This window comes from Pogona vitticeps, chromosome 1 (assembly GCF_051106095.1).
Source record: "Pogona vitticeps strain Pit_001003342236 chromosome 1, PviZW2.1, whole genome shotgun sequence".
NCBI lineage: Eukaryota > Metazoa > Chordata > Lepidosauria > Squamata > Agamidae > Pogona > Pogona vitticeps.
Genome location: NC_135783.1, coordinates 309,568,165 through 309,640,253, shown reverse-complemented (window position 1 = coordinate 309,640,253; position 72,089 = coordinate 309,568,165). Strand labels below are relative to the sequence as shown.

General features: G+C 40.3%; 1 long non-coding RNA gene across 1 annotated transcript; it reads right to left on the bottom strand.

The window, feature by feature from the left end:
- Window positions 1-43,218: 43,218 nt before the first annotated feature.
- Window positions 43,219-69,632, bottom strand: LOC140702857 (uncharacterized). The gene is made up of 3 exons (XR_012082128.2): window positions 66,901-69,632; window positions 59,530-59,625; window positions 43,219-48,266 (listed from the first exon to the last, which is right to left on the bottom strand). It is a non-coding gene; the product is annotated as an uncharacterized LOC140702857 (long non-coding RNA).
- Window positions 69,633-72,089: the final 2,457 nt, after the last annotated feature.

Genomic DNA, 72,089 nt, shown 5'->3' with positions numbered 1-72,089 from the left:
TTAAGTGCTGAAGAACAGCAGCAATCTCTAGGGAGAGCTGGTTCTGAGGCAAGAAGGAAAAAAAGTGGTCGTTTTATTCTGAGGCTTGACTTTTTAAAGCAGCCTGTTCTGAGGGGGGGGGTATGCCCTTGACTCGAAGCCAAGTAGCAGACATGAGTGAAGTGAAAGACCCCCAGATTGACCAAGGTTCTGAGGATGAATTTGGCTCAGTGCAAGGTGACAGCACAGGAGAGCAGGACCCAGAACTCAGAAAATTGCTCATAGCCCAACAGCATGAACTGAGGATGAGGCAATTGGAAAAAGAAGAAAGATTAGAGAGAGAGAAAATTGCTCTGGAAAAAGAAAGAATGGCGTTTGAATTAAGAAAACTGGAAATGATGAACCAGAACAATAATAATAATAGGGATTCTGAGGGAGGCCAACTGTCTAAGGCTGACCTGAAGAAATTCCCTGTGTACCACAAGGGAGATTGTCCTGAGGTGTTCTTTTCCTTAGTGGAAAGAGCGTTTGTGGACTTCTCAGTAAGGGAAACTGAGAAGATGACCATCATGCGGTCTTTAATCAGTGGTAGCCTGGCTGAGGTTTATGCCGAGATGCCTGAGGAATTGATGAAAGATTTTGCAGAGTTTAAAAAACTGGTGTTTGCAAGACATGGGATAAATGCAGAGCAGCTGAGACAAAGATTCAGGTCCCTCACTAAAAAACCAGAACAAACTTTTACCCAAGTGGGGGCCCAATTGGTGAGGCTGCTTGAGAAATGGCTATCGCAGGAGGGAATAGAGACCTATGAGCAGCTTAAAGACTTGATAGCCCTGGAACAGTTCTATTCAGTCCTGCAGGGGGAATTGAAATTCCAGGTGAGGGAAAGGAAACCGAAATCTGTGGCAGCAGCCGCAGAAATCGCGGATTTTATCTCCCAAATAAGAAAGCCCTTGGGTGAGGGGAAATCTGTAGGTAAACCCAAAGAAACCTACAGCAAGTACTCTCAGGGACCAGGGAAAAGCCAGCAAGGGGGAGGGGCCCATGGTGAAGGGAAGCCCTCAGGCATGAAACCAAGCCCTCAGAATTTGGAGGGAAAACCGAAACAAGAGGAGAGAGAATCCAAATACACTAGAAAATGTTATTTCTGTCAGGGAAAGGGTCATCTAATCTCAGAGTGTGAAAAATTAAAGCAGCTAAAAGGAATGGTGCCTCAGAATGCTAGTGGGACCAAGCCAAAAGCTGTGTTCTGTGTCCAGAAAGAGCAAAGCTCATTGTCACAGAGGGAGCCTGTTGCCATGACTACTCAGTCTGGAACAGCTACCTATGCTGATCAGGCTGAGGAAAATGGTCCTCTTGGGGAGGTAAAGCGCTGCTTGCTGGTAAAAACAGATTCTCAGTTGTTTGAGACAGCCGGGGTGGACGTAGGAATACTTGACCGTCAGTATAGGGGGCTGCGGGACACGTGTTCCCAGGTAACCCTGTGCCATCCAGATATTATTCCTAGGGAGTTTATAATCCCAAATGAGAGCATGAAGGTGGCAGGGATTGAGGGGCAGATAATCTCTCTGCCAGTAGCAGAGGTACCTGTCAACTTTCAAGGCTGGAGGGGAGATTGGCGGATAGCGATTTCATCGACTCTGCCAGCAGCCGTGCTCGTGGGAAATGACCTGGCTGAACATGTGAAACGGGTGCTAGTGATTACACGCTCACAAGCCACCACAGGGACAGTTCAGGGGGGTAATGATGAGCCAGAGACGGAAGCAGGTGGGGGAAGTTCAGAAGCTGTGGTGGAAACCTTAACCACAGACAGCAGATTTGGACAGGAGCAAAAGGCAGACGCCACTCTCCAAAAGTGTTTTGAACAGGTGACTGACGCCCAGCTAACACCTGAGACCCCAGTGAGATTTCTGGAGAAAAAGGGGATTTTATATAGAGAAACCCTGAGGAATATCTCAAAAGGGGGAGATGGGATCAGAAGTCAGCTGGTGGTACCTGAAAAGTATCGCCCCATGATCTTACAAAGGGGGCACTCTGACATGTTTGCTGCACACTTAGGAGTGAACAAAACACAGCAGAGAATCACACAGAATTTCTACTGGCCTGACATAGGGAAGCAGATCAGGGAGTTCTGTAAACAATGTGATGTGTGTCAAAGGCAGGGGAATAACCGCGACAGGACTAAAGCAAAGTTGTGCCCTTTGCCTGTGATTGACACTCCGTTCAAATGCATAGGGGTGGATATTGTGGGACCTTTGCCCAAGGCCACAAAGAGGGGGAACAGGTTCATTCTAACAATTGTGGACCATGCCACAAGGTATCCTGAAGCCATACCCTTGACTAACATTGAAACTAACACAGTGGCCGATGCTTTGGTGGGGTATATGTCCAGGATGGGATTTGCCTCAGAGATAATCACAGATTTGGGCGCATCGTTCACATCAAAGCTCATGAAACGCTTATGGCAGATCTGTGGAATTAAGCACAAGGAAACCACTGCTTATCATCCTGAAAGCAATGGGTTAACTGAGAAGTTCAATGGGACTCTAATGCGCATGATTAGGGCTTACTTGGCAGAGAATCCAAACAATTGGGACCAGAAGCTGCAATCCCTTTTGTTTGCTTATCGGTCAGTGCCACAAGCCAGTACCGGGTTTAGTCCATTTGAACTTCTATTTGGGAGACGGGTGAAAGGGCCCCTTGATTTGATCAAACAAAATTGGGAGCAGATCACCCAGGATGACCCACAAGACGTTGTGACTTACATAGACACCTTGATGAACGACCTAAAGAGAAATCTAGAGCTGGCAGCAGAAAACCTGCAAGCTCAGAAGGTCAGACAGAAAACATGGTATGACCACAAAGCTAGAGAGAGGCACTTTGACCCAGGGGAGGAAGTGCTTTGGCTTAGGCCCTGCAGAGAGAATAAACTGCAGCTCAAATGGGCAGGACCATATAGGGTCATTTCCAAAATGTCAGACCTGAACTACCTAATAGAGCAGGAGGAGAACCAAGCAAGGAGGGTGGTTCATGTGAATGCCCTAAAACCCTACTACAGAGGGGAACAGAGGGTTTTATTCGCGATAAAAGCAGCTGAGAGTGAGGAAGCTGAATTACCCTTCTGGGAGGGTAGAGGGGAAGTAAAATACAACCCAGAGGAGGTAAAGATCAGTCCTGCACTCACCCAAGACCAGCAGCAAGAACTACAAATGCTGCTTAGTAAATATCAACAGGTGTTTTCCAACAAGCCGGGGATAGTGAAGGGAGTGATGCATCGGATCCACACAGGGGATGCACCCCCGCAGGCAGTATCCCCATACCGAGTAACGGGACCCTATAGGGACAAGGTGCGGAAGGAGCTGGACGAAATGCTGAGGGAGAACATAATCGTCCCCTCTTCTAGTCCTTGGTCCTCTCCGATAGTCCTTGTGGACAAGCCTGATGGGAGCATTAGGTTTTGTGTTGATTACAGGAAATTAAACCGTGTAACCACTCCTGATGCCTACCCAATGCCCAGGCTAGACAACCTGATTGAAACCATAGGGGGTTGTCGGTTCATCTCATCGTTGGACCTGGTAAAGGGATATTGGCAATTAAGAATTGATCCCAGGGATCAAGAAAAGACTGCCTTTTGCAGCCCTTTTGGTCTCTATGAGTTTCGAGTCCTGAGCTTTGGTCTCAGAAATGCACCAGCCACATTCCAAAGGCTGATGGACCAGACCTTGGCAGGGCTCAGTGACTTTACAGTGGCCTACATTGACGACATAGGGATCTTCAGTAATACCTGGGAAGATCACCTGATACACCTGGAGTTAGTGCTGCAGAGGTTAAGTGCAGCAGGGCTAACAGTAAAGGCCAGCAAGTGTCAGCTGGGTAGCCCAGAAATAAAATACTTAGGTCACATGGTAGGGGGAGGAATGATAAAACCCCTGGAGGCCAAAATAGAAGCTGTTCGAGATTGGCCTAGACCCACCACCAAGAGAAAAGTCAAATCATTTCTTGGGTTGGTGGGCTACTACAGAAAGTTCATCCCGAGGTTTAACGAGATTGCGGCTCCGCTGACCGATCTGACGAGGAAGAAGGCTGATGACCGCATCCCGTGGGCCAGCGACTGTGAGGCGGCGTTCCAGAGGTTGAAGGAGGCGTTAATCAACTATCCTGTCCTGCGTGCTCCAGACTTCGACCGGGAGTTCATCATCTACACCGATGCGTCTAACAGCGGGGTAGGAGCAGTTCTGTGCCAGGAGGATGAGAATGGTGACCAACATCCAGTGTCCTACCTGAGTAGGAAACTTCAAAAAGGTGAGAGACATTTGGCAACCGTGGAGAAGGAGTGTTTGGCCATAGTCTACGCGATCCAGAAGGCCAAGCCTTACATCTGGGGAAGACATTTTGTTCTGTGTACTGACCATTCACCATTGCAATGGTTAAAGACAATGAAAACCCACAATAGCAAACTTATGAGGTGGGCTTTGAACTTACAGGACTATGACTTTGAAGTGAAGGTGGTCAGAGGGTCAGTGAACTGTGTTGCTGACGCCTTATCAAGAAGACCTGAAGACTGAAGACGGCGAAAGAACATGGACTATATGTATATAATGAAGACAAAAAGTTAAAATGTACCTGGTTTTAAATTGGTTTGTATTAATAAAGGTAAAATTGATATAATGCATATGGTAAATGTTTGAAATGCCTATTTGCTATGTTTAACTTGGAGTGTAAGTATATGTAAGTATTATATGGTATGTATAAATGTTGTTGTGTATTTTATGCAGGTTGTTTTTTGGTGAAAAGCACCTTAGCTTTCCCCCTACAAAACAACTTTTAAAGAGGGGAGGTGTTACATAACAGCACTGATGTTACCTGTCTGTCATGGGTTTGGAGGGAAAGTTCCATCCTATGGGGAGTGGAAGGCGGGACATCAGGAGGAGGGGCTGTACTGTATAAATATGTGATGCCTGTGTGGTGAAGGGAGATGCTGAGACAAACTGTGAGACACTGGGTTGGGACGAAGCAGCAGCTGGGGAAGAAGAAGCTGTTGTGGGAGTCTGGGTGTCTGACAGGGTACTACTGTGTGTCAGAGTACCAACCTGAAAGGTTCAGGGGTCTGTTGGTTAGCCAGAACTGATGGGTTCAGGGTCTGTGCTTTAAGTTAAAGGTTCTAGGTGAACCAAACTGTATGCTTGTGTGTGTAAGAATAAGCCACGTTACTTTATTTTATTCACCTGATTGTTTTATTTACCCTGTTTGTATTTAAAATAAACCTTATTCTTTTATTGTTTAAAAATCCATCCCTGGTCTGTGTGACTTATTATAGGGAATGGTTGGTGGCAGCTTAGTGTAACTGTGTGACATATCCCAGTAGGTCTGGGTTTGTCACAAATACCTTTGTCTAAAATCTTTAGACTAAATATTGAAGGTTGTCTTATACACAGAAGTAAGCCAAGGAGATAATCTTGTGATTGCAAAACTGCCTGTACCTTGTCTCTGCAAACAGGCTTCCTTCAATCATGAGGCCTAGCTGCTCCTAATCACGAGGCTTAGCTTCCTACAGTTACAAGACTTAGCTTCTTCTAATCACAAGCCTTACGTAACTGATGTCAGCTAATGGAACACACCTTGTTGGAGGTGGAGCTGTAGGCAGTGCTCAGATGCAACAGGAACTTGTAATGCCGGAGCGTTCTGAGCCCAGAAGCTGAATAAAGTGATATGCTGAAAGCTAAGTGTGATGCATAATATGACAGTACTGATATGTAATTGTTGCCTAATTACTAAATAAAAAATGTATTTGTTTTATGTTTAAAATATTGATTTCTTAATTTGGGGTTAGAAAGGTAGGGTGTATCTTATACATGGGGGCGTCTTATACGAGGAAAAATGTGGTAACTATAACTTAAGCTAGGGTGGCTGAATGGGTGGAGGGGGATAATATTAGGGAATGCCCCCCTGCCTCTCTTACAAGCATGCAACACTTTTAAAACACAGCAAGAATCTTTGTTAGTACTGGAACAGTTACAGAAGCATCTAAAATGCACTATCCCCAAAATAAAGTATCTATTGTTTCCCAAATGGTGAGTCTACTATTTTATTTCATCCTGCAAAACCACATCAGAAAATTGTTCCATTTCATTGCAGCTTTCTCATAAAGGTATGAGAAAATTGTTTTCCAAAAGAGGAAGAAAATACTCTCCCCATCTCTACCAAGAACATCAGTGACGGAGTGCTTGGAAACAGTTTTCAATGTATATTTCAGATGCTGCTTAAACATTACAGCAGTGAGCTGGGAAATGTCTTTCATGGGTTCATTCTACAGTGCTTGAGTAACCTTTAAAGCAGGGTTGGAACTCTTTCGGCCCAGAGGTGAAATTCCATTTAAGAAAAGTTCACAGGGTCCCCATGTATTTGTGGGTGTGCCTATAGTCACAGACAGGAGCCAAAATGAAGTGGATGGGGCCAGAGATAACTCTTTGCAACATAGACATTTTCCCACCAAATATACAAATCAGAGCTCAATTCTATGAATGTTTATTCAGGAATAAACCACTGTTTAACAGCTTCTGAGATAGCAAAGCATAGTTCAGCTCTATGCAACAACCTCCCAGACTATAAAATGTAACATAACTGCAGTCAGGTTCCGAAGTTGCAGTTTACCTCTTATCTCCTATCACAGATTGCAGATGACAGCTAGGAAGCTAACAAGGAACCCCTGTAGGTTGTAACTGGCCCCTGGGTAGGAGATTTTCCATCCCTGATTTTAATGTTTGCAGACCTCGTAAATGTGCCTTTGAAAATCACACCCATGTCTCAGAAAACTATCTCTTATAATGCTAGGTACAGATAAAGGGCACTCCATTAAAATACAGGAAAGCAGAAAATGCAAGATCTGTTTTAGAAGATAATATGTATGAGGTGTCTCAGGGTGGAAAAATTGTAGTAATGAGTCCAAATCTTCCTGCTTGTAATTTAATATTAAAACAGCATATCTACTCCACAGCTACTTTTGTATATTACTAGAAAATATGATCTTTACACTTCCAAGTCTGCACATTAGTTGTTTTGCACAGTGGTGCAAGTAAGTAATGTTAGGCTCCAAATTCAATATATGCCCCTTCATTTAGATGGCTGTCTTAAACAGTGAAAGAGAAGTAGCATTTTCCTTCTCCTCTATACTCCACCGTCATTTTGTTACTTCCTCCTTGATACCTTAAAAAGGCAAAGGGGGAAAACTATTTGCTGTGTGTACAGCCCTCACTTCATACAGATACACCCATACACATATATAGAGAGGGCATCAGGAGTTTTGCATGTTAAAGTTCCTGACGTTATAGCACTTTCATGAATAGAGGAATAAAATAAGATTTGTTTGCCCTACTCAGATACAAAATACATTTATTTGGGGAAAGGTAAAGGTTCCCCTTGACATTTAGTCCAGTTGTGTCCAACTCTAGGGCGTGATGCTCATCCCTGTTTCCAAGCCACAGAGCCAGAGTTTGTCCGAAGACAGTTTCCGTGGTCACGTGACCAGCGTGACTAGCCATGGAATGCCATTACCTTCCTGCCATGATGGTACCTATTTATCTACTTGCATTTTTACATGCTTTCGAACTGCTAGGTTGGCAGGAGCTGGGACAAACGATGGGAGCTCACTCTATTGTGTGGATTCGATCTTACAACTGGTGATCTTCTGACCTTGCAGCACAGAGGCTTCTGCAGTTTAACCCGCAGCACCACCACATCCTTTATTTGGGGAAAAGAGTCCATTTATTATAGAAAATGATGGAATTTATAAAGTTAAAACAATAAATTTATCCCTCAATTATTAGATGTGTTCTTTAAGAATACAGTTTTCAGGGAAAGGATGCTTTGAGTTAGCCCTGATGGAGCCCTGCTCACCTATGCTGGTTATAATGTAGAATCTGGATCTGCTTCACTTATCATCTGCTGCTACCTGGGTAGTCATTTTGTTTAGAGCAGCCTGGACTTCAACCTCAAGGTACAGCCTTACCTGCATCACTTTTGTATCATCTCTGGAAGAAGGGGAATGTGAGGTCATACCTCTTCTTGTCCTGTGTCTACTGTGGAACATACAATTGTAGACAATGTGGAATAGTTGGGGGTGCTCCAAGGCAGCAATAGCTGTTGACCAGTTTCAGGACATAGTGTTATTCATTTAAATATTTGTCACTCATTTCATAGCTGGAGATCTCATGTTAAAGTACAGAGAATAAGAAAACTTTAAATAGAATACTGCAGAATCAATGCACTAGGTATAAATTATGGGAAGACAAAGGTAATGTCCCTCTCCAAAAGGAAATCAAACTACAGTTATTAAATGGTGGAGACGCCAAACATGCATACTCACAGAAAAATCTGAGCCTACATTGTCAGTCTACTTTATATTGATGTCCACAGGGAATGCTCACTGGCTGGAACTGAGTGTGTATTAAGTCCCATATTCATCTTTTTAATATACTCATGGAGAGAAGCTGAAGTCAGCAGAAAAAAGAAGACTTAACTGGTTTGGCTAAAGAAAGGAAATTGGGGGCTTTGCAAGACTTGGGCAAGATTTTTAATGAAGAAGACTACTAATTCATATTGCCAGAAGCAGTCATGAGATTTTTAATTATTATTTTTTACTACAAACCCCACAATTCTTCATTCTGGGTATTCCATCTGACAGAGCCATACCTACAGACACCTAAATCAGGCTCACCTGGTGAAAAAGCCTAACTGAGAAGCTGAAAACTTCCTTTCTGAAAAGGAACCTAGGGAGGAACTAGGCCTATGCTAGATCTCAAAACTTTCTCAGTTAGGCCTTTTTTTCCCCAGGTGAGCCACATTAAGATGTCTGCCATCTGGAATGGAGAATTATGGGATTTGTAGTCCAAAATCCCATTCCTACCCTGAAGCAACTTAACAATGCATAGTAATAACAATCCAGGAAATACTATATATCCCAGATGGTACAGGGACCACCTGTGTGCCTATGAGAAGCTCCAGGCAGGCTTTCTAAAGAAGGTTCTGACTCTTCAAAGATATGTTACAGGAGCATCTCTAAATTTAAGACAAGCAATATGTATTTTAGAAAGAACAGTACAGATCCAGGTGCTTTGCTGCTGGCTGAGTTTAAGAACTAATAGACTTACCAGAGTCTTAAACACTGCTCCAGAGGGAGACCACAGCTGCTTTTTTTTGGGGGGGGGGTTCTCAATTTCCAATGGAATTGGAATTTGTTTGTTTATTGGCTTCCCCCCCATTTCCGATGGGTCTTGAGGGGTTTGGTTGCTTTTGGGGGGTTTTCCCTATTTACGATGGGTCCTGCATGCTTCCCTTGCTTTTTCCTTTGTCTTCTTTGCATTTCCAACCTGCCCCCTTTGTACTCTGTGCATTTCAATCTGCTCTGTTTGTTTTCTGTGTATTTCCAATGGGTCTTGCACGCTTGATTGCTTTTCTTCCCCCCCCCCCCCTGGCCGGAAGGGATTAATCGTGTTTCCAATGAGTCTTTCAGTGATTTTTTTTCTGGTGATTTTTTTCTTTGGCCAGAATGGATTAATTGCATTTCAATACATTCCTATGGGAAATGGTGCTTTGACTGACGACCACTTTGAGTTACGTCCATCTTCTGGAATGGATTATGGTCGTAAGTGGAGGCACCACTGCATTTCCTTAAAAATCAGTTTCCAAAATTTCTGAATCAATTTACAATCCCATCACATATGATAATACGTACCAATTTCTTCATCACATTTCCAACAAGCTTTAGAGTAATCTGAATTTATTATAGTCAACTTCACGGGAGTCATGTACCACCTTAAACAAATTTTAAATTGTTTTCCCTTTAGTCTTACTGACATTGACCTTAACACTCTCATCCTCCAAATTTTTATCCAATCTTCTGTTTTAAGTTCTGTCTTTAAATCATTTTCCCAAGTTAATTTCTAACCTTCTGTTCCGATCTCTTTTTTCCTCTTGTTCCAAAATTAAATTATATATTCTACTTACTGTTCCCTTCATCAAGATTCATGCCCATCTCAATTTTGTGCATATGTGCATATGGAAATAGAAGCAATGTAAAAAATAAATAAATCCAAAGCTTGATAGACAGGCAAGCTGATGTTGTCTGGAATTATTGCAGCAAGGAAAAGGCTGATACTTTGATATGTTTGTCTGTGATTATTCAATTTCATTCAGAGATTAACCTTTAATTGGGATAAATGCCAGCTGTGACAAATAGCAGTATTTGATCTTTTCCCAGAGGGGTCTATGTATCTCTGTAGGACTCCTAGGAGACTCAAGCAACCTGTCTGGGTTCTGACATCCTCCAAGGGAATAATAACACCTGCCCTCTCCAGCTCTACCTCTTTCTTTCTCAACTGAAATTTTGAATCACAGCCCCAATCTAAGATTTCCCTGCCCACTGGGCTGAACTAAATAGTGCATGAAGGTTATACATAGATTGGAAAGTTATAATCTCTACTGCTGGAAGGATAGTACAGAGGAATCCATATTGCCTGTGACTCTGGGGATGTTGAAAGACTTGACACATATGTCATTTTATTGTGAATGTTATCAACAGATTAGATAGAAATTGATTTATCTGGTATCGGTAGGTTTTCCAGGCAGCTGTTATGAGCTGAGGAGATATTGAAATTACCCACAAGGCTGCAAAATTTATACTAGTATGTGAAGATTAATTATTGCTATGTAGTTTCTTGTTTTCTTGCATCCGTTTTGCAAAGGTTACATGGTTAATGGGCCAAATCAGTGGTTCCCAACTTGGATCCTCAGTTGTTCATGGACTAAAACTACCAGAAGCCTTCATCACTAGCTATGCTGGTCAGGAATTCTGTGAGTTGGAGCCCAAGAACATCTGATGACCAAAAGTTAGGAACCACTGGACTAAATGAATTCAGTGAATCATAAAACAACATTCAACAGTCACATAATAATTTAAAACAGTTCTATGACAAAACAACTTACCAAAATCCACAACCCAGCAGCTCAGACTGAAGTTGTTGTCACTGGGCCCCAAAACCTTGCGTGAAGAGCAAAGTCTTAAATCAGCACTTAATTTAGGATGAGGTTGCCACTAATCAGGCCTCCAATGGGAGGGCATTCCACGGCTGGGATACCAGAGCAGAGGTGATGCTATTTTGTGTATTGCTCCTATTAAAAAGATACAGAGGAAGTTCTGATGAAAAGGGAACTGCTGAAAGGGAATTGTTAAAGATTTTGTATAACTTGATTCAGTCATCGATCCAAATGGAGACTGCAAGCAAAGAATCAGAAGACTGAGACTTGGAAAGGTGGCCATAAAAGAAATAGAAAAGATCCTCAAGTGTGAAGATGTGTCACTGAAGACCAAGACCAAGATAATCCACACTATTTTATTCCCAGTCACTATGTGTGGATATGAAAGCTGAAATACGAAGAAAACTAATAGGGAAAAAATTGACTTCAAAATATGGTGTTGGATGAAAGTATTCTAGATACATGGACTGCCAGAAAGACAAATAAATGGGCCCTTGACAAATGACAACATGGAGGTACTTTGGGCACATCATAAGAAGATAACATGTGCTGGAAAATACAATAATGCTGGAAAAAGTTGAAGGCAGCATGAGGAGACAAAGACCAAATATGAGATATATGGACTCCATAAAGGAAGCCAGGTGTTTGAGTTTCCAAAAGCTGAGTAGAGTAACATTTTGAAGGTCACTCATTCATAAACTGAAGTGATTTGATGAAACATAATGCCATTGACTGTGAATAGGAACGTTTGCCAAATGGCATGAATCTACCTGTTGTCAAATAACCAGTGTGTCTTCTTCTGTTTCTTTCTTCCAACAGAAGCTTTCACTGATGTCTACATAGAATTGTACATGCCTGCGAAGCTCTAATGGAGTTCATTTTCTGGTTCTTCCCATAAATAAAGAATTAGGGATTATTCAGCCTTGCTCAGTATAACTAATGTTGTCATGAAAATTCACACAGACAACATAGACAGGCTTCAGCTCAAAAATAGAACCCTCTTTGAACTCTTTTAAAGTTCTAAATCAGCATGCCTTTTACAGTTTACTTTTATGCAGGGGGCTTAAAAGCTATCATGTTTATTAACTTACTCTAGCTTAACCCTGTTTCTTAGCACAGTAAATCGCACTGTAGGCTGTCTGAATCAGTGAGGATTTGGTGAGTCAACTTCTCCATAATTTATATTAATTTGAATGGGCCCACTCTATATGTTGCTGAAACCTTAGGCCCATGGTGAAAGAAGTATTCATTATAGGGAAAGGCCATGTGCTTCATGATTACCCAAATACAAGAGTTAGATGAAACCTTTACTGAACCACTAAAAAAATCACAAATTGCAGGCTTTTTGTGGGTAAAATCTGACTTCCTCAGATTGTGCACCACTGTTTTATGGACAATGCAGAAAAAAAGATTGTCCCAAAAATTCATGGCAGATGTCCGATGCCAAATCTGCTTGCCTGAGGTGATTCACAGAGCTTGCTATGTCTCTCTGTATTGTTTCCCTACCCACCACCAGGCTCCAGCTGAGAGGAAACTTCATGTTTCAGGAGAAAGCACAGGGATGGTGGCAGGAGGCAGACCCAGAGTAATTAGCAAATCGTTTGCTTGGAATGGAAAAGTCCAACCGGGTTTACAAGGTAGGATGCTTGAGACCAGACCTCCTTGCTGACTTTGCAACCTGGGTCTGGATTCACCTCATGCAAGCAGACTTGGCACAGACATCGGCTACGAATTTTGGGGACAGGTTTTTTTTTCTACACTAGTCATAAAAGGGGAAAATACAACCCGAAGAAGTGGGATTTTACCCATAAAAGCCTGCAATTTGTGTGAGGGTTTTTTTTTAGTGGTTCAATAAAAAATAGCACCTAACTTGTTCATTAAAGGACTATCCTAAGACATAGAATAGAAAAAGAAGATTAAAAAAAGAAATACAAAGCAGGAAAGCTTGTTAGCCTGCATTATATTCTGTGAGGTAAGATGTGCACAATGTAAATGTCACTTGGAGAATAACAAAACACATAGGCCAGTGAAGCAGAAGAGAAGTTGCTTTAAGATTCCTCATTATTGTAGGCTCCCTACTTCACAACCAGTTTTGTGACTGATTTTACAACCATTGTGACAATGGGCATGCAATAGAGAATCTGGCAGTGGGATGTACTTAAGCCAGTTCCCTTTTACTCCATGCTTTGGCAACAAGATACATGGTTGATAATCAGACAAAATGTAAGTCCAAATGTGAAATAAATGAATCTATTTTTCCTTTCTTAGATTTGGCTGAAATGAGACAGAGGTAGGTAGGTGTAGCTTCCCACTTTGTCTCACCAACTAGATGGGAAGCATACAGAGCAAACAATCCTCCTCCCATTTAGCACCTGGAGATAGGTAATCAAAGGTATTTCTGGCAGATGACATACCTCTTTTGGGGTTGTGAATGTTGGACAGATGGCATTAAATAAATGCTGTGGTACCTGCTGCCCTGTTCAAAAATTTTGTATGTTCATTATGGTGTAAGGCAGTGGTCCCCAACCTTGGGCCTCCAGGTGTTCTTGGACTACAACTCCCAGAAGCCTTCACCACCACCTCTGCTGCCCAGGATTTCTGGGAGTTGAAGTCCAAGAACATCTGGAGTCCCAAGTTTGGGGACCGCTGGTGTAAGGGGTCTTTGCCTGTCCAGCTGTTTAAGACAAAAACTCTAGCCAGTGCGGCCAGTGGTAAGGCACCATGGGAGCTGCAGTACAAAACTTTTGCAAAGTCAAAGGTTTCCTGCCCCTGCTTTACACAAGTAAAAACAGAAGGGCAGGGCAGGCCAGCCTTCTCCCTCCCTCTATCCCACTTGCCAGCTTTCTTCTGTCACTGTCTTCCTACTCTTACACGACTCATTCAGTTACTCTCCCTTCCTTTCTTCTTCTCCCACTGTGACATTTGTGCTACTGGTGCCAAGGATTCTCTGCTTAAAGCCCAGTACAATTCATAATTTCACACTTTCCTGGAAGTTATGTCATTTCCAAGAAATGAAAGAATTAATTCTTCATAGAAGATTTATAGAATCCAAGCCCTGATATGCCAGCGCTGTTGCCCAGCTACTGCATTTACTGCGACCCCCACACATCTGCAGCTATCGGTGACTGTGCTGGAATTAATTATCTTCTGAAATAACTACAGCATTGGGAAGGGGGATGCTGGCAAAAAAAAATACAATTCAACAAGCAGGCCTTGAAAAAGAATGTGTGGTGGAGACTCCTCTGATCCAGCAATGTCCATTTCCCAGACACTCCATTCCATTTCTCCTGCCACTTCAGTCTGCTCCCTATCACCACTGAAGAAAACCCAGCATCTCATGGGTCAGTCTTTACTGGGTTGCTGGAGAGGGGCACCCTCTGGATTATTTTCTTATGCTTCTGTAAAGCTTGGGATCTCTTCAACCTTGTTGACCCTCTTGTGCGTGGATGTTGCCCTTTTTGGGATTAATCCTAACTAGCCAAGATGGCTGTGGTCAGCTGAAACTGTGCTGAATGAAAACCACCCCCAGCCTAAGAAAGCTGGAGATGATGTAGGGCCACTTGCACTTTGTCCTAAATATATGCTGGCATTGTAACTTTGGACTTGGGCTGAAGGAGATTTGGGTCTGGTATAACTTGGTTCTTCTACCCACTGCTGTATACTGGCTCTTTGACAAGCAAATCTTAGTAAGCAGAGTGCTTCTGCTGACCGACTTTCTGCCAGTCAGTCTCTGAGGTCAGCCAGCAGTAGAGGATTCTGTCTTTTCAAACCTCTACATCCTGTGCCTTTTTAGTTAGGACTGTACTGTTTGCTGCAGAAGGATTAATTAATCCAGAATGGCGATTCAGTCCATTTTCCTCAATTTTCTTTGGTAAATCATCTGCAAAGCTTTAGTTTAGAGCTAGTGAAATGTTGCCACTGGAAGCTGAATTATCGTTACAGAATACATTTAATTTTATTACATCCCATGTGAAACACCAAGTGTTTTGTCTCTATGTGCTATACTTAGAAATTTCACAACTTTTTAAACTAAACCATCTAAATTATATTTTGACTCTAAAGAAATTTGCTGTGATACAACAACAAAAGAAGAAGATAATCTCATTAATGATTCAGCAAATTAGGTACTTATCACACCGACCTCTTTTCCACCAAGCATCTGTCAAATTCCAAATAGAATTGCTTGAAAGTGAGTCTCTTTAATTTCACTGGGAGTAATTTTCAAATTAGGTACCCATCATGGTGTAGGAGCAGTGGTCCCCAACCTTGGGCCTCCAGATGTTCTTGGACTTCAACTCCCAGAAATCCTGGCCAGCACAGGTGGTGCTGAAGGCTTTTGGGAATTGTAGTCCAAGAACATCTGGAGGCCCAAGGGCAGCGAACCACTGGTATAGACGATACAGTAAGGGGCTAGGACTCAGGAGACCTGGATTCAATTTTCCATCTTTGTTATTGAAGGTCACTGGAGGATGGGTGGAACTGGCAAATCCATTCTTTAAATACTTCACTTACCTTGAAATCCCTGTTAGGGTATCTGTAAGTTATTTTTGATTTCACAGCACATAACAATAACAGTTTCCAGGATAAGCATGGTTAAGATACATAGATCACAGCCAATGTATTTAACATTTCCACCCCATTCAGCCACTTTGAAGAATACCCTTACCCAATGTAATGACTTAAAGTTGCAATTTCATTTGGGGCTAATCTATCATTTTAAGCGTATTACTTACTTTCAAATTTTTGAATACCAGCTCCTATTTAAATTAGGTAATCAAAGTCCTTTTCAGAGAATTTCTGATGCAGAACTGAATATGTAGATAGGAAATACAGATGGCTCTCCATGCCCGAGTATCTGTCCTTCATGCATCCAAGATCTCATTTACACAGTAGGCTTTCCCAAGTGTAAGTTACACAAAAGGATTTTAATCATTGTAATGCGTTTTGCCCTTCACCAGTTAACTGATCATTGTGAAATTTGAGGGAATGCCTCTACAACTTCAGTTTTAAGTCCACAGACATTCTGGGGACATTTGGATATGATAAACCTATTTATTTCCAAATACACACCTTGATCATAGAAGATGCAAGCTCCTAGAGAGTCTTCAAGGCATAATCACAGCAGAGGCAGATGCTACAAATGATCTGTCATTCCTTAACCATTGAAAGCATCTAAGTACCCAGCATGAACTTTTTTCCTAGCCTCATGTAATGTGTTAATTGTCTTGTTTTATTTGTGGTCAGTCTTCAGGAATAAAGAACAGAAATCCTTTGAAGGCTGAATTCTCCAACATAGACATTTGGTAATCTTGCGTAATCTCTAGACTACTGTAATGCCCTCTCCGTGGGGCTGCCCTTGGAACTACTACAGAGACTGCAATGGGTCCAGAATGTGGCGGCCAGACTTCTGAGTGGGGTTAGAAAATACCAACATATCTCCCCCACCCTGGCCACCTTACACTGGCTACCTGTTTGCTTCTGTACCAGTTTCAAGGTGATGGTACTAACCTATAAGGCCCTAAATGGTTTGGGACTTTGATATCTGGCCAAGCACCTCCTTCCTGTTAGGTCTGACCATCCTATAAGATCATCACAGGCAGGGCGGCTGAGAGTTCTGACCCCGAGAGAGGCCCGGAAAACAACCACTAGAAATCAGGCCTTCTCAGCAGTAGTGCCACAATTATGGAACTCTCTTCCACCCAAAGTCCACCTAGCCCCTTCACTGGGCACATTCAAAAAGCTACTAGAAACCTGGCTATTTACACATGCCTTCCCTGAACAAACTACACTCTGATAAAATAGGTTCCAATCATAACACTTCTATCATACTGCCATGCTCTTTGTTTTTATTTTTCCACACTTTTCATTGTATTTATTGTATTATAATTTTATCTTCACTGTACTTTATGTTTTTTTTAATTTTTGCCCCATGTATTCATGTTGCTATTTGCTATTTTGTTAGTTTATGTGTTTTTGTTTTGTTTTTGTTATTTGTTGTAAACTGCCCAGAGTGGCCTTGGCTGCCAGATGGGTGGTTGGTAAACAAACAAACAAACAAACAAACAAACAAACAAACAAACAATTAAATAAATAAATAAATAAATACCTGAATCAGTCTCTTTATCAACATCATGCCTTGAACTCTAATCAAAGGCTACCTGTAGCATTTGTTTCTGCCCTCAGCTGTTCCCCAACAAAGAAAATGGCATCCATTAACAGATCTCTTCCTCTCACCAGAACATCTGCTTTCCTACTCACAATTGCAATTATTAAGATTTCTGTTCCTTCCCCTACCAGCTAGAAATGCTCCATTCAGAGATTTTGCGCTCCAGCTCTGAGAATACTTTCAGAATTTCCCAGACAGAATTGTGGAGGTTCCAGCCCACGGACCCACTTATACAAATACCTTCAGGCACACCTACATTTTGCTCACCTGGAGACAGACTTAGTTTGAAGGCTCCATGGCCTAGCTGTTGTCTAGCTTCCTGTTGAAAAAAGAGAAAATTTTCCATTGCTTCTTGAGAATCCTCAGGCTTCCCTGAGGTGCCTAATTTATTTAAGGATGCCTTCTCTAGATATGATGCACATTAAAAAAGAACAAAACCCTTTTGCTACAAAAAGACTAGAAAAGATGTTATCTGTATGCATGATAATTGCAACCATGCTTTTGTTGGTCATATCTGTCCATTCTTTGTCAATTTATTGATCTAATTACACGTGTTTGAGGGGAAGGTCTATTTTGAGCATGGAATATACTGAGAATAAAGAGATGGGGTTTTTTTTAAAAAAAGGTTTAGGACACAGGGTACTGAACAAGAAAGAAAAAGAAAGCACATTTTTTTAAAAAAGCTTTGTTCTCTAAGGTAGAATACACAGTATATGGGGTGGGGTCATGCATCTGTATATATGCACACACATGCTTGTTTACAACATTTGTGACTTCAAGAACAAGGACATTTGCCATTAGACATGTTTGTTGTGGAGTCTGGAATATGGCCTAGGAAAAACGTATACCTCGTTGTATTGAGCAAGCAACAGAGGATGGAATTCCATTACAAAAACAGTCCAAGAGTGCTGAGAAAATTAATGTGGTGCTTGATCCTATCATAGCCTGCTCTTTTCCCTTTCCCTTTTCTTTTTTACATCTTAGATTTCTCATCTCTCTGATTAAACAGGGGTGGGTATCTCAGTACCTGTGGGAAAACCTTTGTATGGTTCAAATTTACTTACAATATGTAGGCCAAACAGAATTTTCACATTAAAATATTAGAGAAGCATAATTTGCATCAATCTTGTGATGTTCTATCAGTATCTGATAATGTGAATAGTTCAAAACTGGCAGAAAAGTTTCCAAATTACAGATTATGGCCGTATGTTCTATTGCCTGTATATTGGCTAAGGCCTAGAGAAGACAATACGTTCCCCAGCATGCCAGACAGCAACTCGTGAGTGGGTTTATTCATTTTTTTGAGGTTTCAATATGATAATGAAGTCTATTAATAATAATTTGCAGATTTTAATGGCAAAACCTTTCCACCCATGAGTTCTAGACACGTCCGCTTCACCTCATAGAAACGTGAGGTGAAGGCAATCCTAGAGTGACTTGGACTTCCAAAAATAAATAAATCAACCTGTTAACCCCTCCTCTGTATTCTGACCAAGATGGATGCTAGATTATATATGATATGTACGTTTGACAGAGTCTTCTCTGTCAAACGTACCCTGAGTGGAGACACTTCCTTTACAATAAGTTCATTTGGTTACCTTGCCTACCATATGGAAACAATTTTGTTTTAGGCAGACATTTGTTAATCTTGGTGTTTACAGATTGGCATTTTAAGTATCTGGTTTGCTCATTCTGTTTGGGGTTTTTTAAAAAATTATTTTATTGTTTAATTACTGATTATAGCTGGCTGGATAGCTCTGTGGTTAGGTATCTGGCTGCAGAGCTAGAAATTCACCACAGTGCTTCCTGTGAGTAGGGGCCATCCTGTGTGGCTTTGAGCACAGTCCCAGGATTCCCCCAGAAGAAACCACTTTTGAGTATTCTCTAGTCACTAGTGTCACTATAAGTCAGAATTGACAGCACATTGCTGTTATTATTATAGTTTTATTGTCCCTTGGATGGTGTTAGCCATTATGAACAGAACTTTGGTAAGCAGGAAAAAAGAATATAGATTATTCTCATAGATAAAGAGATAAATATACCCCATAATGTATATTCTATATTTATTATTGTCAAGCATTACCCATGTGCATAATTGGGCAATCCAACTTCATATTCTTTTCTGTTTTTAAACATTGTCTTACTTTCAAACCTACAATCTTAAGTGTGGCATGCCAAACATCCAGCCAGGAATCATTCCATTTTGCTGTTATCAGGCCGTGTTTGCTTCAGACTCCACTTTATCTTAGAAAAAGAATCAACACTACTTGGTATATAAATGCCATCCTTAAAGCCTGGCACCAGAACTTGAGGTTGCCACACACATACAACTTCTTTGCCAAGATTTTAAGTAAGCAGCAACATTTCAGTTTATTTGGCAGTTGCTTTTTCCTCCTTTCAAGTTCCTTCTGGAAGAAGAAAACTATTGCTATTTAAAATTGTGTTGTGAATAAATACAAAAGACTGTAGGTTGGCTGCACTTATCTGAGAGTTGTTCTGTCATGAAGCGCTTATGGTAGCTGCTATAATTGTAAGTATTAAGAAGACACTGTCATCCTGAAAGAATAGTCACTGAGATGACTTTCAATTTCTGTCACACTGTTGTTTTTCTAAGGGATGGAGGTTTCCATTATATATCACTGCCATCAAGTGGATGAAAAATGTAACGTTCTTTCCACCTTGAGCAACCATTTGCACCCTCCTCACGGCAACTGGAAACTCCTCTGGAAACTAGGGATGGGAAAGTTTGTAGATTTTGCTTTCTAGTAGATCTGAAGTTCACATACCACAAGTTCTTTTCTTCTTGATTGTGAAAAATTCTGTGAAACTTTTTTTTAAAAGGGGAGGAGAATGCCTCCTCAATTCTCACTGCCCAAATGTGATAAATACAATTACTCTTAGTGCTCAGAGCAGCAGAGTTTTCTCGCCTGTCCTAGAAGGGTTAAAGCAAAGGAGCCTTTTAGGAAAAAGAAGTGGCAACACTAACCAGCATGAACATAGTTAATGCATCAGGACTCAAGTCAGATTTTTAAAGATCTCAATATTCAAAAGCTCTTATTCTGAACTGGACAACTATATTAAACATGCAGCATTCCCTCTTGCTTACAATCTTCATCATTTCTGAAACATTATTTCTAGGACATTGTTTGTTCACTACTTATTACTTAGTCTCTCGCTGCCCATCACCACCCCCTTAACAGGTTAATTGTTACTTGTAAAGCCGTGTTACTTTTTAGGGGTTTTAAAATTGGTTTTAAAAGGTAAACTAAACTTCAGCATTAAAAAAAATGATTTCCCCAAAATGTTTGATAAGTAATGAGTAGAAGTTACTTGTTACACTATATTTTCCTCCACTAGCATCACCAGCTGTTACATTATTTTTCAAAAATATCACCATTGTGCTGATTTCCCACAAATATAATACAGTACAAGTGAGATAGCTCTTTTTAAAAAAACTTGATTTCTCAACTTTGGTTTTGAAACACAAAACAGCAAATGATTTGTTATTTCTTAACTTTTTAAAAATACTAGATAATGCATACTTTTTATGTCACCACGTTTCCTTTTTCCACCTAGGAAATATGCTCAGCAAGCATACAGCATGAGTTGCTGGTTTACCTCCAGAAGTTATTGTCTTTGTAAGTGGAATTATCCCAGAAGAGGATTAGCAGTGACATATCCCTTTAAACGTAGGCTTATAGATACTCAGATTGACAGCTGTTTGGAAATTCTTGTCTGAGAATCCTGTCATCAGCCATCACCCTAAATGTACATAACTGTATAAGCATTCTGGCTACTTATTCTTATGCCCATCTGTTAAGTTTGTGTTCTGCCAAGTCATAAGAGTTAAAATCTTTCCAAAGGCTTTGGGTGTCAGGCTGTGATTAGTTCAGAAAGCAATACATATATAGCATGGAAAATGTCATCTCTTCTGCAAAGTTTTCAACTGTGCCTGGACTGAACATTTTTGTCCTGAGTCTATTTTGACTATTTTGATTAAACATTGATTATGCTACAGAGGGTAATTAGCAGGAAAATGATTTGAGAAATAAAAGTCCAGATTCAGACATCCTGTGGTTTGTAGAATATTCAGATAGCAACTATGAACTCACATCATCTTTTTACTGCAGAGATTCGCATGCAGTCCAATGTAAGAGCAAGCCACTGTGCTGAACCAGACTTACAGCCAAGCATGGCAATCTGGATGCTATGTTTTCCTGCCTTGTGATTTAACTAGGGCTGTGCAATGGTTCCCTAGTTACTTCTAAGACCTGACTCTTAGGTTCAAATTTAGCCCTGATTTTGTGCAGGCATATTTAGACATAACCTAATCAGTTTTGGATGTCAATCTGGATCAAAAGTAGGAAATCCAATATCTTCCCAACTCCTATTTGTTTGCATTCAGGGGAAGAAAAGGTAACTTATCCAAGCTCTGGAGATTCTTGCCTAAGATTGTGGGTTAGAACTATCAGTGCGCTAAGCCAAAGTCTCCTCTTCCTTGTATGATGCTTTCCTTATATAATGCTGTTTTGCCCATTTTTTGAGACATGCCTTCTAGGTTTTTTTTACTTTCAGTCTGATTCAGTTTGGGATTCTCCTCAATTGATTTCAAAGGCCTACTTTTTAAAGTAATACACTTGTTATTATCATGTCTGACTGCTTTTTGATATTATAGCTTATATATGTTATCTAAAAGTCATGGTTTTAAGCTGATTTGGGTTCCTGTAGTCAGAGAGGATAGGCATAATAGTTATTTATATAATAATTAAATCATTAAATAAGCAATTTGCCAAGTAATTCTGCCATCATTATTTGAAAAAAGAGAACTAATTACGACTAACTTTTTTGTTACTTGTTACACTCAGTGGTTTAAGTATCTGGCTGTAGAGCCAGAAGTTGGGAGTTCGATTCTCTACCATGCCTGCTTGACAGGGGCAGGACTTGATCCACAGGGTCCCAATTTGATTCTAAAGTTTGTAAAATCTGGGGCAATTCTACACTCACAAACCATTGTGTAAGGTCTGCTACTACCTATGCATTGCTAGCTCACTGACAGGACAGAAGTTGGGCAGTGGGGTTGGGGGGAGGATAAGGCTTTTCACTGCCACAATGTTTTAAACTATGCTCTGCTACAGATATCACTGGGGTGGGGATGTTTCATTTTAACATTTTTTAAAACTACTCTTGATTCACAAAGGGTCATAGGGCAGGAAGAGGTCGTTTAACTCTCACTGGAGAACTAACCTTATGAAAAAAAGGCAACTGCAACATTATAATGATAACATAACAGTAAAGGTAAAGGTAAAGGTTCCCCTTGATGATTTTTTGTCCAGTCGTGTTTGACTCTAGGGGGCGGTGCTCATCCCCGTTTCCAAGCCATAGAGCCAGCGTTTGTCCGAAGACAATCTTCCGTGGTCACATGGCCAGTGCGACTTAGACACGGAACGCTGTTACCTTCCCACCGAAGTGGTCCCTATTTATCTACTTGCATTTGCATGCTTTCGAAACGCTAGGTTGGCGGGAGCTGGGACAAGCAACGGGAGCTCACTCCGTCGCATGGATTCAATCTTACGACTGCTTGGTCTTCTGACCCTGCAGCACAGGCTTCTGCGGTTTAACCCACAGCGCCACCACGTCCCTCTAACATAACAGTAGAGGCATAAAATTAACCAACCAATTTTTAAATATTTAATAAGAAAGGGCAAAAAATAATATCAATCTCATGCAAAAAAAAATACATAATGGTTGACAAGACTCATCTCCCATGAAGGAAAATTCCAAAGTTGGGATCCTGTATCATTCTCTGAAGATTTTATTGGACCTGCAAGATGGATGATATTGGAGGAGGGACATCATTGACTGTTTTGGCCCAAGGCATTTGGAGCTGGAAAGATGATAATCAACTCATTGAACTGAGCTTTGTAGAGAAGAGGGAGGTGATGTAATTACCTGAAAATGAATATGGCAGGCCTCTGTGTAGGTCATCAGTGTTCAAGCCGCTGAATTTTGTAGGCATTAATGGTTCTAAACTGTTTTCTAGGGTAGCCTCACAGATGATTCAGAAAGTGCATTGTTTCTGATCCAGTGGGCATGGGGAGGAGAGCTTTGGATCAAGTGGAGCCAGTGCTTTCTTCATTATGATTAGTCCTCACCCCGGTATGTTCTCTGTCTCTTGATGTCCTGAGATTGATGGCAGTGATGGTTTTCTGAGCTGCAGCCATGAATCCTCTACAGATAGACCTCCTTTGTTTGTAGAGCTTTTCCTCTGCTTGTAGACAGGGAGCTCACAATATTATAAAGGCTTGGGATGCTAGGGATTAGAGGATTTCTATCTTGCTTATTCAGAAATACCTGCTCAGGAATGAGATGACATATTCTCTTTGCGTGATTAAGCTTTGTTTCCTTGAAAAAGTTTATGATTTAGTCAGAAATTGTGGTGGTGGTGGTGGGGTTACATGATTTACATGGGCACGGATAATTAATCCCTAAATCACAAATGACATGCCACCAATCACACAGCCAAAAAGTGATTTATGGAATTATTTTACAAATGCTAAGAACTGATATGTCTGTAAAAAGAGGGGAAGATGAAATCAGGATTGGTCCGTGGATAATTTATGAACCCAACAGAATATTAGATTAAGAAATGGCAAGATGAACATGACCAACAACTTCAGTTGTCAATCAAAAAAGCCAATTAATAAATGAAAGATTAAAGTCCAAAAAAAAGCTTTGTTGGCATTTGGCTTTAATTTTATTTCAAGAACTGAAATATTTTTATAACTGAACTTGGTCACAGCCTGTAATTGAAGGGGATCCGTATTACACACAGGTCATAGATGGGGAGTCAGTATGAGGGCAGGTGGTTTTAGCTAAGGAAGTTGGTTGGGAAGGAAGGGATAACATCTCCGCAAGGTTTGATGACCCAATTTGCTTCCATCATTTTAACTTGTTTCTGTCTAGTTGAAAACGTAAAATCAAAGCTAGATTTCATTTCTCTGAATCCAGTGCAACTTCTTAACAAAGCACCTCCTCCTTCTGTGAAAAACCTTGCTGTTTTTGAAAAAAGAGAGAGAGAGAGACTGGGCTTCTATAGTCCTTTGGCTTAAAAACCTGGATTTTTAAAATGACTTTGAGTGAAATGTGCTTTTCAAACTGAATTGGGGTTCTCTGTGTAACGTTCAAGTCTCCCTAAGGAGCATATAACATTCAGGCAGGGAGTTCCACAAGCCACAAATCTACCACTTTATGCTGAGGCAAGTCCTCAACCTTCAGCAGTGCATAGCATCTGTGCCTTAAACAAGCCTGACCCTTAAAGAATACTTTACTCAGCACTTTGCAATTACTGCAACATGGGCTTTGTGATTCCTTAGAACTCACAACAGCTCATTTAAATAGGACTACTCTATGGTAGCTAATCAATGGCCTTTAACACTCCTCTGGATTTAGCCAAACCCTGCTGATCCAAGAGACTAGTCCTCAGTTGGAATTTTTATAATTATGTTTTATTAGGAAAATATAGTTTCATAGAAACAGTTTGTTTGCTTAAGCATTAGCATATAGACATGTTCAAAGGATTACCATAGTTAAATACAACAACTACTTCCCATTAAAATAATAAACACTAAAAAAGCTGAACTAAGGTGGGCTAGCCCCACCTCTTTCTTTCCTTACTATGCTACATTCTTTTTCATTCAGTTACATAACACAAACTATCACGTACTTCTCTCAGGAAAAAGTTCTTTCCAACGAAACAGTCTCCTCCTAAACATAACCCATCATCCATTCTTCTATATTCTTTGGACTTCCTTCTTCATGGCTGTAAACCAATTAACTCAAAGAGGTGTAACTGTCCACTCCGCCTCCAATTATCATGGATATGCAGGTGAGTTATCTCTATTCCAAATAGACAGGAATTTATTGGATCTTCGAACTGGGGTCTCTTCGACCTTGCACTCTTATCAGGATTCACTCTGTACCAGCCTAGCTGTAAATTAGGAAAAACAGCCTCTCCGCCTTTTCCACATTCCCATGTCTTTAACTCCTTTCACTTTGAGAACCTAACTGACTCCATTTTCTCTCATTCTTTAACTACAAGTCCCACTCTCCTTCAATATCATGACACTCTGAAGTGCCAAATATTGCTGTGGCACTTTTGGAGTTGAAAAATCTGACTTTAATTTTGTTTTTGTGTTGTTGTTTTTTTAAAAAATTCTCTTCTCACTGGGAAAGTAATATTGCAATAGAAGAAACAAAGAAAAAGATTGACAGCTCAAGTGCCCATGAAAAGCCGTAGCTCTGCTGAAAACCCCAATTATTAGGGCCCTGAAAAGAAATTTTCATATTCCTATTACTTTTTGCAAGACAAAGATCTTAAAAGTTAGAGAGAGATTGCTGTTTGTATCTTTCCAATTTTCAGGAGGCAGGAATATACAGTATATTCTGCACCTTCCAAAATCAGCAGAGCCATCCTGAAATAGCGTGTAAGAATGTGCCATAACACAAAATCAATCCACTGAAGTTAAACTGGATACAAGGTTGTTCAGTGTACAGGGCCCAGTTTGCAAACTCTCTGGTGACTCCATATGTTTTCAAAGAGGTTGGTGAAAGTACATTTTTAGAGACCACTGAGTACCTCAGCTGGGTTCCTCTTGATTTCAAGCCTGTCAGTAAACAACAGTCCTTGCCTTTCTTTTCGTCCCTGCAATCTATACAATGATATTTCACTGCAAAAGTGATGGGAGCTTTATAATAAGACACTCCCACAGAAATGTGTGTCACTGCCAGTGACACGCTCAACGGTGAAGGAAATGACAGCTGCATGAGAAAGCGTGTGTACCTTTAACTTTCATTTCTGACTCGCAGGCGAGAGACACACACAGTCAATACTCCCCAATTTATTGTTTGTGATTTCCTGGCTTTTCTCATTCTGTCTTTTTATCACTAGCCTTGTTGTAGAGAAAGCACTGAGAGAATTACTTCAGAGAGCACAGGTCTAAACTTTCATCCAAAGCCTGAGCTGAATCCAAACAGAATCTCTGTAGAGGCTGGGATTATATATAACTTTGTCTATCGTTTTCCTCATGAATTTTCACTTTGACATATCTGCCCTTTCTTATAATAGTTGTCAGGAGCTGCAAAATAACATGAGCAAGACAGGCTATTCTCAAGATATTTCTGGACTGATTAGAAATAAGGAAGTTTCACAAGAAATACTGTTTCTCATGAGCCCCAGAGCCCCTTCTGTGAGGCTGACTTCGGCATGCAGTGAGCATAAAGTGCTCATCACTTGTAGGCTTGTTGTACAAGGTTTTGATGCCCAGCACTTGAATAACCACAAATATATTAAAAGCTGTGCTCATTTAAACTGGACAGGTTAAACCATGTAAATGCCTGAATTTGTTCGTTTGAAACTTTGATACCTAATCCCACTTAATCAAATATGTATTTCATTTTAATTTTTTAAAAAATCTATGGAGGTGATGAGGGAAACAGTATAAGTTTAGTCTTTTCTTTCTAGGACTTCCACATGTTTACATAATGATCCCATTTTTATATGTTGTCAATCTCTTTCTGACAATGGTAATAATATTGTCAGAAATGTCACTACTACTCAATACTTGGATACTTGTTCCAAAATGTTTGTAGAGACATTTAGAGTAGGCTTAGCTTGTTACAGCTTCTATTTGTGGATGTTGTATTTTTTTGGACAATTTTACTTTTTTTGCCCATCCAGCCCAGAAATAAGGAGACAAGACACAAGCAATGGACTTTGTTTGCTAGACACAATTTATTAATTCATTAGCTATTGACATCCCCAGATCCTGCAGAGAGGCCTACTGTGGTGCAGATACCTGGGGGCAGGAGCCAGAGGTACCCGCTTACATTTGCCCTGCCCGAATCCCAATCCCCAGGTCTGTACTGTGATATTAACAGCCCATTCCTGGCCAGCTAATTTTCAAATGACTCTTCCAGACGCCAACCATCCAAGCCTCTTGACTAGATATGGGCATAAACCAAATTATAAACCAGAAAAACTGACAAATCAGGTTGGTTCATGGTTTGGTTCAGAACCCAGTTCAGGGATTCTGAAATGAAGTGCTGAACCTTCCCCCCTCTCCTTGGTGCTTCATTTTGCTTTGGCAAAATGGATGCCTGCCCGTCCCCTTCCCTCAACCCCGATCATGTCCCCACCTGGACCTGCCACCTCTGCCGCTGCTTCTTCCTCCACCTCTGCTGACATCATCAGAGACAGCAGGCTGCCTTCCCTTCCAGGAGCCTGGGCACTACCTGTGCACATGCACCCAGCCCACCAACTGATCAGGGCGATCGGCAGGGTGTCAGGCACCTGTGCAGAAGCAGTACCCAGGCTCCTGGAAGGGAAGCCTTCTAGCTCTGCACCCACCTTCTGGCTGATCAGGATGATCAGCTGAGGGTCAGACACCTGCACAGAGGCGGCACCCTGGCTTCTCAGTGCCATGCCACCAAGCAACTATGGTGACAGTGGGACAGGGTGGGGGGCAGCAGCAATACGGCAGTGCAACAGGAGCAGTTGGCCCTCCCACCAGACGCAAAAAGAAAAAACATACCACAAACTGTTTGAGTTTTCTTATTGGTTTATAGTTTGTGGCTAACCATGAACCACAAAACTTCACAAACCACAATTTTCTTGACTTTAAGTGGTTGCCGGTCATGGGTAGCCACCTGTGCACACCCGCATTCCAGCAGCTGAACCTTAGGATCCACGGTGCTGAGATGTTCATTGCGGTAACACCTCAAGTGACTCTTGGGAACTCACCACTAGGCAATTAATTGGTGCCCTGGGTGTTTGACACCCCAGCTGGGGCAGGGTAGGTACAGGTTCCTCACCTGCAAAGCCTTTAGGTATATGCCCAGAGCAAGTCCTTTCACAGATTAGTTTAAATCAGTATAGCTCACCCTGACTCCTTTGCAAGTCTATGAGTTATTCCAAATTCTATGGCTAAGACAGAGCCAAAGAGTCTCAGGAGAATTTAGTGAGGGAAAAAAATTATTCTCCCTCCATACACTGGGTTATTTTATTGATTGGTTGTGTTGCCTCGCAAGTGTGAGGGCTTTCTTCTTCTTTTAATTTTATAAAAAAATTTCTTGCCATGGCAAATGATAGCTGCTGAAACAATGGTGGTGAGTTTTGAAAAATTAAATATAGATTTTGTTTTATATTTGGTTTTGCCTCCGAAGTAGAGACAGTTGGTCTTTGATATAAGTGCTGAACATTTTATTTTAAAATATAAATTATCAGCAAAGACTGTTTGGCAGCCTCCTAGTTTCTACTTGAATAAGAAATGTACATTTTTTTCCTCCAGTTAAAGAAAAACAAATATATATATATCTTGAGAGAGACAGATTGAGAGTTGTTGAGAAGAGGAGGGGAATGAAATTTTTTTCTTTCCAAAATTACTAAATACTGAATTGGGATCTGAACCAAGTTTTGTGGGTTGCGAACCCCATACCTAGTGGCCACGATTCAGCCTCTGTTCTGGCCAGCAGTTTGAAATGAATCCTTTTCTGCCTGGCAAAACATGAAGTCATTGGGAGTCATGTGACACTTGCTTTCTATTATTTATTCTTCTCCTAAGTTTGAGTTTGTTCCAGGTTCAATGAACTTGGGCGGAGGGTAGTAAACACAAAGGAGCACCAGTAAAATAATGATTGATAAGGATTGAAGTTTGTGCTGGTTAGTTAGTTGTGGGTTTGTTTGTTTGTTTTGTCTGAAGTATATGATGCTGCAAATTTATCATTCACTCCTCTTCCATAAAGGTCTCTTTTGAAAATACTACTGGTCTTAATGCCTGGTTGATGACATACTATGTATGTTTCTGACTAGCTAACAAAGTGGCAATTAACTATTGTTTCTCAATGGAAGTCAACACTATCTCTGTGTCATCATCTGGAGTCTCAGGTGGATGCATCTCGTATACTGAACTGCCTTCTGCCTCATGCAAACCCTTTCATGTGCAATGAGCTGGAAGCAAGCTCGTCTGACCTGACATAACACCATAAATGGACCTGGAACCTTTTTACATCAGTTGCTGATTTGTTTTTTCTATCATTTTTTTTAGTGGAACTGCAACTGAACCATGGTGGAAAGATAAAAAGGTCATTGACCGGCTAGCTGAATTACTGTACCTTGTCACCAAAGATTTTCTTCTCAGAATAATAGAATCAAAATAAAGCTGCATACAACTGGGTAGTGGTTGGAAACTGTGTGTGATTCAGAGTGAGGCTATTCATATTCATAGTCAGCATTGTTCCCTGAATGCCACTTATTCTGTTCCGCTCTCCTGTATCAACCACTTGCCATGTCAATTGTTTGCATGAAAAGATGGCTGAGCATTCAGAATGCTTTCCTCAGCTGGCTACTTTTGACAGTCAGGGGTGCTCTTCAGTAACTTTTGAGTCTGGATGTAATGGTCTTACACATACACCTGATCCCCCAGTTATTAGACAGTAATGTGTGTTGCTTCACATACTTCTGAAGAGAGACTTCCTGCTCCTTCAATTGAGTGGAACCATAGACCTTTGCTCTGTAGTTCTCCTGTGGCTAGCAGCATTCTAAAGGAAACCTTAAAAAGCAGCAAGTTTCTGCTAAAGTTAAAAGAGAAAGAAAACAAAAGGCCATGGGAGGAGTAAAGACAGAAAGTAATAGCTTTTTGCAGACAGTTAACCATCAGTTTTTCAGCATGCCATGCAGCGTGTGTTATTAGTTGAAGGCACCCCAGTGTTTCCTTAATAACACTTAGAATGACTACAAGGTTTTATCCGCCACAAAGTAAAGCTGGACAACATGTAACCATTCAGCTAATTTTGTGCAGGAAGGGGAGCCAAGAGGTGGAGGAGAAAGATAGAATGGGGACTATAAGTGGAGGGAAAGAAAGGATGGATGGATGGATGGATGGATGGATGGATGGATGGATGGATGGATGGATGGATGGATGGATGGATGGATGGATGGGTGGGTGGGTGAGTGGATGGATGGATGGATGGATGGATGGATGGATGGATGGATGGATGGATGGATGGATGGATAAAAAGCAAACCTTCTGAGTGCAGCTTACTTTGCTAGATTACTGCTGTGAAAATGGGAAGGTGGGATGCAGTGATTTCATATTGTACAGATATCTGAATATAGGTTTACACTGGGATGCAGGCTGAATGACTGAATGACTGAATTCAGTATAGTTTCGCGAATTCCTCCATCACCAGTGGCAAAGAACAAATGTTGCATATGAAGTTATTTATTTATTTATCTTGTATATATCTTGCCTTCTCTTTTACAAGACCTAAGGCAGCTCATAACACAGATATAAATTTTAGCTTAAAAATAAGATAAAGCATGATATTACAGTATTACAACAGTATTGAGAATATTACCACATTAAAACATTGAATTAATTCAATTTAAAAATGTTTTAAAACAACAGACAAGAAACACACCTATCACTCAATGGCCAAGGGTCCTTCCAAATAAACATGCCTTTATCTGTTTGAAGAAGGAGAACTGAGGAGGTAGTGTCAGTAGAGCTTCCCTCAGAAGTCAATGAAGGATCCACCAAGAAGACCCTCGGTCTTGTTCTCACAAAACATTATTGTCTTGAGTAGTGGATGGACTGACAGCACTGTCTTTCCTTAGGATCTGTAGACTCAGGCAGGCTCAGGAGAGAACACACTGTCCTTCAGATATCCTGGATTCAAGCTATAGAGGGCTTTATATGTCATAACCAGCACTCTGAATTGTACTGAGAAATAAGCTGGTAGCCACTGAAGCTTCTGTAGCAAAGCATTTGTATTGTTACTATAATTGTCTCCAGTCAACAGCATGGCTGTAATATATTGGATCTTCTGGGGATTTCAAACACTTTCTGAAAGCATCCCACAGAGAGCACATTACAGCAATCCAAACAGAGATAACTAACATATATCCTGTCCGGATATCCTATGCCACCTGGATAGTTTTGGAGAGTTCAAAAGTCATATTTCTTATCTCTGGACATACTATCTCATTTCATCTGTAAGTCCTGTTTCATCATATTCTATCTTTCAGTCTAGATGGAACACCATATAACAAGCAGCAGTCTACAAGGATCTGGTTTTGGTCCTAAAAGTTACCAGATCGACAGCTGCAGGAGTGGCTCTCTAAAATGTTCCATGGGCACGTGCCACTGTGATTTGCCTCCAGCATCTATAATGTGCTGATTGTAGACTTGTGTTCATTTGTTTATGTGATTTACTGTATTACCCCTCTGTTTCTCAAAAATGGGGCTCCCAACATGTCTACAAACAAGTACAAGTAAAAACCCAGATATGAAAACGTTATTGACTTAAAAACCAATTTCAAAAACCATGACTAAAAAAAGAGAAATTATTGTATCCACTGGTGTACAATGCCCACCTGTGTCTGACTGTTGACTTTTGTTGGGTTTCAGCAGAGAACTGAATGATCTGTAGACTGAAACATCATTATAGAAATCCACCTCCTTTGTTTATCATCCAATGAACTGGATCATGCAGCTCTCATTAGAACACTGTTTATTGCTTTGTTGAAATAAGACCTCTGCTATTTTAGCTAGACAGGCATAACCAAGATATGTCACTTTTAGAGATTAGCAACCAAATGTCTAAGCTGTCCTGATGATCCCTTCACATTAGGTTCACCCTAACATTGACAGAGCACAGGCAGAGTTCTGACTCCTGTCCTCTGAAGATGCCGGCCACAGAGACTGGCAAAACGTTAGGAAGAACAACCTTCAGAACACGGCCAAAGAGCCTGAAAACAACTAACATTGACACTTTAATTTTTTATTTTATTTTCAGTAGAAGTACATAAAAATAGCAGATCAGGTAGCAGAAAGCTGAGGAAAAAATGATAAGAAGGTCACCTTTCACATATGGGTCAGCAGTTCATATAAAGCCTCAGGTTACTGCTGAATGAAAAAACATTAAAATCAGATAGTTGTTCCAGAGCGTCTGAGCTTCTCTTGAACTATTTCAGAAGTAAGGTGCTCTTGCTAGCTTCTGATACCATGACATGCTTGACTGCTGGAAAACTCTGTCATTGTCTTTTGATTAAATTCTATAAAGGCAAATTGTCTATCCAGCAGTTTTAATGAGTGTTACATACACTGTTTCCTTCTTTGTAGTTCTTCAGGGTCTCTGAAAATGCACAGAAGCTGTCAGTATCACAAAGCCTTGGCACAAATCTATAGTTTATATGAAATCATACTGGAAAGACCCTAATTCTTCACAGCCTTGACGTCTTGTCATCCAATAGGGACCAAACTATGAGATACTGAGCCAGTATGAAGAACATGCAAATCTGGTTTCTTCCTAATGGCACCAGACCAGACCCAGATTATATAAACTGCCTCAAAATCAAAGGAAGCTGTTTCTGGAAAATAATGAAAGGGATCTTGCCATTCTGCCAATTCAAGGTTAGACTTGATATGCATATTTCTATATATACAGTTCTCATGCAATAATAGATGTTTGTGTATATGATCCCTAATATACATATTTTATGCATTTTTAAAAATGCACTCCTAGAATCCTTTTTTCTTCTGATAATTTTTTAAAACTCCTTCTCTTGTGTTTTTATTCTTATTGCTTCATTTTTGACATTGTCCTGTCTTCTGATCTTTCAGGGCCAATAGCCTTGTGAACCTAAGAAGAGCCATATTCATTAAAATACTTTCGCTATTCGAGTGTACCAAACAATTTAGAAGAATGTCAATTTGTAGTTTATATATTACAGCAAAGCTTCAACTGTGTGGATCATAACAAAATATGGATTATTTCAAAACAAATAGGTGTGCCTTAACCCTCGATTGCCTAGATGCATAACCTAAACTTGGTACAAACAGGACAGAATAGAGAGAAAACAAATGGCTTCCCATAGGTAAAGATGTCAGACAAAGATGTATTTTTCTCCTTACCTGTTAAATTCATAGGTAGAATATAGAAAACTGGATTAGATTCAAGACAAAAGTGGCATGAAAATTAGTGGAAGAAATATCAATAACTTATGACAAAAAGTAGCAATGATTTTAAATGATTCCTGTTGAAGGTGAAAGAAGAAAATGCTAAAGCAAAACTGGAATTGAATATTAAGAAGTTATAAATCATGACCACAGTGAAATTCTTTTAGTGCTGACAGTGAAGAAATTGAAATAGTCCAGGTTTTTCTTTAGCTTGATTCAACTATCAATCCAAAATGGTAACTGCAGCCAGAAAATAAGACTGAGACTCAAACAACTATAAGGATCTATATCACATAATTCTCCAAATTAATATGTATGGATGTGGAAAATGGACAGTGAAGAAAGCTGGTCCCCAAAATTAGGTTCAGTTGAAACATGGTGTTGAAGGATAATTTTATGGATGCCATGGACTGGCAGAAAGACAAATAAGTGGGTCTTAGATCAAATACTGAACTTGCTGTAGAAATAAAAAGGACAAAACTGAAGCTATTGTATCTTGGGTACATCATGAAAAGGCAAGACTCAAAGGCAGCAGGAAAAGATGACCAACTATGAAGTAGATTGACTCAATAAAGGAAGTCATAACCTTGATTTTGGAAGAAATAGGCAAGTTTTTTTTAATGACTTGATGTATTGGAGGTCACAGATTCATTTGATTGCCCTAAATTAGAAGCAGCTTGACAGCACATAACTACAGCAGCAAATGACACCTGTTACTTGAGAATTCTAATCCCAGTTATGGAGTTAAAGTGATAAAATACTCAAAATCATTATATTTTCCTAAGTATGGGTGTGTTCTGTTACAATCCAGGTTCATTATTTTACTGGTATTGTGGTTTTATGATACTGTCTATTTTATGCAAGGATCCAATTGAAAGTATTGTCTGATCATTTTTTAAAAATGTGAATGAGCTAATCAGATATTTTTGATTTTGTAAAGAACTTGGATTAAACTGAAGTTTTTCCAAAATGAATGTGTAAATGCAATCAGAATAAGATTGGAGAGATGCTGATTTAATGTTTTAAATTTCAGGTTTAGTCATATTTCTATAATAGTTTATGAATGCAGTGAATGTTAGACTTGAATAAAAATAGATAAAAACAGTTGCCATCTGAAGTTGCACAGTGGCCAATATCCTGTTGCTTAGAGTAGTAAATCACAACTAGAATATGCACATTGTATCAAAGGAGATTGGATAAATCAATGCCTCCATAAGTTCCACTGATTCAAATAGGCCTACTCTAATTGCATAGTAAATTACAATTAAAGAAGGCGCATTTGAATCAACTGAACCTATAGAGGACTTGACTGACTAAATCACTATTGATTCAGTGGACTTACTCTAGTGTAATTTACTATGCTAAGCAATAGGATTTTGACTATTATATATTATAGCATCATCTTCCATTGTTACTCAAATGAAGAACTAGATAGCCTGTAATTTGCCCACCCAGCCCAGAATAAAGAGATGAGACATGTGACATAGGGCAACTGGGCCACAATTGTATTAACTTTTTAAAAACTTGAATTCCCCTTTCACAAGGGGGCCTACCATAGCGCAATATTGGTCTGTGAACATAGTCAAAATTGACTTTTCATTCCAGACCTCTCTTTCGTGACTTCCTAATCCACAAGTGTGCTGTTCTACTATACAGCACACCTCTGGGCATAAAGTAACAGGAGTACCCTGCTTCCCCTCCCCTCAATTCCAACCTGAGAGGAGGGGTGCTCGGCACCCCCTAAATGCCACCTTTTGAACTCACTTGAACTTATTCCCTTTGCACTACGTGCTATAGGAATGGGGCTACTACGTATGCCCCATACCCCCCACCAAGCCAAAGATCTCTGCCCTAAGCCCCCCCCCTTGCAAATCAGCTAAGAAAATGTCTAACTCCATGTCTGACAAATGAACACCATCAGGCCAATATAACTCCGGCCTGGATACCCTAATGTTCAAATGTGATATAACTGACCCTAAGCCTTGCCAAACAGCCCTGCCAACTTCTCAGTTAACTCCTTTCCTGGCTTTATCTATAAGCCTCAGGTCACAATCAACCCTCCATAACAATCTTGGAACTATAGCTGACTATACTACACGTGTTGATGGACAGCATTCTGTGAACACCTTCATGCCCACTAAAATCAAAGACTTGCCCAACTTCTGAGCCAAGTCCCCAAGTGGACCACCAAAATGTCCAGGACCACCTGAGAAGGATCCAGGGGCATCATATCGAGGAACCTGTCCCACAGCAGGCCTCTCCGTCACCTCCATTCAAATGCAGTGAAGGCGCCCAGTCCCAGGTTTTGACCCCAACTGGTTCGACTGGCATACTTCGCAGCCCAAAACAGGTAACTGTGCCAGACCAGCATAACATGAACCCGGGCCAACAGTCTCTGTGGACCTGAAACAAAGAACACAACACACAACAGCAGCACCTAGGACTGAGGCAGGGGGCGCACATAGTCACGGTAAGACTGTGACGCCCATCTCCCCACTTTCTTGATCTCTTCCTTTCCGTAGCCAAGCGCCGCAGCAGTAGATGCAGCTCCGATACGGAAGGAATGTGTGCCAAAGCGCCAGCCCTATATCTCAGCCTTACATAAGGCCTGAGATGTTATTTTCCAAAACGTATGCTTCGTCAAGGGGGATTTATCCTGATGCTGTAAAAATCCACCATCCTCATCTCCCCTAAACTGTAAATAAGCCCGTATAACACTATATTAAGCTGCAAACAATGTAGCACCATAGCCCTAACAAGAACCATCGCCCTCTGGGACCTGAACGTCACTGAATTAACTATGTGCACCACTGCCTGGTTATTGCACCAGAAGGTAACTACCAAGTTAGCCCACTGCTTGCCCTATATCCATAAGGCCCCTATATCCATAAGGCCCCTATTATTGGAAGTAGCTCAAGAAATGTAAGATTCCCTTGTGATACCCTGCGTGTGCCACTCAACTGGCCATGTTCCTGCACACCATTGGCCTCTAAAAAAAGATGCTGTAACCTAGGGATCCCACTGCATCTGTCTGCACCTGAAAATCTGTCCCTAGCTTCAGGTTTTCCCTCCAAAATGAGGTACCATTAAAACCCTGGAGGAATTGCAGCCACACATTCAAGTCCTCTTTCATACCCTTTTGTTAAGTGTCTCTTATGATGAGGCTTCATAAGGCCCTCCATCGCCTCACATAATCACTACAGGAAGGCTGTCCCCAGGGCAACCACATTGCAAGCAAAGTTTAGGTGTCCTACCATTTGCTGAAGCTCCCTCAAGGTGACTTTATGACATGTCAACATTCTCCGCAAATGTGCTTGCAGGTCTGTCAACTTGTCTTCTGGCAAACGACTGGCCTGCATTATAGTGTTAACAGTTAGCATCTTGCCTCATCTGTATAAGCTATATTTTTGTGTAGCCATATTTTGGGCAGGCACAGCAAAAAGCATTCTGCAAGCAAAATATTTTTCTGCAGGATTGTTCCCAAACCACTATTCACTCATAGGGCCCATCTGTGTCCACAGACTACACTACAGAAATCATGAGTTCCTCAGCACATGGCTTTGAAATGGTGCAAACACATTAATGTGATGTATGGAACCTCATGGATCCACGTGATTTTTACACAGGATCATCCCCAAACCACTATCAAATAATAGGGCCCATCTGTGCTCACATACTTAAACACAAAAATTGTGGATCCTTCAGTGCATGACTTTGCACTGGTACAAAAACATACATCCAAAGTACAGATCCTAATGGATCCACATGATTTTTATGTAGAATCATCCCCAAACCACTGTCCAAACATAGATCCAATTTGTGCCCATAGATTACAACATAGAAAGCATGGGTCCTTGAGGGCATGGCTTTACAGTGGTGCAAAAATACTGATCCATGGCACAGATGATAACAATAATGATAACAATAACAACCCTAGAACTGCAGAGCTGGAAAGGATCCTATGGATCATCAAGTCCAGTCCCTGAAAAGGAGGCACAGAGGGGAACTGAACTCCCAACCTCTGGCTTCACAGCCAAAGACCTAAACTATTGGGCTACCCTAACCGAGAAATTAAAGAGTTTGTATGTTTCTCAAGAGAATTGATGCTTTTGAATTGTGGTGCTGGAGGAGACTCTTGAGAGTCCCCTGGACTGCAAGGAGAACAAACCTATCCATGCTAAAGGAAATCAACCCTGAGTGCTCACTGGAAGGACAGATCCTGAAGCTGAGGCTCCAATACCTTCGCCATCTCATGAGAAGAGAAGACTCCCTGGAAAAGACCCTGATGTTAGGAAAGGGTGAAGGTAAGAGGAGAAGGGGACAGAGGACAAAATGGTTGGACAGTGTCACTGAAGCTAACAACATGAATTTGACCCAACTCCGGGAGGCAGTAGAAGACAGGAGGGCCTGGCGTGCTCTGGTCCATGGGGTCAGAAAAGTCGAACATGACTAAACGACTAAACAAACAAACGTGTTTCTCCATTCTTTGTGTTCTACCTACTCATACCTTTGTTTCACAATTTCATTAAGTCTAAAACACCCTTCAAAATATTTTGGCACATAGGGACTACAGCCACATCTAAGCTGTTCTTGCTCCAGTCTTCTTCCATTAAAATTAGTACAGATCATATACTCATCTTCTGGAATCCTGTACCACTGTGTAATTCTAGCTGAGGGAAATTTTTGATTTGGATTTGTGGGTAGCATTGTGGTACCAGACCACAAAATTCTGGACAGCCTCTTTCGGGGTTTTCATGTATATGTAAAAGAGTATGGGGAATCACAGAACCCAGAGACTCTCTATAGGCACCACAACCATTCACAAAGGGACACCACAAAAGGGAAAACCCTAGAAGCTGACTCCTTTTTTCATCCGTTAACTACTTCTCACCCAAACACAAAGCAATTGTCAGAGCTGTTTTTCAATAAGAGTGAATGGTACTGAGCAGAAGAGGGTATCCTGTAGACTAGGAGTCCATTGCAGGGATGTAGTGGTACTGCGGGCTAATGCAAGTAGATAAATAGGGACCACTTCAGTGGGAAGGTAACAACATTCCGTGTCTAAGTCGCACTGGCCATGTGACCACGGAAGATTGTCTTCGGACAAACGCTGGCTCTATGGCGTGGAAATGGGGATGAGCACTGCCCCATAGAGTCGAACACGACTGGACAAAAAATTGTCAAGGGAAACCTTTACCTTAAGGGACGTGGTGGCGCTGTGAGCTAAACCGCAGAAGCCTGTGCTGCAGGGTCAGAAGACCAAGCAGTCGTAAGATCGAATCCACGCGATGGAGTGAGCTCCCGTCGCTTGTCCCAGCTCCCGCCAACCTAGTGGTTCGAAAGCATGCAAATGCAAGTAGATAAATAGGGACCACCTCAGTGGGGAGGTAACAGCGTTCCGTGTCTAAGTCACACTGGCCATGTGACCACGGAAGATTGTCTATGGACAAACGCTGGCTCTATGGCTTGGAAATAGGGATGAGCACCACCCCCTAGAGTCGAACACGACTGGACAAAAATTGTCAAGGGGAACCTTTACCTTTACCTTTAGGAGTCCCCAACCTTTTTCACCCCGCGGACCGGCTGGGGAAGGCAGAGCACCCCTGCGCTCATGTGCATGTGCAAATGAGCACGCACGTTCTCTTGTGCATGCAAATGAGTGTGCTCCCACATGCGCAAATGCCGATGTTGCCCTTGTGTGGGCACACTCGTGCATATGCACAAATGGTGGTGCTTCCAGCAGCATGCTGGAACATGCACGCATGCGCAAATCAGCTGTGCGGGGGTGATTGCATAAAGGGGGTGCGGTGGGAGGTCTGTCTCTGCGGCCCAGTCCAGCTCAAGCCATGGACTGGCCACGGACCAGGGGTTGGGGACCTCTGCTGTAGACCATTTTGACTGCTGCCATTAGTGTTCTTGACATTCAAGCTGCCATTTGCTATATAAAACATGGGATCCTTTTTCCTGCTGGCACCATGGGCATTATATTTTGCAGCGATATTGGGACATTTTGTGGCTTTTTCAATTATGGGTACAGAAACACAATATCCCACATCCATAATCTGCAATATATTTCTCATTTGCTCCTTTTATAAAATGGGTGAATTTGAAGTATTTTTTCTTGCTGTTGTTTGTTGTTTAGTCATTAAGTCATGTCCAACTCTTCGTGACCCCATGGACCAGAGCACGCCAGGCCCTCCTGTCTTCCACTGCCTCCTGGAGCTTGGTCAAATTCATGTTGGTAGCTTCGATGACACTGTCCATCTATCTTGTCCTCTGTCATCCCCTTCTCCTCTTGCCTTCACTCTTTCCCAACATTTTTGATCATATATTGCACATGTTGATTTGAATTGTTTCAGCCCTTTTTGCTCCTATAATGGCTTTTTCTCTCTGCATCTGTTATGTGTATACTGTTCAAGCGTTTGATGTCCTGTACTCTAGACTGGCTTTCCATGTTATTTTCCTCTAGAAATGTTTTTGAGAAATGTAGTAGTGCACCTTTTTGTCCTGCCATGCTGGAAAAAATACCCCTGGTGCCATTTTGATTTTATGCTCTTAATAGTTTAAATTGTTTTAACCTGTTACATTTTTGAATATGTTTACTTTTGTAAACAACCCAGAATAGTGCCCAGCACTAATGGGACTGTAAGTAAGTAAGTAAGTAAGTAAGTAAGTAAGTAAGTAAGTAAGTAAGTAAGTAAGGAAGGAAGGAAGGAAGGAAGGAAGGAAGGAAGGAAGGAAGGAAGGAAGGAAGGAAGGAATCTGAGGCTTTAACTGAGAAAGCAGCTTCACAAGAAACCATAAAAGAATAAGCAGAGGTGCGACCAGAGGAAGAAAGGAACGGGGGGGCTGTGGGCTGGAATGTGGCTCACATCACATCCAGCATGAATGATGAACTTCTGAATAAATTTGCAGTCTCTGTGTAAACACTGATTGTAATTTCAAACGTAATACAAGTTGTGAATCAAATCCAGTGTACTTATGTCCTTAGGGTGTTTTTTTCTCTCTCTCTATTGCTTTAAATGGTAAACACTTACCTTTGGAAATGGTTCCCCCATCAAATATCTAGCTCAGTCACACTGAATTCATAGCCAATGAGTAATCAAGGGATGAGCAGGCAGGTTTCATGAAAAAATTTACCTGCTTTTACCTGAAGCCCAAACATGAAACTTTTACAAGGTCAATATCGTTATACCTCTTCCTCACCAACTCTTCTTCTATTTCATTTTGAAATTTAACACCTCTGGCAACCTTATTAGGATATTCTGATGACTTGAAATCACATGGGCTTTGGGACTTCATAGCATAGAGAGGGAACAATATATTCTGGATGGCTCTGTCTCAGCAAACTCCCAGAACATGTGTTAGCTGAAATATATTGGCAGTACATCTTTGCACAGCATACATAATTAAACAGGAGATCACCTCTCAGCATCAAATATTTGGGACTGGTACCTCTTGGTCCCAAAAATACATATTGAAATTGACATTTTGTGACATATTCATAATTTAGAATATTGTGTTTGCAGTGATAGGAAATATGCAGGTTCAAAATCTTAATTATTTTAGACAAAGTTGGACAAGATATTCAAAAGTACTATATCCTATGCCCGCCAAGGGCATGACCACACAGAAGTCTGTCCCAGGTTCATGCAAACCTCTCTACACCTCACTTTGCTGTAGTCTCTCCTGTTGTAGGTTTAGGATTCACTCTTAACACCACGACCCAGTCTATGCACCATCTATGGTGCCACCTGGGCATGCCCTGCGGGGACCCTAAAGGACCGGTATAGGTGATCACACATGTTGAAAGCAAGACAAAAGAATGAAACTGGAAATACAATAAAAACCCATAAGCTTACTGGCCAAACAAAGTATACTCTGTCCAAAAGATCAGCTCTACTCACCATTAGCACTAGAAACCCTGTGAGTCTGGGCTTACCTCCTCTCTCTTGTCCTTATGGAATTGAGTGAAAACCTTTCTTTTCAAACAGGCCTTTAATGTCCAGTGTAAACACAATTAGATTCTTTACATGTGATGTTTTTCGATCTTTTTAAATGGCTTTTTAATGTTTTTAATGTTTAAAATGTTTTTTGGACGTTTGCATTTAATATTTTCATGTTTTAATGGTTGAATAATTTCAATTCTTGTTTGTTTCTAAATGACGTGAGCCACTCTGAGGCCCTTCCCTTGGAGAAAGGTGGCATAAAATGCAATAAATAAATAAAATAAATACTTCATTAGTGGAATAACTCTCAAAAGGAACAGTGAGGCATGGCACAGACAGCAGATCAAATGCCCATCTAGTCACTCCCCAATTTTGATTTGAATAGCTCAGTGATAAAACAGAAAGGCAGATGTGTTGCCAATAACTGATATTCAACATTCATACTCTACATTTGGATCCTCCCTTTATTAGGCCAATTTAAAAGGAAAAGAGAGAAGTATGAAATGTCTACATGATTTCTGGATCTTTCTTCAAGAATGATGTTGTAAAATTTAGTGAAAATTTAATACAAAAAGTCTTTCTTAAAAGTGGTTCTTAAAATCTTTATATTCCCATGATATATTGTGGTGAAGGGGATACTGAAAAAAAACCAGGGATACTGAAATATGCCTGTCTCAGGTGAAGTACCGCTGTGGCAGAATGCCCATGACCCACCTGTCCATCATGTGGAGCTCTAGAGCTGGAGCCTATGAGAGGACAGGAGGGCGGAGTCAGAGGGGCAGTTGGGATACGGAGAGTGAAGGAGAGAGGGGGTTTGGAAGGTTTATGAGAGAGATTGGAAAGTTAGTGTAGTTGGTTGATGTGTCAAAGAATAGTTAAAAGATAGAAGTATAATAAAATAGATAGACAGTCATTGATGGGAAATAATACAAATAAAGAAACGTGTTTCATATCCAAGTTTAATGAGTGCAACATAATAAAACATCTATGAACCTACTTGTGTGATTCAACAACCAAATAATAAATAATCAGTTGTCTTTGACAACACGTGCCTATGCAACATTATTGGTAAAATGTGGATAAAGATCCACTGGTGGCAGTTGGTGGAAGGAGAAATAAGCAAGCCGTGTCCAAAGGTGGACGTGGGGTTTGAGGGAAACAAACTAGGGACATTGGGGGTGTGCGACAACTACTAATGTTGAATTGCAGCAGGATGTAGCTACTCTTCAAGCTAAGAAAGCTGAGAAAAGATTGATCCTTTACTCCTTTCAGCATAAATTCCAACAAGTAAAGATGGTAAAAGCAATAGGTCATATATGGCAACTATATTAGCATCCTAATTTTCTCATATTGGCTCTGCACGTCAAGCTCTCACACCTGATCCCTATAAGAAGGAAAGAAAGGCATTGGATGTCAGCTGACTTTCCCTTGCAGATCTGTCAATTTTCTACTTCCTTCCATTATATCTTTGAATGAAGATATGAACAAAGACATCAATGAGGCTCCCATTTTCATCGTATGTGGAAGGTGAGGGATCAGTTATCTGATCACCATACAATCCCTCTGGTCATGGCCTCGTCCAAATTAAAACACTTTCAATATCCAATGATTCCAAAGTGAAAAGTGGACACTCCATCTGAAGAAGAGACAGTGCTTAAGCAGACTATGTCATTTCATTCCAAAGGAGTATGAATTCTATTGTTACTTATTTTATATTCTAGCAGCACAGGCACCTATGTCACTCTTATAATTTTCTTTAAAATATATTTCTTATTTTAAGGTTAACACTTTAATATTTACATGTTTCAGTGCATTCCTGTTATTGTGTTTATTTAAAACTTTTGAAACTCATCAAATGATACCAAGGTGAGCTACAGAACAGGACCTAAAATTGATGATGATGATGATGATGATGATGATGATGTTTTCACTTCTGCTAGCTCATGTTCCTCTATTTGTTCTTCATTCTACTTTTTCATGTTCATTTTTTCAAAGATAGCCAGCTATCATTTTTCTCAGAAAAAGTGGGACCCCATCTTCTGGAACAGTATCCACTGATTCACTTACTCACTACCTAAAACACACACACACACATACACACACACACACACACACACACACACACACACACACACAGAGAGAGAGAGAGAGAGAGAGAGAGAGAGAGAGAGAGAGAGAGAGAGAAGAACACTGAATGCACTGACAGTCTTTTTCTAAATACCCCTAGGAATGATGCTGCATGGTAATTTAATGAACTATGTAGTGAACCAGGCTTTTTTAAACTAAAGAAAAATAGGGCTGTGCTCAGATCACCTTATCATTATAAGTATTTTAATAATAATCATGTGCTAAGACAATTCTGACTTTCCAGAATTTTCTAAGTGTACAATACTGAGAAGTCCATTACCATTCCCTTCTTCTAGGAGCTCCCTTTAACTGTGCAGATGTCCTAAGGTTGCACCGGTTGGCTCTTCTCCATGAAAACACAGTGGGGACTCAGACTCCCAACCCCTCACTCCAGATACCTCACTCCCTAAGCTATCCAGCCAGCACAAGTACCTCACAGGAAAAAAAAAATCTTTCCCTTACTATAACCATCTCTGTTTCCCTCCACCCAATAAAATTAGGGCCAAAGTGGGAAGGGGAGGTTTCTACTAGCCCTAAAGTATTTAATTCTGAACTGGTTTGCAATTTACCAGCTGGTTAAAATCAAACTTTTCCTTAGGGATTATGAGTCAGTGTACTTCTCATTTGTGTCTTTTTTTTCTTTTTTTTCTTTCTTTTTTGCATAATGTGCTTCCCCTTAAGACTATTCTGTTCTGTCCCATTTCTATAATAAGTTTCAAGTCTTCAAAACTAATCTCTCATGTCTATGTAGCGTGCACACACACAAAATCCTTTTAATCTCCAGAGTAACTAACAGATCACATTTCCATGAATAAGATATTTTTCTGGTACTTTTTCTAAAAAGTAGATTTGGTTTGTTTCATTGTTTCACACTATGCATGGAATTTCCTCAACCTGTGAACAGTTTCTCTTCCATTTTAATGAGATGTGGATATTTTTAATTCTTGAAGATAGTAACATGAAGTCAAAGCGTACTTTAACTTTCATATTTTATATTTTACTTTTATATTTTTGAAAGTATATCATACATCTACTGTAAAGGAACAATCCCTTGCTCTATTGTAGGGCAGCAGCGGGGCCATAAAATGATACAGATTCTTTCCTTTCATTTTCCTCAGATACCAGGTCCAAATTCAGAGAGCAGCAGTGTAGACCTTATGATGATGTCATGCAAGAGGCAAGCTCTTGTGTAACAGCAGCACAGGAATATGTTTATATGTGTGTGTGAGAGAAATTAAGACAGACCTGTGCCTATATTACCTGATAAATAAATACTGTAGAATAATAGAATAGTGAAGTTGGAAGGGGCCTATAAGGCCATCAAGTCCAACCCCCTGCTCGATGCAGGAATATAAATCAATGGGCATCTTCCAGGTGATTGTCTACATTTCTCTTGAATGCCTCCAGTGTTGGAGGACTGTAGGCCATATCCTACTGCTGGTTCCAAATAGAATAGGCATATATATTTAAATCCTATTAAGCCAGTGGACTTGTTCTGGTTGGGACTATCTATAAGAGGCTGGCATATGTGTGCAACACAACAAGTACTCCCAAGATGGACTAGTGATGGGTGTCCAGGAATTAAAGCAACCTCCATTATTCCTCACCCTGAGATTTATCTTCTCTCCTGGAGAACTTTGTCTCCCTGGCTGAAGCCTGAGGAAGCACAGTGATTCCCAGAATTTGAATTTGGCACACTGAGACCTGGCAGCCTAAGAGAGAGGCATCATGATGGACTGTACAATTATCCCTAGAATTCATCTCAGTGTAGTTGTAGAAGGACTGCTCCTATTGCTTGGGGTGGGAGAGAATTCTGTTGCCATTCATATTTTTATCTGAAAATTACCAACATTTGCTTATTTCTTCCAATTTAGGATATAAAGAACTTGAAATTTAAATGTTTTGAATGTGGGAGAAACTAAAAGTGGCATATTTGTCCATACTATTCAAACACTAGATTTGAAATCTCAGTGTATTCAGCAATGCTGATCCTGAATTAACTTTGCATTTCCCCCCACAAGATGTTTCTCATCTTCAACACCTATGTAAGCAGACAAATACAGTACAGTCCTCTCCAGGCCTGGTCACAGTTGTATGCATTGAATTTGGTCAGTGCATATGGAGAAGACTGGTCTTTCAGCTGTTTTTTAAGAATTTACCAAAATCTGCAATTTCCTACATGTTCACCACATAACTAATTTATTTATTTATTTATTTTATACCCCGCCTATCTGGTCATTGCAACCACTCTAGGCAGCTTCTAGATAATATAAAGAAAACATATACGTATGATAAAATAATAAAAATAAAAACAAAATAAAGCAATAAGCCGTAAACAATAAACAATAAATAGTAGACTATGTAATTCTTCAAGATGGAAAAGTAACAGAGAATAAGTGAAGAAGAAAAAAATTAAGTACTGACTGGAGGGAAGGCTTGCTTGAACATCCAGTTTTTTAGTTGGGTCTTAAAAATGCCCAGTGACGGGGCCGCCCGACTCCCTGGAGGGAGGTTGTTCCAGAGGCGAGGGGCCACCACCGAGAAGGCCCGGTTTCTTGTTTTTTCCTTTCAGGCCTCCCTCGGCGTCAGGCCCCTCAGCCTCACCTCCTGACTCGATCGAGTGATACGGGTAGATCTTCATTGGAGTAGGCATTCCATCAAATATTGAGGTCCTAAACCGTTTAGGACTTTATATGTAAACATCAACACTTTGAAGTTGATGTGGAACCGAATGGGCAGCCAATGCAATGCGGCCAGAGTGGGAGAGATATTATGGTTTTTCTCACACCACTAAGGAGTCTGGCCGCCGCTTTCTGCACCACTTGGAGCTTCCGCATCAGCCTCAAAGGTAGCCCCACGTAGAGAGCATTACAGTGGAGTAATCTTGAGATTACGAGCGCATACACCAAGGTAGTGAGCGCCCCGACATCAAGATAGGGTCGCAGCTGGGCTATCCACTGGAGATGAAAGAAGGCAGTGAGGACCACCGACGCCACCTGAGTTTCCATAGTGAGTGTTGGGTCCAGATGGATCCCCAAGCTGGGAACCCCACTCTTGGTGGCAAGAGTCACGCCCCCCAAAGGAGAGAGAGTTTCCCAAACCACCTACTATGGGAGCGCCCACCCTCAGTACCTCCGTCTTGTCCGGGTTCAGCCTCAACCCATTTTCCTGCATCCGTTGCAGTACAGCCTCCTGGCAGTGCTGAAGAGACAGAACGGCATCTCCTGCAGTTGGAGAAAAGGAGATGTAGAACTGCGTGTCATCAGTGTACTGATCAGTGTACTGATGACATGATGCCCACACCCCCTGATGACCCCACCCAGCGGCCTCATATAGATGTTAAACAACATTGGGGATATAATCAACCCCTGTGGAACCCCACAATTGAGACTCCATGGGGCCAAAACACTCTCCCCAAGCTGTACTCTCTGAGGACGGTCCTCCAAGAAGGAACGTAGCCAGGCATATGCCAAGCCACCAATTCCCAACTCAGAGAGCATCCCTAGGAGGATACCGTGGTTGATGGTATCAAAGGCCGCTGAGACGTCGAGGAGGACCAACAGAGACACTTTGCCCCTGTCAACAGGTCATCGTACAGGGTGACCAATGCTGTCTCTGTACCATGGCGTGGCCTGAAGCCCAACTGAAATGTGTCCAGGGCGTCTGTTTCATCCAAGTGCGCCTGAAACTGGTCAGCCACCACCCTCTCGACCACTTTGCTAATGAAAGAAACATTGGCGATGGGCCTATAATTGCCAATTTCGTCCGCCGCCAAACTAGGTTTCTTCCTTATGGTGCTAATGAGCGTCTCCTTGAGGGCAGGAGGAACTCTGCCTCAAGGAAAGACCCATTAATTATTACAGTGGCCCATTCCATTGTCATAGGCCGAATATGTAGATAAAAACAGTGAATGTAGGGAAATTAAAACTCACAGATTTCTCCTCCCCGAGCTATCAGTGATCTTTCTCTTATGCCAGAAATGGGAGTAAAATGGGACCTCCTTCTGTTACCCTGATATATCCCTCAAAACAGCACATTATCCTGCTTCTCAGCAGCAGCATCCCCTGGGATATCTAAACAGCACTTTAAAGTGTGATTATTTTTGCTGCTGGTAGGAACCACTCCTGATATTTGTTGTGTGCTATGAAGGCTTAGCTGTTCCCTATGAGGTACACAGATTGTTCCTATTGAGATTCATTGCTACTGAGGAAGCATCTATTCACAAGAAGGCCTTGCTTTTTATCTGAGGGCCTTATGTCAAGTCTGGGCCTTCATTCTCTTCTGTTCTCAAGGACTGGGAAGAGGTTCTAGATCCTCATATGATTCTACTCCTCCCTCTTTGGGAAGTGTGGTATCCTGTAAGCACACGGGTTCAGGGACTTTGGCATACACAGAGATTTCCTTTAGGAGATCTACATCATCTAGAGGATTCCTGCAGTGATGGCATGAGGAAACAAGAAGTTGAATGCATAGATAGAAAAATCATACCCACTGAATTTGGCATGTGCCTTGAGTGTATCTAGCCATTTTGAATCCTAACGATAATTTAAAAATGATAATGGCACAATATTAGGAAAAAATTGCTGTAACTAGAAAGAATCTAATACATTCAAAAGGATGTCTCAAACACAAATCCAACTGTCTTCACCACATATCAAGTAAAAAAATAATAATAAATGAAACAACCTTTCCCAATGAGAAAGACAATGCTATTACTGAAAGCACTTTTTATTTGGAGCAGTCAGATGATTCCCCCATTGGTTTTGAAGTGTCAGCCCTCTATATGGCAAGTGCAAATTGGACAAAGTATTCCACATCTCCTGATTCTCATGAAATTGTTTTGAAATGTATTAAGGACTACTGTACAGATGACAAGGGCAGACAGTTCCTTTTCTGAAATCCACCATGGGGCCGATGTGTGGCACTCTAGATGTGGCATATGCCTTTGATCGCTTTTCATTGGAGCCTCTGTGCAACACTAGAGTAGCTTTAAAGATCCTGATGGGAAAGAGGGTGGGGATATATGCATTAGATGAAAAGGAAAAAAAAATCAGGTAAGAAATAGATAGATGTCTCAGCTCATTCCAGGCCTTTCAGATATCTTATCCCACAAGAAATCAAATGAGTATTTGCTATGAGCCCTGGTATTTCAATATAGTTGGTTTGGTTTCCATTGCACATCTTTTACGGGAGCTTTCCTTATAATTCAAGAGCTAGAGGCTCCAAGAGAGGTTTTAAGCATGTTAGCATTGTTAGTCCACAAATACCAGTGCAAACTTCAATGACTGGTAGGAGCACTCAACCCAACCCAAACATGACTGAGGAGTTCCTAAACTGATCAGAAATCTTCTCTGGTCCCATACAAATACCCATATCTCATTTCATTTGGATACTTTTTTCTGAAACTGATGTGCAGCCACCCACACAATCAATTGAAGGCCTAATGATATTACATAACTACGTTAATAAAAGCAAATGAATAGCTGCAACTCATATTCTCATTAGCTTAAAAACAACAACAACACAAGAATGCAGCTTTTGGATTTAAACCTCTGTTGTCATATAGATCATTTAGTCAAAATATAGGACAATTCCTCTACCCCACAACTGTTAATTATGAATTATGCATAAAGTGTCTAAAATAGACACTGTTTGCAGAACAGCTGTGAAAAAGGACAGGAGAAATTTATTGAATAAATTATTTCTTGTGAATTATTTGTTTAGCTCTAATTAGTAGGAAGGAACCAGCTGTTTTTATGTTTATTGTACTTCTATTTTATGCCAAAAGTAGTTTATTTCATTCACAGGCAACGCAGAATGATATGCCCCCTTCATCTTCACACCCTGCTGTTCCTTGTCAGCATGAGCCCATCGTGAAAGAAAAGACTGTCTGGCATCTAGAGCAGTACTTTTCCCCCCTCAAAACATCAGAAACATGCTAAGTGGCTTGACCCATCTATACTGGACTCATGGTTATGTTTCCTGATCCCATTGTAACCCACAGCAGTTGCAAACACAGCAGCTTCCACCTTACCATCTCTAGGAATGTGTAAGGACACAGGTCTGCAGTCCCATATCCCAGTCTGAAACCTTTTATACTAACAGTGTTATGTTTGCTGCATTAGCAAATAATTCCATCTTAATCTCCCCAGTGTTGAGTGTATGGGTCTGGTAGCATGTCCCAAAGGCTCCCTGCCTATAATTTACTATAGAAACACAGGGCAAAACCAAACCAAAAATAACACAAATAAAAAAATGTAATTGTCTCAAGTTAACTACCATTTGAAAGCCAGTGTGGCCTAGTGTATAGAGTATCAGACTAGGATTCAGGAGACCTAGGTTTAAATCAGCCATGAAAACTCACTGGGAGGTGACCAGAGATGGGCACAAATAAAAAAAGCAACCACAAAATTTATCAAAAATTGCTGGTTCGTTGATTCTGGTCATTCCAAAGCAGAGGATCCAAACTTTCTTAAACCAATGAACTTTTTACAATTCAACAAAATTCCTGGTTCACCCCACACACACATTCTACCCACCCCACCCTGCTCCTTTCCACTGCCCCATTGCTTACATAATTTGTCCTGCTGCTGCCACCACCATTTAGAGAGATAGCGGCCAAGCTTCCCTCCCAGGCCTACTATCTCTGCAGTTGCCCATGCACCTGCCTCTCAGCTGAGAGGTGAGTGTATGTGCACAGATCTCTGGCCAGGAGCTGCCTGACTGATAAGTAGTAGTAGTAGTAGTAGTAGTAGTAGTAGCTGTCATTATTATTATTATTATTATTATTATTATTATTATTATTATTATTATTATTATTATTATTATTATTATTATTATTATTATTATTATTATTATTGGTGGTGGTGGTGGTGGTGGTGGTGGTGGTGGTGGTGGTGGTTGTAGGTTTTCTGTGCTGTTTGCCCATGTTTTCGGCCAGCATCTTCAGAACTTTTTGTCCTTTTCAGTTGAGACTATCCCACACACTACACCAGAACACAGAGTTCTAACTCCTGTCCTCTGAAGATGCCACAGAGACTGGTGAAATGTTAGGAAGAAAAACCTCCAGAACATGACCAAACAGCTTGAAAAACCTACAACAACCAAGTATTTGCATCCTTGTCCCTCACAGAACGTGGAGAGCAGACAGCTATCCATGTCTGAATGGATATTTTTAGAAAATGACTCTACCCAGCCACAAGGACCAGTGATCACTGCACACAAAAGACTAGCTAACAACACCCATCAATCACAGTGACAAATTATCTCCCCTCTTATCACAACAATACACCCATAACAAAAAACACCCTGATCACCATAATCACCTAATCTTCTGAAAAGGACAAAAAGCTGATCCCACAGCTACAAATACTCAACTATCCCACACACTACACCAGAACACAGATAAAGCTCTAACTCCTGTCCTCTGAAGATGCTGGCCACAGAGACTGGTGAAACATTAGGAGGAAAAACCTCCAGAGACTGGTGAAACGTTAGGAGGAAAAACCTCCAGAACATGGCCAAACAGCCTGAAAAACCTACAACAACCATTGGATCCCAGCCTTGAAAGCCTTCAACAATAAATCTTTTTTTCTTTTTTTTTTCTCCCTAGCCAGCCTGTCAGCTGGCCCTGCAACCTCTACACATGGTCCCCCCTCTCAGCTAAAAGGCAAACAGCCAGCCTATCTGCCCACCTGGGAGTCTCTATGCATATCACCACCTCTCAGCTGAGAGGGGGGGGACATGTGCTCCATTCCCCTGGTGGGTGAATTTATATATATAGGCACATGTCCCTGCCTCTCAGCTGACTTTTTAGCCCACTGGAGGGGCCTCTGTGCATGTCCCTACCTCTCAGCTGAAAGGTGGGGATATGCACAGTGGCCCCAGGGTGGGCTGATGTTTTAAAAAATTAATAACTTGTTTAAAAAATTTTAAGGCATCTAGACTATCTGCCCACTGGGAAGGGGCTCTGCTCATTTACACCCCAAACTAGGGACCATCAGGAAACAGACTTTAATATCTTGGTACAGGGAGGAATATGATCTTTCAGCTAATACAGAGCCAAGCTTTGTACAATTTTATATGTCATACGGCACTTTGAATTGTGCCTCCCAACAAATCAGTAGCCAGTGAAGCTATTGTAACAAAGGTGTTGCATGCTCCCTGTAATTAGATTCAGTCAACATTCTGACCACAGCATTTTGGACTAGATGATGTTTTCAAAGCTACCTACACACACAGTCCCAGCATAATCCAGATGGGATGCAACAACACCACGTATCACCCTTGCTAGGAACTTCTCAGATGAGGAACATCCAGGAACAGCTTATTGGATATTAATATATGACCACTATTAAATAATGAAGAGATGCAGTTTAGCCCTTTTCTTCTTTAACAGAGATCTGAAGTGTCAATCACTATCTGTGGGGATTTAGAAGAACACTGAGTTCAGTTCTGTTTTAATATATATATTTAATTATAAGGGAAGTTAAGCAGTTCACAAAGTCACACTCAAGCCTCTGCATAGAGAAAATGTAAAAGTTTAGAATGGAAAATCAGTGTGAGCACAGGATGTTAAGTCTCACACATTTGGTCAATGACCCCAGCAGCTTTAATGAGGCCCCCCACAAAATGGGTCAAATGAGAATACACAGTAGGACTTATCTTTGCAGCGAATTTGTCCACACCCTCAGGCTCTACAAATTGAAAAGTATCCTTATCACTGGACAAGCAGGAGCTGTAGTTACCTCCACTGCTGGATCTATATCCACTGCAGCTTCCAAAGCGCAGAAGACCTTAATCTGCAAAGTGTCATGTACATTGGTCACATCTGGGTGTCCGATCCATTCCCGGGCAACAAAGATGTCATGTATGCAAAGGTGCACAGAACAGTATTCAAAGGGGATCCTCTCTCCACTAACATCAGAAATGCACACAAGCCTTCATATTGGCAAATATGAAGATTTTCATTGCTCTTTTTCTGGTGCATTGCACATGGACACAGTGTCATGTTGAGATTTTGATATGAAAATGTATTAAATATTAATGTTGTACAGTTAAATGTAAAACGGCAGATGGCTGATTTTAGCTGAGTCATGTATAGATTGTATTCAAGTGTGGTATCAAGGATTAAGAGTTAATGATGTACGGCTGTAGTACATGATGAAACTTTGTGTAACAGAAAATGAAGTAATGTATTTTCTGATTGGTCACAGAACTGTACATAAGTCATGTGTAAAATGAACGTTTTTATCTGCTGTAAGTCAGATCACTTATTATCTGTAAGTCAGATTTTCCTATGCTATGTGTTGTTTTATGTCATGTTATGCTGCCAAAGGAATGTCTATTCCCTATGTATATATGTAAATAGACTAAGTTGTTGGTTTTACTCTCCCAATGTCATAGTGTCATAAGTATCTCTGCTAACCAATATCTCCTTACTCTGCTGATGTTCTGAGAACACATGTTATAATCAAAATTTTCAACAGGGTTATGAGCTCAGAGAAGATTGTTTTTCAAGCAGATAAGTGTGCTGAATGTCTGGGAGGAAGAAACATGTAAAAGCCAAGGCTGAAGTTGGAATGGAGCTGAGGTCTGACAGTGCTGACGTAACTGAGAGTGGAAGTACTTCAGAGGACGAGGAGCAGACTGTAACAGCAAGTTCCATGATGCAGCAGGCAAGTGGAGTAACATGTACAAAACTAAATGACATGTCCTGGTCTTTTAAGATGGAGATGTACTTGACGAGAGAGTCACTGTGGCAGTATGTTGAAAATCCTCATGATGATGATAAGGACATGCAAACGATGATAAAGCGTGAGCCACGATAATATTGTGCTTGGAAGATTCTCAACTGACTTACATGAGGAATCTGAAAGCCAGGAGTGTTGGCAGGCACTCAGGAATGTCTATGTATGAGATACAGCCCAGTCCAAAATGGCTGTGGCACGTAAGCTATATCGCAAATGTTTAATGCCTGGACAAGATGTGTCTAATCATATTAAAGAGATGTTAGATTTATTTCTCCAGCTTCATGAGCAAGGGATTGAGTTTGACCAGTCGCACCAGTGTTTCGTGATCCTGAGCAGCCTAGGGATAATCTGGTGATAAGCTTGGAGAACATGCCAGAGAAAGATCTGACAGTACAATATTTGTCCGGGAGACTTATGGAGGAAGACCAGAGGTGACGTGATAAGGCGGTGGAGAAGGTTGTTTATCAGCATAAACCAAGAGGGTCCATGGATGATGACTTCACAGCCAGCCAAGAAAAAGTTTTAGCTGTTAAATGTTATAATTGTAGCTGTACTGGACATATTTCTAAAAACAATCCCAGACATGATAGAGTGGAGAAAAGAAAAAAGAAGTTGTTTAAAAAGCAAACATGGAAGCGTGAAGGTCATTTGGCTATTGTTAAAGCAGTGAAAGTTCCAGAAAAACATCTACTTCTGCTTCATTGATTATGCAAAAGCCTTTGACTGTGTGGACCACAGCAAACTATGGCAAGTCCTTAAAGAAATGGGCGTGCCTGACCACCTTATCCATCTCCTGAGAAACCTATATGTGGGACAGGAAGCAACAGTTAGAACTGGATATGGAACAACTGATTGGTTCAAAATTGGGAAAGGAGTACGACAAGGCTGTATATTGTCCCCCGGCTTATTTAATTCATATGCAGAATACATCATGCGGAAGGCTGGACTGGAGGAATCCCAAAATGGAATTAAGATTGCCGGAAGAAATATCAACAACCTCCGATATGCAGACGATACCACTCTGATGGCAGAAAGTGAGGAGGAACTAAAGAACCTTGTAATGAGGGTGAAAGAGAAGAGTGCAAAAAACGGTCTTAAACTCAACATCAAAAAAACTAATTTTTATTTATTTATTTATTTATTTATTTATTTATTTATTTATTTATTTATTTATTTATTTATTTATTTATTTATTTATTTGATTTTTACCCGGCCCCTCTAGACCATGTCTACTCGGGGCGGCTTACAAAATAAAACAAAACAGTATAAAAATATATAAAATCATAAAAATTACAATTACAGTTTCAATTTAAAACAATTAATTTAAAGAGAGGATTACCAAGTTGGAATAGCAAAGAAAAAGAAAAAGAGAAAAAGAGATCATGGCCACTGGCCCTATCACATCCTGGCAAATAGAAGGGGGAGATATGGAGGCAGTGACAGATTTTACCTTCTTGGGCTGCATAATCACTGCAGATAGAGACAACAGCCACGAAATTAAAAGACGCCTGCTTCTTGGGAGGAAAGCGATGACAAACCTTGACAGCATCTTAAAAAGCAGAGATATCACCTTGCCAACAAAAGTCCAAATAGTCAAAGCTATGGTTTTTCCTGTAGTGATGTATGGAAGTGAGAGCTGGACCATAAAGAAAGCTGACCGCTGAAGAATTGATGCCTTTGAATTGTGGTGCTGGAGGAGGCTCTTGAGAGTCCCCTGTACTGCAAGGAGAACAAACCTATCCATGCTAAAGGAAATCAACCCTGAGTGCTCACTGGAAGGACAGGTCCTGAAGCTGAGGCTCCAATACTTTGGCCATCTCATGAGAAGAGAGGACTCCCTGGGAAAGACCTTAATGTTGGGAAAGTGTGAAGGCAAGAGGAGAAGGGGACGACAGAGCATGAGATGGTTGGACAGTGTCACCGAAGCAACCAACATGAATCTGACCCAACTCCGGGAGGCAGTGGAAGATAGGAGGGCCTGGCGTGCTCTGGTCCATGGGGTCACGAAGAGTCGGACACAACTAAACGACGAAATGAAATGAAAAACAGTGAAAGCAAGCAAAGAAATTTATGGCTTTTAGATAGCAGAGCTTCTCAGCATGTGTGCCAGAAAAAAGATTTGTTCACAAACTTAACTCCTTCATCTCTAAAGATAGTGAAGCTAGCAAATGGAAAGTCAGCATCTGTAATTGGAACAGGTTCTGTGTACATAAACTGTTTAAAGAAAACTAAAAAATGTTTTGTGTATGCCAAGCTTAGAGAATAATTTATTAAGTGTATCAAGTCTAGATAAAGATGGCTACACTATAATTTTTTATAACGGCAGATGCAAAATAATCCAAAATGGTGCACAGGTGGCAAATGGTTATCTAAAGCAGTGGTTCTTAACATGGGCGATAATGCCCCCCAGGGGGCGATTTCATTTTTCAGGGGGGCGGTAGAATGAAAAGGGGCAGTGTGGGGGCGCTGGAGCAGAATGGGGGCGGTAGGGGGCGCTGGAGCAAGCCAAACCTGTGAAGAGGGCTGCAGCCTTTTTACAGTGTGCATGAATATATATTTTCGTCCAATTTTAATTTAGTTTCAGACTTTTTGTCTTGAAATTTTTAGTTCCTGCATTTGTTTTTATGCCCTTTTTATATTTCTTTTTGCGTCTTAAAATTCACTTGCAACTAAATCATTAAATGTTACTTTTTGGGGGGGCATTTCATTTTCTTGGAATTTAATTTTGTTTTCAGGGGTCATTGGATTTAAGTGTCTTAAATAAATAAATAAATAAATAAATAAATAAATAAATAAATAAATAAATAAATAAATAAATAAATAAATAAATAAATAAATAAATAAATAAATAAATAAATAAATAAATAAATAAATAAATAAATAAATAAAAGATATCACCGCAGGGAGGGGGCGATGATAACTTCCTCAATGGCTCAAGTGGGCATTTCTTTCAAAAAGGTTAAGAACCACTGATCTAAAGGATCATCTATATGTGATGAATCAGAGCCAAATGAATGAAGCCATAAATGTAGTTAACAACTCAGAACCATATGAAGTGTATACATAGCCTACATAGAAAGTTAGGTCATGTAAGCTTTGGAGTTTTAAACAAAATTGAAGACCCTGATGTTAGCAAAGTGTGAAGGCAAGAGGAGAGGGGACGACAGAGGATGAGGTGGTTGGACAGTGTCATCGAAGCTACCAACATGAATTTGACGCAGCTCCGGGAGGCAGTGGAAAGCAGAAGGGCCTGGTCCACAGGGTTATGAAGAGTCGAACACAACTTAACAACTAAACAACAACAAAATCAGTTGGGTCTGATCTAAATATTAAAAACTGAGAAATTTTTAATTGTAACATATGTAAATTAGCCAAGTCAAAGGTTTTTCCTGTGAGCAAGAAAAGGAAAAGAGTCAGTGATAAGATTTTTCAGTTGGTTCCTCTCGATGTTGTGGGACCACTGCAGCCCACAAAAGGTGGTACAGTGGTGCCTCGCTTAACGGCGATGATCCGTTCCAGGAAAATCGCTGTTAAGCGAAAACATTGTAAAGCGGGGGGGGGGGGAAACATTGAAACGCATTGAAACCCCTTCAGTGTGTTCCAATGGGGGGTCAAAACTCACTATCCAGCAAAGATCCTCCATAAGGCAGCCGTTTGTGCGGCCTGTCTTGCGAGGAATCCGTCCCAGAAAACAGCGGGGAGCCGGTTTGTTTACCCGGTGGCCATTTTGAAACTGCCGATCAGCTGTTTTAAAATCATTGTTTTGCGAAGAATCGGTTCCCGAAGCAGGGAACCGATCATCGCAAAGTGAAAAAAACCCATTTAGACCATCATTTTGCGATCGCAATTGCAATCGCAAAAAGATTGTCGTAATGCGGGGCAATCGTAAAGTGAGGCACCACTGTAATAGGTTCTGTTTAACTATAATAGATGATGACTCACATTATAGCTATGTCTATGTAATGAAACATAAGATCGAAATTTTCTAAAGATTTTGTTGGCATGGTAGAACAAAGATTTAGTACTCCCATAGTGTCTGTAAAGACAGATCAAGGGGGAGAGTTTTTAGCACATTATTTTGTAGATTGGCTTAAGAAAAAGCCAATCTACAAATTGTACACACATCACAGGTGTACAAATGTAGCCACACCTGCTGAGAATGGAGTTGCAGAAAGAAGAAATGGAGTTTTGCAAACTGTGTTAGACTCATTATTTACTGATGCCAAGTTACCCAGGAGTTTTTGGGGTAAGCCATAAAATGTGCTAATTATATTATGAACTAAGTGTGGAACTATGCAGTAGAAAATACACCCTATTTTCTATTACATGGGAGACAACCTTGTTTGAAACACATGAAAATTTTTGGTTGTCATGCTTGGGTTCATATACCCGAAACATGCAGGAAAAAAGGCAAGGAAGTTGATTTTCGTAGGCTATCAAACAAAAAGTAAATGTTATCGATTTTGTGATCAGTATAGAAATGTGATAATTAGCAGGTCAGCTAATTTTTGTGAAAATGAGGATTGGTCAAAATTCATGCAAATAGTGAAATACTTTTGCCAGTATCTAAAGATAGGCAATCCTCACTGGAAGGACAGATCCTGAAGATGAGGCTTCAATACTTTGGCCATCTCATGAGAAGAGAAGACTCCTTGGAAAAGACCCTGATGTTGGGAAAGTGTGAAGGCAAGAGGAGAAGGGGACGACAGAGGACGAGATGGCTGGAAAGTGTCATCGAAGCTACCAACATGAATTTGACCAAACTCCGGGAGGCAGTGGAAGACAGGAGGGTCTGGCATGCTTGGGTCCATGGGGTTATGAAGAGTCAGACACGACTAATGACTAAACAACAACAGAAAAGATAGACAAGAGAGATTTGAAAATGAGGAAGAACAAAGCGAGGCATATGAAGAAGGAAATGAAGCTGTAGGAGGGAAACAGGAGACATGTAGTGAGGCTGAGGAAATTCTTCCAAGACACTCACAGAGGTCTGATTTTGGTGTTCCATCTGAGAGGCTTACAGCATCGTATGTAAATATGGTAATGTCTGAACCTAAAAGTTATGAGCAGATGTTAAAATTGCCTCATGTCCAAGAATTAAAAATGTTTGGTGACAGATGGGTTCACAAGTTGAAGACATTACCAGATAGTACCCAGCAACATAAGGGACTTTTGGTGAATCAAAGTTTTACATTGCAGCCAAAGAAAACATTTTAAGTCAGAGTGCTGCAAAACCCTTGCCAAAGCACTGGAATGGTGTCAAAAGTGTGCTGAGATATTTAAAGAGAACCATAGATTGCGAGTTGAAGTTAAATGCATCTAACAATTTGAAATTAGAGTGCTATGCAGATTAAGATTGGGGTTCATGTGAAATTGATAGAAAGTCAATTTCTGGAATGGCTATCAGCCTAGGAGAAGCTTTAATAGGCGGGAAGTCTAGAAAGCAAGGTTTAGTTGCCACAGGCACAGCAGAAGCTGAGTATGTTACTACTGCGTTATAACTGTGGATGTCACATCCATGAAGCAAGTCTTCCAAATCTTCAGTACTGTTTGGCAAGTCATGCTTCTTCAAGACAACTTACCTTTGAAGGAACAGAAGATCCACCTGAGTTACTTAGAGATGAGAGAATGTCTGTCTCATAGCACCTTCTTGGCCCTCACTCTACCTACTCAGTGGCCTTGTTGCCTGAACAATGTACAAGAGACCACTTTCCTAACCGGCTGGGTAAGCTTCTTCTACCTGTTCTTCCTTGAAGTGTAGCCTCAACTGGCTAGATGACAGTAAATGTCCCAGAAAGCTATCAAGCCAGTTCTACCATACAGTCATACTGGTGCTGTCAAGCTACAAAGCCTTACAGGTTATGCCTGTAATGTATGAAGCCAATTCACAGATTGAAGTGCATCATAAAGAACAGAATCAGAGGGTATTACACTGACTGTTAATTATAACTGACATTCTAACATGAAAATCTTAGCAATTAGTGTGTTCTCTAATTCTCTGTATTCATTTTTCCTTCTTTTCAGCTGCATAACATTCTGTACATATCAAGTCAGTTGTCACCCCACATTTCTTGTGTTGCAAAGTACAAATGGATTGAGGTAGGGATCAAGTACCTCCTTTTTCATAGGCTGAAACATTGTAAGTTTCTGATCTCTCAGAAATGAGAATGGCTTTGCTAATGCAATCTGTTCTCCCAAGTGCACAAGTATTGCCTTCAAATTTGTGAATCCCTTGGAGTGCATCAACTGTAGCATTAAAGAACACAATTAACATTATTTGCATGGAAATCCATTCTCATTACAGAGCAAGACAAAAACAATCAAACATTTCTTTTAAAATCATTAATTGGGTGAAAAGGAGTGAAATGAAGCCATATTGCTTCTTAATTTTCTTAACCTTGCAAGCAGCCCAAGGATCCCCATCTCACTTTTTAAATGCTTTTTAACTTAAAAAAAAAAAAAACCAAACGGCACCGATCACTGCAGTGCAGCATTCTCTTGACAGCTACCTGTGGGCTGCGATGCCTTGAGAGCTGTGTCACTTGATGAGGAGGTTCTTGTCATTTTACTCTCAAGGTGTTCCAGGATCTACAAACAGTGGGGAGCTGTGGAACAAGCTTCTGTCAGTCTCAAAAGGCAAAGTTAAAAGTGAAAACCTTCTGCCAGCTTAGAAGAATAAGTAAGATAAATGGCAGCTACCACAAAGGACATTTCAGCAAAAAAAGTCTCTGAGCCCCTCTCTCCCGACAGTAGAAAACCAGACTCTGTTTTAGCGGGAAAGAATATTTTCTGAAGAGATTTCATTCTAGTGTTGCTTTAAAGCTTTTCCAAAGAAAGCGTCACATTAGAGTCTCTCCACCATTCCCTACACATCCCTTTTTCTAGATATTACTGGAACAAACACCAACTGTCAGGATAAGTCTTTTTTATTTTTTATTTTTATTTATTTATTGAATTCCTATACTGCCCAATTAGTGATTAATACTACCCCCATCTTTCCTCCAGTGAGTACAAGGTTAATATAAATGTTTCTTTTCCCACATTTTGTCCTGACAACAATCCTGTGAGGTAGGTCAGACTGTGAGGTAGGTCAGCCCAAGGTCACTCAGAAAATGTCATGGCTGAGTGGGAATTTGAATTCAGGTCTCCTAAATTTAGTACACCACTCTTATCACTAAGAAATACATTACCCACATTTGAAGTAGTATTGGTAGCCCAAAGCCATGCTTGTTTATTACATTAAAATACTATATCTGGACAGTGCACAAAACTGAAAGAAAGAGAAATAATATTTTAAGGAATAGTGAATTCAAATAAATTTTTGTGCTACCTATGCATACAGTGCATAGTGAAAATGTTTGTTTGTTTCATTTCTGATCCTTTCAGAGGATGCCTCTTTCACTGTCATGTATTTCATGTTCAAGTTCTTTTGTTAAACGTCGAAGCGATTGGTTGTTTCAGTTTTCCCCCTTTCATTTCCCCCTATTTATGTTCCATCTGGCATTTATCCAAAAGCCCCAAAGAACCTTTAAAAACTACTCCAAAAAATGGAGAGAGGCAAAGCAAGGCAAGGCAATAGAGATTCAATCTTAAAGCCCATCAAATCTCTTAAAGACAATGAAAAAAAAAATTAGAGAGGCTGGGTTACAGAGAATCTGTCCCAGAGGACACTTAAAAACTGTTTCAAGAAAGCAGAGAGCAAAGGCAACAGAGAACAATCGCTCTACTCCAAAGAAAGGCAACTGTACACAAGAAAGAAAAATTATGGGGTAAAAGTACACTTCTAACAAAATAAATACAAAATTAACAAATAGCTATTTTAAAAAATCAGTCTGAGAAAGAAAGCATGCACCTCCATAGACGGGGGGGGGGGGGGGACTGCAAAATGAAAGGCACATATACATAGGCCTTCTCCCAAAACCAAGAAAAGCAAATAAGGAAAAAAGGCATAAAAAAAGACAACTAAAGGCCCCCTCCCCCAACGAAGAAATTTCTAGAATGTAGGAGGAGTTTCTCTCTTTCCTACTAGTTGATGTCTTTCTCCTCTCTTCTAAGTCCAGAAGTCAGGCAGGCAGAAATGGGCAGCATAATACAACATGGAGAGCATCAGGAGCTAGCACAGAGATTCTGATAAGAATGACTTAAGGCAGCAAAGCACACCTCTCCAACCAACCAAAGTCCTTTTGCAGGTTCAAAATTCCCACTCCCTTATTCTTGGATGTTCTGATTGGCTACGGACAATCTGTAATTTGTGCCTAAGAGGGTCTTTTTCAGACATTGGTGCAAGAACAAAAATGAAGAACAGAACCTCTTTTATGAGTCTCCCCTTGTGTATTTACACAGAATGTCCACCCCTACTCTATAGATTAAAACACTGTAGCAGACTTATTTCTTCTTGATTTATTCTGATAGGAGATGTACATGCAGTATATACAGATGGAGGAAGAAGAGGAGACTACAAAGGTCAGAGTGAAAACATGGAGTGGAGGAAAAACCTGCACAGAAGGCAAAATAAACAACATGATTAAGTGGGGAGGTCTGAGGATGGTTATAATAATGTTTAATTAGGGGAAATCCAGATGAAAGGGCATTTTTTAAAATTAAATGGGAAGGACTGGGAAAGGATATAACAATGGTTAATAAGAGATAATCCAGATCAAATGGGGGAGAAAGAAAATAGTGAAAAGATGGGAGAGATCCAGAGAATAAAGGGAAGAACCAGCAAGTTATAAAACAGAAAGGGAGGGAAAGGGATTAGGCTTTTAAACAAATGTAGATATGGCAGGGCTAGGGGAGGGAGTTAAGCCAATGGTCCAGACCACACTCCCCCCCCCCCAAGGCCAAGAGGCTAGTAGAATCTAATTCAGTAGAGGGGGGTCAAAGGCAAATAAGTGTAGGTGGGTTCCTCCATCTTTTTTCTTTCCTTTTTTTAAAAGTGTAGGTTGTTTAATGTTATGTATAGAAAGAATTAGGGTGTGTCCAAGAAACCTGGGACAAAGAAGAAGTATAATAAATAATGATTAAAAAGATAAAATTAATTGTTTGGAATGTGAAAAGCCTAGGAACAACTGTAAAGAGGGCAAAGACACAAACTGTACTAAATATGAGTAATGTGGACATAGTGTTTTTACAAGAAACTCAGCAGAAAAAAGAGGGTCCAAATGAACTGAAATGTAATTGGTGTGATGTACATGAAAAATCTTTTGATTCTTCAATTCAAGAGGAGTGGCAATTTTAATTTCCAAAAGATGTGATTTTAAGATAGAAAAAAAATGGAAAAAGACATACAAGGAAGGTACTTAATCATGCAAGGTAAATTAAGGGGAGAAAAGTGTACCTTAATGAATATATATGCACCTAATGAGAAACAGGAGGATTTTTTCATAAATATATTAAGTAGATTGGTGAAAGTAAGGAAAGGATTTGTTGTACTAGCAGGAGATTTTAATATGACTATGGATGTTCTAAAAGATGAGTCAAAAGTACAGTAAGTGGGTAAATAAAACAAAACAACTAAATTATACAATTTAATCAAAAAATCACAGATTTAAAAAATATGTGGAAAGAATTAAAAGGGGATAAAGAAGATACTCCTATTACTCATCAGTGCATAAAACCCACAGAACAACAGATTATATATTAATATCAAAAGAATTGTTAACAAGGGTAAATAATACAAGTATTGATGTTATTCAAATCTCTGATTATTCCAGGGTAAACATGGAATTATTAGTAAATTGTGATTACAAAGAAGCAAATAGATGGAATATAGATAACAAATATTTATCAACATAAAAATATTATAGAACTGTTCCCACAGAATTTAGAAGAGACTTGGGAAATAAATATGAAAGGAGCTGGAAAGGTTAAGATAATTTAGGACGCCATGAAGTCTGTGGCTAGAGGAAATGCCATAAAAGTGGCACATATGATTAAGATATAGCAAAAGAAAAGAACTCAAGAACTAGAGAATACTATTAAGAAGTTAGAAAAATAAGTAATAAAAACTAGAGAAAAGAAGACAATGTATGATCTGACCCTTAAAACTTTCCTGCCTCCCAAGTGTATGCAATGCTAATTGGCTTTCCTATTTACCATATTAGGGTCAGAGATAGAGTCAGAGAATTTGAGAAAAGAAATCCCAGCAAAAACAAACTCTTCAGCAAAATGTCCACGCAGGCAAACCTGGTCTTCAGCCTCAGCTCAGCCTCCTAGGGAAAAGGGCCCAGGTCCTGGCACACCCTCATTTAAGGAGGAAAGCCCCACCTCCTAGGCCATGTAGTTCGGGGGGACAAAAGAAATCCCAGCAAAAAAAAAAAATCCTCAGCAAAATGTCCATGCAGGCAAACCTGGTCTTCAGTCTCAGCTCAGCCTCCTGAGGAAAAGGGCCCAGGTCCTGGGACACCCTCATTTATGTTATGAGACATTTAACAGATGTATTAAATTACGCTAATTTAATGCGCCTGGCAAAAGAATTAAAATATAAGGCAGGAATGGTATCCCTAGATATTTTTAAAGCCTTTGACTCGGTTGAATGGGATGCACTAAAAATATTGATTAAACAGACAGGATTTGGCACCCAGTTCAGACAAATAATCCAACAGTGATGGTAGAACAGAATCAATATTCCTAGGCCAAGGAAAGGGATAGGGTTGCCCGTTATCTCCAATTTTATTTATATTAATAATAGAAGTGCTGGCACAAGTAAGCAGAAATGATAGTTCAATTAAAGGCATGGATACCAGAGAGGATGATAAAATAAACCTTTTTGCAGATGATATGTTAAAGGTAAAGATAAAGATTCCCCTTGACATTTTTAGTCCAGTTGTGTCCGACTCTAGGGGGCGGTGCTCATCCCATTTTTCAAGTTGTAGAGCCAGTGCTTGTCCGAAGACAGTTTCCATTGTCACATGGCCAGCATGAATAGGGAAGGCCATTTTACCTTCCCACCGAGGTGGTACCTATTTATCTACTTGCATTTACATGTTTTCGAACTGCTAGGTTGATGAGGAGCTGGGACAAAGTGACGGGAGCTCACTCTGTCACGTGGATTCGATCTTGTGACTGTTGGTCTTCTGACCCTGCAGCACAGGCTTCTACGGTTTAGCCCGTAGCGCCACCACATCCCTAGATGATACGTTATTAATAATTAAAAGCCCCAAAGACACATTGCAGAAAATCAGAACCCATTTAAGTTTATTTGAAGAAATAACTGGCTTGGAAGTGAATGGGAGAAGTCTGAATGTATTTTATTAAATTATTTTGAATTATATAAGAAGGAATTGAAAAAGAATTCAAAGGAAGAATAGAAAATGCAATTAAATACTTAGGAATTTATATCACATGGAACTTACAAGAAATGATAAATTAAATATGGATAAACTGAAGAAAGAAATTAATGAACAGATAAATCAGTATCAAAAATTAAAATTGTCATTGTTTGGTAGAATAGCATTATGCAAAATGAAGATTATCCCTAAGCTTAATTTGGTATTTTGGATGCTTCCAATAAAGTTTGGAGAAACATATCTGAAATATTGGAAGAAGCTGATAAATAATTACTGTAGTGTAAACAAGCAATAAGAGGTATGATATGTTCCACAAAAAGAAGGAGGGCTTGGACTACCTAATATTAAATTATATTACATTGCAAATCAGCTTAGACATATACCAGATGTTTATTGCATTTAATAGAAACCTAATATGGAGGGAAAATGGAAATGTCAGACTACTCCAATAGACTGGAGGGCTTGGTTTTTAAAGAAAAAATGTAGAAAAAATAAAGAGAACAACTCATCCCTTTTTCATGAATATGTTAGAGTGTTGGAATAATTATAGACATATATTGAGTCCACCTATCTCACATTTCAACAAGGATTGGCAGTTCAGAGTTTCCCCAAAATTCTTAAAATTAAACTTAAATATGTATTAATAGAGAAAGGATTAAACACAATAAAGAGTTTGATGAAAAAGATTAAAGATAAAAAATACTATAAAGGACATTTGGCGGGGAAGAAGATGGAATATCCTGGTTAAATATACTCCAAATGGAAATTTGGAAAAGAGAGTGGACTAGAAATGTAGGAGAGATTAGAAAATTGACAAAATTGGAGGAGATTATTGAACAAAGACAAGATCAAGAAGAAGGAAAGAGAATAAAGGGAACAGTTAGTGTAATTTATAAGATTTATTACTTTCTGGAATCGAAAAAGTGATGATGCGAAACCAGTGGCAGGAGAACTTCGAGGAAGAGGTTAAAGGAGAGGACTGAAATAAGATATGGTCACAAAGAATAATGAAGAATATGTCTATAATAGTAAAAGAAAATTGTTATGAGGTATCATGGAGATAGTATTTTACTCCTGTAAGATTGAATATAATAAATAAATATATACCATCTCAATGCTGGAGATGCAAAAAGGAAAGAGAGACCTATATACATATGTGGTGGACATGCAAAATAAGAAAGAAAGAATGGGCACTGGTTTTTAAAGAAATTAGAGAAATTATTGGAGATGATATTCAGATATCACCAATTATTGATCTCCTAAATATAATTAAGAATGATTGCCTTTAAAAAGAACAGAAAGAATTAATTGTTATAATGGTTACAGTAACAAGATTAATATTTGCAAAGAATTGGAAAAGCAACAAACAAATTAATCTGTAAGACAGGTATAAACAAATGTGGATCTTAGCAGTCAATGATAAATTAACGTGTGAAATGAAAATAAGAGGAGGAATTGTAAATTATAATGATTTTAAAGATACAGTGGTGCCTCGCTTAACGATGTTAATTGGTTCAAAAAAAATCACTCCTAACCGATTTCATCGCTAAGCGAAATGCGGTTTCCCATTGAAACGCATTGAAAACCGGATAATCCTTTCCAATAGGAACTAATTGCCATCCTTAAGCGAAAATCGCCATAGGAAACATCGCTAAGCGAAACACGGTTCCCCAATCGAAATGCATTGAAACCTATTCAATGCATCTCAATGGGGGGAAAAAAAGACAACAACAAATTTAAAAAGAATCAGAACAAAGTCAAATTTGGTTAACAAAGGGTTTATTAAGTGCACTTTATGATTTCAAACATTTTAAACAGTAAACTTTAACTTTATAAATAACAGAAAAACATTTAAAAAACAGCATACATGAGGCTGTTTAAACCATCGTTAAGCGAAACAAGGGAACAAAAATTTAATCGTTATGCAAAGCAAGGCCCCAATCATCGCTAATCAAAAATCGCCCATAGGGACCATCGTTAAACGAAGTGTAAAAATGCTCCGAAAAAGTAATTGCTAAGCGATTTCATCGTTAAGCTAAGCAATCGCTAAGTGAGGCACCACTGTATATGGAATTCACATTTGGAGCATTTTTTTAAAGAAGAAGAAAGGCTAAATGCGAGCAAAAGAATCAATGTATTTTTGGAAAGTTATGGGGTGAAAAGGGATATAAAGTGGTACTTCTGACCACCTAGTCCCAAATGTGAAGGTGGCATAGGTCCAATGTGTATTGTATGTAGTAATTATAGAACTGTATTTTAGTTTTAATATTAAAAAAATATTTTAAAAAGGAAAAAAATCCTCCACTATAATGGTTAAAGTCTCTCACAGTGCAGTGACAGGCAGGTCTACTCAGAAGTAAGTCCAGTTGTGCACAATAGGACTGCCCCCCCCCCTCCAGAAATGCAGCCTTTAAAAGAAGTGTGAAGTTCTTTGTTTTTCAACAACACAAACTCTTATGGTACCAAATTTCTTATGTATTATTTAAATTGCTCCAGGATTGCTTTCTGACCTATAAAGGCATTCACCAGAAAACGTTCTGCTCAGGGTTAATTATGAGTATTAATCCATCCCTTCATTAAAATTATGCTTACTTGGTATTTAATTCCGTGTGGTCTACTTCGGATGGCCTTTTCTGCCTTGGCCCAGTGCTGCAGGTATAAATGATCTATGTGAATCTCTTTTCTGCATAGTGATGTAATGAGTTCCTCCTCGTTATTCACAGCGGTGCAATAAATTGGAACCAGGCAAGAATTCCACATTATTTCTCTGTCTGTTCACTAAATCAATCTGTAATCCTAGAACAGGAATATAATGAAAATTCAGAGTTGTCACTGCTGAATCATGAACATATTTTATACTGTAACACTGTCTTACCCAATGATGGTGTGTCCTGCTCCCTCCTCCACAGCAACAAAGAGATAAATAGGGATTTTAATAAATCAGGAGAAACAGATGGACGGAAGAAGCACTTTGCTAAGCTAAAAGAATGGTATAGGTTATAAATTAAATGTTTATTAGCAACCCTAGCTGCCAAGATTTCAGATAGTGTTCCAGCACTCAGGCACTGTTGCTACATAAAGCAGCTGCACTGTCTCTCAAGGACTTTCTGAAAAATTCAAGGTTGTATGAAGTTAACCCAGAGAATGATTGCTTGTCCAGATGTGATCGCAGACACTAGCAGAACAAAAATGACAGTTTGATTCACGTATAAGTCAGTCTTGGATGTCTGGCTTTCTCTCTCCTTCTCTTTTTTGAGTGCTCAGGCAAGATAGATGCCGTTTAAAGAAGCATCAGTGGCGAATGTTCTGTCAAATTCAAAGGTCAGCCATAGTAAGGGATAAGCAGAAACATAGTTCTAAAGCTTAACAGAAAGTCTCTAAACTGATTTCATTAGTATAGCTCATTTGTTAGAAGTCCTTCCTTCTATCCGTCTTCAAAAATTAAGCTGTATGGCAAACCGATGTCTATCTATAGCTGTATCTTGTATCTGTACCTGTATTCAATTCTTCAAAAAACCTCCAGTTTATGAATGTGGGATATTGTACTTCTGTACCCCAGGAAATGGCCCAATATTTCTGAATTATATTGTGCCCGTATTACCAGCAGGAAAAGGGATGCCAAGCTTTTCATAGCAAAGGGCAGCCTGAATGTTGACAACACCAACAGTCAAGTCAAGATGGTCTACAAGACACCCTCTTCTGCTCACTACCATTTACTCTTGTTGAAAAACAGCCCTGATGATTGCTTTGTGTTTGGATGAGAAGTGGTTAGCTGATGAAAAAAGGAGTCCACTTTCAGGGTTTTCCCTTGCATGGTGTCACTTTGTGAATGGTAGCGGTGCTGGGAGACTCCTGTTCAACACCTTGACTATTGGCCCATGGAGTGTCTCATGGTTCCATTATTCCCCATATTATTTCACATATACATAAAAACCCTGAAAGAGGCTGTCCAGAATTTTGTGATCTGGTACTACCAGTGTGCTGGAAGCACTCAACTCTAACTGCTTTTAAAAATTTCCAGGAGGCCCTTCTCTCAGTGTTTCTGCTACATCTGTGAGAAATTTGTTGCTGATTCAAGGTTCAGTTTCATAGTTATATATATTTTTGTTTGGGGCACCCCATTTTTTATATGGGTTATGGAATGCTTTTTCTTCCTAAGAGCAAAATATATGGCTGCATGCTTGTTCAGCTATTATCATAGAATCATCTGATAGTGAAGTTGGGGGGCATCAAGTCCAATCCCCTGCCTGATGCATGAATACAAATCAAAGGATATCGTCCAAGTGGTTTTCTAAGTTTCTCTTGAATGCCTCCAGTGTTGGAGCACTCACCACCTCTCGAGGTAATTAGTTCCACTGTCTATCTCTATCATTATATGTATGTCTATTCCTATGTCATTTCAGAATGATATAAATATAGTATAGATATAGATCTAATTACCGATATAATACATCAAGAGCCTAAAGAAAATTTTGGATTCATTACTTTAAAACATTTGTTTGACTGATATAGATATTCAATCTGTTCTACTTCAAGTGCTCATGGTGGTATTTATTTATTCTTGTCCTTGACCATAACAATTTGTGTTTTATTGTTTGAGCAGTTGACCTCCAAGGCATAACATACAGCAGTTCTGAAACCTTCCAGTTTCAAGAGCAGTTCGGTGTGTGGACTCTGCTGGGAAGGGGAAGCTGTTCATAAAAAAAGCAAAACAAAACCTAGAAACGCCTCATGCATGTAGAACTTACCTTTCAGTTCTTTGGATCCTGACTGTATTCCCAAACCAGCCAGCAAAACAACCAAACACAACTTTACGGCTGTGTGCTGAAAGCCTATAAAAGGACAAAAGATTAAAGGTCTCAGACTAGAAATGTAGGATGTGTTCTTGGTTTTGTTTTGTTTTGTTTTCTATTGTTTGGTTTCTCTCAGCCATGATTTGGAAAAACAGCTGTTTGAAAGAAAATGTACTTAGGTTTCATATGTGTTTTCTTTAGAGTCTTTGATAGTGTAATGCATTATTGATAGTGAGGTTGGAGTACGTGCTACCAGCCACACATAAACAACTTGTTTTGTTATGATATGTGGCCACAGGTTTATTGGTTACAATAGCCCCTAGTGCTAGCATAGGGGACAATTCTTGTCACCACCCTGCCTGTATATGATGCAGACTGGGAGGGCAGATAAAGGGTTAACTACATGGATGTAAGCTAGTGTGTAGCCCAGCCCAGGGATCAGGGGTGCACAACTGTTGCTGAGATTGACATGCACATGACCATCCCACCACCACCCCATTAAGGGACTCAACCCTGAAGGGCACCCCACTCCCATGGGGGTACCACGATCCATCCCCATGCTTCCAAAATTCCCCCAACAAAGCTACCACATGAATCCAAATAACATACTCCAATTCATTGTCAACTAGCACTTACTTTCCCAAACCCATTTGTTTCCATCCATTGAAACAGATTCCAAAAAATAACAAAGAATGGGTGAATTGGAGAAACTCAGGAACAAAAGAGAGTTCTGGCGTGGCCAGCAAACAGTTTTAAATCCCCCACCAGAGCAGCCATGACAGCCCAGCACCTCCCATCCACTTGGGGAAACTGCTCTCACCCATCAGCCAGTCTAAAGTCCTGAGCAGGTGCAGTTCATTGCAGTGTTGAGCGTCCTGGGAAGAAGAGCACCATGAAATATGGCACTCAACACTCTCCAGCCCTGAAGCCACTGCTGCTGATGAAACAGGGCCCCAGACATGAGTCCAGGACCATCACCTCTCATAGTAGAAGACTGTAATCCTGTATACATGTCTTCTTAGGAATTAATCCACTAAATGTAGTAGGACTTCTGTAAATGATTCACATCTGACTTATAATAACCCTAAAAATTTTTTGTGAGAAGTGGTTTCAGTCTTGCATTGGAATCCTCTCAAAAGGCATAGAGTGAGCATAAAAGGAATTTTCTTAGAATCACATGTTTGTTTTCAATAATGCTAACTCCAAAGAGACAACCTAGTTCTAAACAGTACAGGTAGCCCAATCTTGAACTGTGATTCATGCTTGCAATGCCTTTGAGACAAAGTCTTGTATTGCAAGCCTTCCTTTCTGGAGGACTTCTCTACTGCTTGTGTACTAGGACATTGTAAAAGGGCTTATAAAATCAGATAGCAAGGGCATTTTTTGACATTCCCACTGGAAGTGGGAACAGTTGGTCAGTGTGTGTTACAAGTATGTAGCATTTAACAAACTACGGTCCTTTACATCATTGGTGTATCCTGTCTTGAAACTGTGACCACACTAAGCCAGAGTGACCTCATGGACTCAGTGCAGAGTGACTCAATCCAAAACTGAGGTATGCTCTCTGTTTTAGTTATGTTCCATCTATAGTCAGTGCCATTGCCCCACAATGAAAGGAAGAGCAGAAAAGGTGCCTATTGGAACCATCTTCAACTTCCATCTACTGGAAAGTATGAAAGGTTTTCTCTTTGCTCAGGCGTTTCCATGTAGCCCTTGAATGCATGATTGATCTCCCATCATCCATTTCAAGATGCATAATACTCAAAGCCTGCCCACTTAATTTGGAGTCTTTAACAGAAAATTCCACAGGCACCTATTCTCCCACCTGACAGTAAAACTACGATATGAGACATTAAATATTGAACAACTGGCTGGGTTTTCTATGATATCTCCAAAGCTTCGACTATGATAACTGTCTCACCGTGCTGAATCCACAGCTTCTACAGCTACAAGGAAGAAGAGAACCACGACCTGACTGGAGGAGATATTCCTAAGACTCTCCTTCTTCAACTGTACACATCTAGAGCCTTTTTCAGTTAATAGCCAAAAACTCCTGTTGCAAAGGATTTGGCCAGTGGAACAGAAATGCCATGCCTTCTAGTGGGAAATTGCCACTAGTTAACAAGTCCTCACTTGGATTCCTGGTCACACACCAAGCCACCCAACTTGCATGCATTGAGGAATATGAACAGTGCTGCCTCGCTTGGCGACGATAATCCGTTCCATCAAAATTGCTGTGGAATGAAATCGTCGTCAAGCAAAAGTAAAAAACCCATTGAAATGCATTGAAAACCGGTTCAATGTGTTCCAATGGGCGAAATACCTCATCATGCAGCGAAGATCCTCCATAGGGTGGCCATTTTCCGGTGCCTGTTAAGCGAGGAATCCATCCTAAACACAGCAGGGAGCCATTTTGCACAGCAGGGAGCCATTTTGAGAGCCGCTGATCTGCTGTTTTAAAATCGTTGTTTAGCGAAGAAGCAGGGAATCGATCGTCGTAAAGTGAATTTTTCCCATTTAAACATTGTTTTGTGATTGCAATAGCAATCGCAAAAACCTCATCATAAAGCAGGTTCGGCGTGGAGTGGGGTAATCGTCAAGCGGGGCACCACTGTATATTTATAAGTGACAGTTTGCTGGTACAAGTTTTGCCATTTCTGCTTTAGCATTGCAACTAGCCAATGTTACTGACCAATCAGAAGACTGATTCATTTATAATTAACAAATCTAATTCATAATCTCTTTTAGGTGGCCAGGAGTGCCTTTGCATAATTAAAACTAGTGCACCAGCTTCACCTGATTAAATGGACTGTTGTACCTTACTGCTTTGAATGTGTTTTATTTTGTGTGTTGCTTATGTTTTTGTATGGTATTTGTTAGATCCTTTTTAGTATTTGTATATTCGCTGTTGTATGATATTCCCACATAGCTTTAATATTGTCTTTTGATTAAATAAGTCTCCTTGGGTCCTTTTAAGGATAAAGGCAG